This window comes from Zingiber officinale, chromosome 2A, assembly GCF_018446385.1.
Source record: "Zingiber officinale cultivar Zhangliang chromosome 2A, Zo_v1.1, whole genome shotgun sequence".
NCBI classification, from domain to species: domain Eukaryota; kingdom Viridiplantae; phylum Streptophyta; class Magnoliopsida; order Zingiberales; family Zingiberaceae; genus Zingiber; species Zingiber officinale.
The window spans coordinates 168872417-168944505 of NC_055988.1; the positions used below are offsets into that span (position 1 = coordinate 168872417).

The following is a 72089-nucleotide window of genomic DNA, read 5'->3' on the forward strand; positions in this document are numbered from 1 at the left end:
TGAACATAGAGAATTTAGAATGATATGAAATCATATTCTATATATTTATCTAATTATAATGATTATATATATGATCTCAAATATTAATTTGACATAATATATTAAATGTAATGATTTTTTACATAAATTAGATAAAAAAACAAAAAGAGTGCTCAATCGATTAAAATTGATTTTATATTCATAAACAGTAAATTACAATAATTGATTAAAAAATTAAACATGAATATAATCAAGAAAATAGACGGACGAAAAAACAATATATAATTTCATACCATGTCAAAATTTCTAAATGTATGTACTGATAAATTAAGAGTTCAGGATAACATAAAATTAAATTATATGTATTCTCTTGATTATATTTTTATTCTCAAATATTAATTTAACATGATATATTAATAAAAACAGTGATTTCCAAGAAAATAATTTTAAAATAAATCTACGCATTAAAAAAACCCAAATATAACAGCGCACGAAGAGATAAAATAAATATTGGATACGTAATTTAATAATTTTGAAAATAAAATAAGTGATTTAAGTATTTCGGAAAGTTTACTGCAAGGTCATGTAAAAAGCTATTTAATATTAGATTTGATAAATCAAACATGTTAATTATTGTTTGGTTGACTGTTCTATTGCTAGTAGATTGTTGAAAGGGTCCGAGCGGCTATAATAAGAAAGAGTAATCATAGATCTCCGAAGTGGAAAGTTCCCCGCCCAGGAATTTTAGGAAGGGTAAAACCCCAGTGCTAAGAGAAGAGCTCAAAGCAGATCCTGAGGGGTAAGTGTCTTTCTCCACAAGGGTGCTCAGGGAAAAATTACCTAAGGGATACATGCCTCCTGCCATAGGAGAATATGATGGTAGTCAAGACCCAGAAGATTATTTCAGAAAGTTTAGGAATGCTACTCTGTTGCATCAGTATAGTGACGCAATCAAGTGCCGAGTGTTCTTTAACATGTTATCCGAATCGGCGCAAAAATGATTCAATGGTTTACCAAACAAGTCCATCACTTGTTTCCATGACTTCAAGACAGTCTTCTTACGCCACTTCGCCAGTAGCAGGAAGTACTAAAAAATGGATCATTGTCTCTTCGTGCTCAAGCAAGGGTTAACCAAGCCCTTGTGAAGCTATATTAAGCGCTTTAATCAAGTGGCTCAAGACGTTCCCTCAGCCACCTCCAAAATATTGATGAGCACTTTCTCGCATGGACTGGTAGAAGGAGAGTTCTTCCGGGACCTCATTCGGGATCCCATGAAAAACTTCGATGAGATGCTGGGAAAGGCAACCAACTATATCAATGTGGAAGAGGCTCAAGATACTCGGCGGAAAGCAGACAAGACGTCTACTCCCACCAACAAACCAGAAAAGAAGCCTCCGCAACTGCCAGCCCAGCCCCTTCCGCGTACTCGGGACGACCGACCACCATTTGGTCCCGGTCTGGAGGCCCGACCGATTCCACGTGTAGCAGCTGTACAAGCCCCAAGGCCTGGGCTGTGGGGACCCCGCTACTGCACATACCATCGATCCCACACTCATGCCACCAGTGATTACTTTCAGTTGGCCCGAGACTCTAGGTGGGCTACGGAGATGGGTCTACCTCCTCCTGAAATCGCACCTAGGACTCTACAAAGAATACTGGCCAGCCAACAGGTCGAGGACGGAGCAGGTCAATCTGGCCGGCCTCAGCCCGATCTTGCTAGACAGGGGAATCAGCGACCCGGTCACGACCAGGCGCCTGGGGAAGCCCAGGAGGCAGAAAACCGGGGCAACACGGTCGCCTAGGAGATCGACATGATCTATGGGGGCCCACAGATAGGGATTCTACCAGGGCGCGAAAATCCCATGAGCGCTGTTTGGAGGTGCATGCTGTGGGATGTAGTCGGGAGCAAGCGGCTGAGCCCGTAATCAGTTTTGGGCCATAATATCTGGAGGGGATAGTGCTTCCTCATGACAATTCTCTCATAATTAAGGCTGTCATAACTAATAGTCGCGTAGCCAGAGTTTTTGTAGATACCGAGAGTTCTGTCAATGTGCTGTTCAGAAGCGCATTTGAGAGCAAGCAGATTGATGTCTGCGAGCTTCAGCCTGTGGTCACTTCATTGTACGATTTCACCGGCAATGAAGTACGCCCTATGGGTCAAATCAAGTTGGTGATATCTTTGGGTACTGAACCCCTGGTGCGAACAAGGAGGAGCACCTTCATCGTCATGGATTCACCATCCTCCTATAATGTCATCTTGGGGAGACGACGTTACATGAGTTCCGGGCAACTACCTCCACTTTCCACCAAAAGATCAAATTTCCAGTAGGCGACCAGGTCGAGGAAGTAAGAGGAGAACAATTGGTCTCCCAAAGGTGCTACGTAGACATGGTGAAGGTTGAGGAGGGCTGTTCGGCTTAACAAACAGAGCAAGGAAGGAGAAACTCTAGCATATTATTCTACTCGGCACAGTAAAAATCGAAAGCAAGGAAAGAAAACCCTAAGTCCGGAGCAACTCCTACCACAGGTGAGTAGTACTTACAATGCTTTCTTGGACTTACTGTCGAAGGAGAAGAATTCTAGGGTTCGGAGACTTGCAAGCTTTCGGCCTCTTCTTGTGCCCGCGCGGTCACCTTGCCGAGAGGAGCTCAGATCTGTGAAGAACCCGCGGAGGAGGGTGCTCGCCAGCTGCCGGAGTCGAAGCTAGGCTTCATTTTTCTTTGTTTGGCAGGATCGGCGCCGTCGCACGGGAAGAGAGGAGAAGAGGGCTTCGGGTAAAAGAAAACCTAAACCTTTTCTTATAACTAGGGTTTTTATTAATTACTACACCTTAAATATTATTCACTCTTTCCTTAGTTAACTAAACTCTTGTAGAACAGTTGGTTAACCACAATTTGACTGAGTTAAAGGTAGTGGTTTCAAATCCTCAGCTGAGCGTTTTATTTCCCTTTTATTTTAACTGTTCTTAACTACTGCTTAAATGTATTTCGTTCCATATTCATTCACGAAACGCTTGCAGCACAGTTGGCTGGCTGGATTCGGTTAAGGCTTGGTTCAGGTTCGAGGTCCATGGTTCGAATCTCGGCTTGGATGTTTTTGTTGTCAAAACTTCTTTCGTTTAGTAAAAATACCAAACGACCTCCAAAAATTACATAAAAATATTCTAAAAATCTCTAAAATATTTTAAAAGTATTTCCAAATATTTTTAAGGACATTTAGAACTTAAAATAGAGAAAATTGGATCGTTACAGATAAACAGTGTCCGAGGCGCCTCCAAGCTCTATGGAGGCGCCTCGGGTGCAAGGCTGAAGCTGACTGCGAAGTGGAGCTGGAGGCGCCTTCATAGGGATTGAAGGCACCTTGGACCATTGATTGAAGGTGCCTTCAGGTTGGGATAAGCAGCAGTCAGCGGAGATTATCGCAACTCAGGAACAGGGATAAGTTTTGGGGTTTAATGCACCTTGACTGGCACTGGAGGCGCCTTCAACGTCCAATAAAATGACATCTCGACCAGCAGTTCACAATATCTTCTTCCAAGCGAACTTTCTGCTACAAGTTACCTACGAGACGATCCCGAAGTGCTGCAACGACACCCCGACAACCCGGAGCTTCAGATTTAGTCTTTTGTTGTCGGTATAATCTTTTTTACTGCTTTGAATTGTAATTAGTTTGTAATAGTTTTTACGAGCTTATAGTTGTTGCCCACTGAAAGCGATCAAGGATCGCGGACCTTCGAGTAGGAGTCGATCAAGGCTCCGAACGAAGTAAATTCCCTTGTGTCTCTGTGTTTACTTTTCTTTTCCGCTGCGTGATTTAACTCCGATAATCTTTACGAATCAAACGAAATAGCCGCGAGCGCTATTCACCCCCACCCTCTAGCGCTTCTCGATCCAACAATTGGTATCAGAGTGGGGTCGCTTCGAATAGGTGAAACCACCATTCGAGCATTTCTTTTGTGGCTTTTTCGTCTATTTAGGCTAAAAATAAAACCTTATGTCTTTCGTTTTTTCCCTCCAAAACTGTTTTCAAAAAATTCATTTTCATCTTTTCACGATTGATTGGGATTAACGAAATATCGCATTTAGCAAATTTTGAAATAATATTTTTTTATTATTTTAATAATATTTTTTATTATTTTATTTTTTTCAAAATCTATAAATTGTTATTTCTATCTTTATTCTGCACTACTAATCCAAGACCAAGTTTTGGAACAAGTTTTTTGTTTATATTGCGTGCGAGGTTCTTAAATGGCCTATGAAGATGGATACAACACTGCAAGCCTACCACTCTTGTCCAACAAAAATTTTGGTTACTGGAAAGACCAGATGGAGCACTAACTGAAAACCCAAGTGGAGACATGGACCATAGTCCAGATCGGACTCATCCTCCCAACTGAAGGTGTATCCATCACCTATGACAAGTGGGATGCACAAACGATAAGAAACTTCGAGACAAATGCAAAGGCAACATGTATTCTCCTAGGCGGACTATCAAATTCAGATCTTGATCGAGTCGGAAGGTTCGACACTGCTAAAGAGCTTTGGGAGAAACTACTCAAACTTCATGAGATTCCTTCAGAGTCAGAAATTGAACAAGAATGTGAACCCAAATACGAATCTCCAGAGTCAACCTCCGAACCAGACTCAGAAGAATCAGATCAGACCGATTTCATAGCACTAATGGCAAGAGAGGAAATTGCTGAATATGAGTCTGAACTCGAGGTGGCAACAGTCAAGGGGGAGGATCCTGTCATGAATTTGAGAGGTAAGATTGTAAATTCAAAATGCAAATGTCACATAACTTGTTTTAAGTGTAGGGAGAGAGGGCACTATAAAAACGAGTGTCCTACTCATAAGACTCTGCCGATACAATCGAGGAAGAAGGAGAAAATGATCAAAAGAGGGAAGAAACAAATTAAATTCTCCAAATGCAAACAAATGGGTCACTGCAAAAGACAATGCCCAGAAAGAAGACCCAAGAATCCAGAGGAAGAAATCAAGGTTAGTACATTTACATTATATGAAAATCCAGTTTTTGCAACACATGATTGCACTAGTTTAACTAATCCTGCTTGCTCTAGTATAGATTTCTCTTCAAAATTAGATATGCATGCTAATAATGTAATGAATAAAATTAATTCAAATAAAAATAAGAAATTAACTTTAAGAAAATTAGGAATACAAAATAATATTTTAAAAGATAAAATTGATAAATTAGAGAATATTGTTAATAATTTAGTCAAATCACAAAATCTAGACTTAGATTACAAGTCTAAAGTAAAACTTAAACACTACGAAACAAGCTAAAAAGGAAATCAAATTAAATAAACTTAAAATTTAAATTAAATTAAAATTCAAAATTAAATTAAAAATTAAAAATTAAATTAAAAATTAATTCAAATTCAACTTAAATCAAATAAAAATAGAAGGAGGATCCAGAATAGCTGGCACCCCTAACTAAACTACCCGACTGGGTAACCGAACTTAATCTACCCGAAATGGGTAAACAAGAGTAAACTACCCAGCAAGGTAATTAAGGTTAGATAAAATGGGCTAGGTTCAACTTGACCCACGGTACTGGTGAAGTTTTTGGATGATAGTACGTTAGGGGAGCTTGGGCATCGCATGTCTAGGAAGATATGGCTTCAACCTGGTGCATTTGGCCAAGTGAAACTTACCGAAGCTACTCTTAAATGGATCCTAACTAGTTAGACCAAGGTTTAGTATTAAGTTTAATGGGTAGGGCTATTTGGAAAACCTCGAAGGCATGGTTACTTTAATGAGTTCCTTATGACTCACCATAGCCCAGAAATTTATCCAAAAAATTCTTCCTTGTTGAACTCAAAACTAAACCTGAATCTAACACAAAGTTAAACCAAACCCTTAAATTGAACCTCAGTTCAACTCACAACAATTATAGGAGTACCTGATTGAAAATTTAGATCGGGTAAGATGACTAAGGAATTTAAAATTCAAATTCAAAATTAAACACGTAACTATAATTAATTCAAATTCAAAATTAAATTCGTAATTAATATTATTTTTTTTAATGAAATCATCTTAAAAATTATTTGAAAAGTTCTTTTAAAAATTAATTTCAAAATTATTTGAAAAATATTTTAAAAATTATTTTAAAAATCTTTTAAAAATTAATTTCAAAATTATTTGAAAATTTCAAAATTATTTGAAAAATATTTTAAAAATTATTTGAAAAATCTTTTAAAAAACTATTTTAAAAATCTTTTAAAACTTAATTTCAAAATTATTTGAAATATCTTTTAAAAATTATTTTAAAAATTTAATTAATTTAAACATTATTTGAAAAATCTTTTAAAAATTATTTTAAAAATCTTTTTAAAATTATTTTAAAATCTTTTAAAAATTAATTTCAAAATTATTTGAAAAATCTTTTAAAAAATTATTTCAAAAATCTTTTAAAACTTAATTTCAAAATTATTTGAAAAATATTTTAAAAATTATTTGAAAAATCTTTTAAAAATTATTTGAAAAATCTTTTAAAAATTATTTGAAAAATCTTTTAAAAACTTAATTAATTTAAAAATTATTTGAAAAATCTTTTAAAAATTATTTTAAAAATCTTTTAAAAACTTAATTAATTTAAAAATTATTTGAAAAATTCTTTTAAAAATCATTTTAAAAATTATTTGAAAAATTCTTTAAAAAATCATTTTAAAAATTATCTGAAAAATTCTTTTAAAAATCATTTTAAAAATTCTTTAAAAATTCTTTAAAAATCATCTTAAAAAATTATTTGAAAAATTCTTTTAAAAAAAAATCATTTTAAAAATTATTTGAAAAATTCTTTAAAAATCAACTTAAAAAATTATTTGAAAATTTCTTTTAAAAAAAATCATTTTAAAAATTATTTGAAAAATTCTTTTAAAAATCATTTTAAAAATTATTTGAAAAATTCTTTTAAAAATTATTTGGAAAATTCTTTTAAAAATCATTTTAAAAATTATTTGGAAAATTCTTTAAAAATCATCTTAAAAATTATTTGAAAAATTCTTTAAAAAAACATTTTATAAATTATTTGAAAAATTCAATTAAAAATTATTCAAAATCATTTTAAAAATTCATCTGAAAATTATTTTAAATATTTGAAAATCATTAGGAAATCATCTTAAAAATCGTTTGAAAAAACATTTTAAATATTCAAAATCACTATCTACAAAATTATAGTTTTTCAAATTATAATCAAATTTCAAGTTATTAAAATTTTAATTCTTTTCAAATTATAATTTCAAACTTAATTAATTGAAAATCTTCAAAACTTTAAATGTTTAGTCTTTTGAAACTCTAACTTACTTCAATTATCAACTGCAAAGACAACTCCATCTCACGTTCACTCATATGCTAAACATACTTGTTAATCTAGAATGAGTGAGATGGAAAATTAGGAAAATAATTTTTTAACCTCTCATGCTTGAACTCCTGAACTCAAAAATTTATTAAAGCATTAATTAAGGGGGAGTGATTTTGAGTCGGTTTTAAAATTAATTTTTCTTTAAAAATTTTGACTTGACCTCAAAATTAAAAACTATTTTTGGCATATCTTCGAAAATTCAAGTTATTTTTAACTTAGCTTTAAAATTAAAATTATTTATGACCTGACTTTTAAATTATAACTCCTTTAGAAGCTAAATGTTTTGAAAGCTAAGTACTTAATTAAGTTTTCTCTAACTAAACTTAGTTAAATTATTTTCTAAACTTAGCTACTTGGCAAGATATTTTCTCAACGCAATCATTTTTAAGTTGAAAACATAGCTAAGTATTTTCAAATTTAGCTAAATATTTTTTTCTTTTTCCAAAAACATTTAGCTAAGTACTTTTTAAAGTGTTTTTTTTTAAAAAAAGGAATTTAGCTAAGTGTCTCTCAAAGCAATTGTTTTCAAATGCTAAGTTCTGCTGAAAATGCTAAGTATTTTCCAAATCATTCTAAGGTTAAATACTTAACAAAACTATTATCTTCATAAGTTTAGCTAAGTCCTTGATAAAAATATTTTAAAAAGTAAAAATCTTAGCTAAACTAAGTCTTGATCAATTTTTTTTAGCAAAACTCCCTTTTTAAACAACTAAGAATTTAAAATGTTTTGATATCATAAAAATTTGGTAAGTTACTGTTTAAAGACAAAATAACTTTATCTCAGCTAAAAGTATCTCTCAAACTAAAGAAAGAATTTTACTTTCAAAATTATGATAACATTTGTGATTTCACCTAGCTAAAAGTCTTACAAGAAAAACTAAGTGTTTATCAAAAGTATGCTTAACCCTCTATTTCTCTCTTTGAAAGATAAGATAAAAAATTATCTTTGAAAGTTAAGCTAAAGCCTAGATTTTCTTCACTCTCTTGGGTATTTTGATATATGGTAAAGGGGGAGAGTAGGAAGAAATTCAAAGAAAATTAAAATTCAAAGAAAATTAAAAATAATTTTTTTTTGTGAATGCGCTTATGCTTTATGCTTGTGCTTATTTATGCTTATCTTTATTGCATTTTTTTCTTAACTTTGAATTTCGGTTGCCATAATCAAAAAGAGGGAGATTGTTGGTGCAGTAAGCATCCGACGATCGAACCTCAGTTTTGATAATGGCAAAGGGATTCAAAGTTAAGATTCCTTGTTATCTAACGTGGTTAAATAAGGTTTCAGGAAAGTCCTAACTGCGGTTAGGCAGGGGAAAATCCTAAGGGGGGGGTAACCTTAGGTCCTAGGGGGTGGTAACCCTAGGTGAAGGAAAATCCTAAAGGGGGGGGGGGGTAACCTTAGGTCCTAGGGGGTGGTAACCCTAGGTGGAGAAAAATCCTAGGGGGTGGTAACCCTAGGTCATAGGGGGTGGTAACCCTAAGCGGAAAGTGTTGGAACCCCAAAGTGTTTTGATGTGATCAAACAAGCTAAGTTAGGTCCTGCGTTTGTTTAACCCTTGTGTCTAAGTGTGCAGGAGCTTAGGAACACAGGAAGTCGAGCGGAAGACGCGGCTAGCGAGAAGGACGGCACGGGGAGAGCCGACGAGCTCGGTGCGTCCGAGGGACGAGGTGACCGCGGAAGAGTACACCGGTGGACGAGAAGAACGTGCGCGGCGTTCGAGGGACGAGAAACCGAGAAGGAAGGCTGCTCGAAGAGAAGGCCGGAACTTGGGTTCGGGTGAGCCCTATTCCGGATGGCCGAGATCACCCAAGCTAGCGGAGCCGGAGCGAACAAGACTCGGACCGAGACGAGCTGAACCGGAGGCGAAAAAGTCAACTTTGTCAGCTCGGGCGCCGGAACCCTTCCGGGCGCCGGATTTTTGACCAGATCGCGTCAAACGCGATCGATCGCTGGGGATAGAATTTTATCCCCAACGTCGCATCGCCACGTGGAAGTAGACTATAAATAGAGTCTTGATCACATTCTGAACAACTAACTTGCAATCAATTCCTCTACGTGCTTTCAATTACATTCTTTTCATTTGTCATCAACGTTGTAAAGAGGGTACTCCAGAGGAGAATCAGATAGCGCTTACATTCCTTGGATTAGCAATCTCGATTGCAAACCAAGTAAAACTCGTGTCTGCTTTTCTTTACTTAGTCTCTTTTATTTATTTATTACTAGTGTTCATTATATAGTTGAAATCCGAGAAAGGTTCAAGTTTTATTTTGTAGGGCAATTCACCCCTCCCCTCTTGCCGGCCTCCAAAGGGACCTACAAGTGGTATTAGAGCCAAGGCGCTTCAGGAGGACTAACCGCCGATCGAAGCAACAAAGATGGCCGGACCAAGCATTGTTCCACCAAAATTCACAGACTGGAAGCGTCGTATGGAGGTATTCCTAAAAACAGATTTTGAAATTCGGTTTATTATGAAATATGGTTTTGTAGCTCCAATAGATAAAGATGGAAAAGAAAAAGAAGAGAGCGATTGGACAAAGAAGGAGCAGAATGAGTCGGTAGCAAACAGCCGTGCAGAACATCACCTGCTGAGCGTGTTACCGCCTCAAGAGGTCAACCGCATCGGAAACTATTTATCTGCTAAAGAACTTTGGGAGAAGTTCTTGGAACTCCACGAAGGCACGTCCGAAGCAAAGCTTGCTAGAAGGGACATCCTCCGCAACAAACTGATGAACATCCGTCTGGAGAAAGGTGAGAAAGTAGCCGATCTACATGCAAAGGTAAAAGAACTAGTTACTGGTCTCGAAAACCTTGGTGAAACGGTAACAAACCGGGACACTATACGCTACGCGCTCAATGCGTTTCCAAGAACTCCGGAATGGACATCAATCGTCGATGCTTATTACATCTCAAAAGACCTGGAGGTAAGTACTTTAGAAGAGTTGTTTTCTACCCTTGAATTACACGAAACTAGATATGCAGAGATATCAAAGGACACAACCCAGACTATGGCGTTGAACGCACCCAACAAGGATGAACCCGAGTCATACTCCGAAGACGATCAAGAAGCGTACATGGTAAGAAACTTTAAAAAGTTTTTTAGATCTAATAAATTTAAAATGCAGAATAAAAAGAATCAAAAAGGTAGAAGAAAGGTACGGTGCTACCAGTGTCAGAAGGAGGGACACCTAAGGGAAGACTGCCCAGAACTCAAGAAGGTCAAAATGAAAACACCCAAGAAACACAACCTAAAAGCAACTTGGGATGACACTTCTTCATCTGAATCAGAAGCTCAAGAATATGCGGGGATTGCACTGATGGCAAGCCACGAAGGACAAAGTACATCAGAACCCAGCATCGATGAAGGGGGAGCGACCTCAGATGGAAGAAGCGAAGCAGGGGGAGATTCAGGCTTCAAGTCTGATATGGTAAGTGAGGTATGCCTCTTACCCCCTGATGAACTTTACTTTGGTATCAAAGCTATGACTAAATCCATGTATAAATTAGAAAATAAAAATGGCAAATTAGAAAATAAAATTTTAGAAACAAAGAGAATTTTGGCAAAATCATGTCTTATAGAGGATTTTGAAAAATTGAAAATTGAAAATGAAAAACTAAAAGAAGAAATAAAAATATTGAAAAAATCCAATGGTTCAAATATTTCTATTTTTAAAAATTATAGAGGTTTAAATTGGTATTATAGATTTCATCAAAGTCAAATTAGAAATATATCAAAAATCTATGTACCTAGGAAATACTTGGTTAATCCTGCAGGTAGGAACCTCTACTGGGTTCCAAAAACCTGTTTAATTTAAAATTAAAATGAGACTTAGCATTTTCAGCAAGGAAATTAAACAACTAATTTCATTATGAGGCTTTGTCTAAGGAAGTGGTTGTTGCTCCAATAACCAAGAAGGCCTAGTGCCTCGCCACGACCTGGAAGTCAAGTATGGAAATGAAAAGTTTAATTGACTAAACTGAAAAAACATTAATTTAAATTACTTAATGCTTTAAAAGAATTATTCAATTTGTGTTAAAAAATATTTAAAATTGTTTTTCTTAGAAATTCTTTTTAACTTAAAATTTTTTATGAAAATTGACTTAGAATTGTTTCTTATGAGTATTAATTTAGAATTTTTTTTTTTGGGAATGTTGAGAACATTTTTTTTTCACCTTAGATATTTTTTTTCTCAAAGTTTTTTTTGAATTAACCTTAGACTTGTTAATAACCCCAATTTTTATGTGATCAAAGGGGGAGAAGTATGTTAAGTCTAGGGGGAGGTAATATAATTTTTCATTTGAAAAATATTTGGACTTATTTGAATATAAATTATTTTTATTGCATATGTTTACCCTAACTTAACTTGGGTTGCTCACATCAAAAAGGGGGGAGATTGTTGGAACCCCAAAGTGTTTTGATGTGATCAAACAAGCTAAGTTAGGTCCTGCGTTTGTTTAACCCTTGTGTCTAAGTGTGCAGGAGCTTAGGAACACAGGAAGTCGAGCGGAAGACGCGGCTAGCGAGAAGGACGGCACGGGGAGAGCCGACGGGCTCGGTGCGTCCGAGGGACGAGGTGACCGCGGAAGAGTACACCGGTGGACGAGAAGAACGTGCGCGGCGTTCGAGGGACGAGAAACCGGGAAGGAAGGCTGCTCGAAGAGAAGGCCGGAACTTGGGTTCGGGTGAGCCCTATTCCGGATGGCCGAGATCACCCAAGCTAGCGGAGCCGGAGCGAACAAGACCCGGACTGAGACGAGCTGAACCGGAGGCGAAAAAGTCAACGCTGTTGACTTCGGGCTCCGGGGCGCCCGGAACCCTTCCGGGCGCCCGGACCTGGATTTTGACCAGGATCGCGTCAAACGCGATCTGATCGTTGGGGATAGAATTTTATCCCCCCCCCCAGGGCGCCCGGAACTCCTTTCAGGCGCCTGGACCAGTACTATAAATAGAGTACTGGTCTGCACATTCAAAACAACTAACTTGCAATCAATTCCTTCTGTGCTTTCAATTCTGTTCTTTTCATTTGTGCTGTCAACGTTGTAAAGAGGCTACTCCGCCCAGAGGAGAATCAGATAGTGCGCTTACATTCCTTGGATTAGCAATCCCCTGATTGCAAACCAAGTAAAACTCTGGTGTCTGCTTTTCTTTACTTAGTCTCTTTTATTTATTTATTACTAGTGTCCATTATATAGTTGAAATCCGAGAAAGGTTCGAGTTTTATTTTGTAGGGCAATTCACCCCTCCCCTCTTGCCGGCCTCCAAAGGGACCTACAGAAAGTCCAGTCGGTCTGGAGGACCGGACTGGCATCAGGTAAATCTCCTGAGTGGAGTAGGTGAGGATGCGTTCCCTGTAGAAGGAACAGTAGGCGTCGGGTCGACCTAGGGTTTCCAGTCGGAAATCCGAAGTCAGATCCGGACAGTCCAATGACTGTCAAACTTCATGTTTATAATATTATATGGGCTAATTTTTGTTTTGCAGGATATGTTTGTGTTTTGGGTCTAACATGTCTTGCAGGTACAAAAGAACAAAGTTAAGCCTCGGATAAACAGTGTCTGAGGCGCCTCCATGGAGCTTGGAGGCACCTCGGGTGCAAGGCTGAAGCTGGCTGCGAAGTGGAGCTAGAGGCGCCTTCATAGGGATTGAAGGCGCCTTGGACCATTGATTGAAGGTGCCTTGGAGCTTTGATGAAGGCGCCTTCAGGTTGGGATAAGCAGCAGTCAGCGGAGGTTATCACAGCGCAGGAACAGGGATAAGTTTTGGGGTTTAAGGCGCCTTGACTGGCACTGGAGGCGCCTTCAACGTCCAATAAAAGGACATCTCGACCTGCAGTTCACAATATCTTCTTCCAAGCGAACTTTCTGCTACAAGTTGCCTACGAGACGATCCTGAAGTACTGCAACGACACCCCGACAACCCGGAGCTTCAGATTTAGTCTTTTGTTGTCGGTATAATCTTTTTTACTGCTTTGAATTGTAATTAGTTTGTAATAGTTTTTACGAGCTTATAGTTGTTGCCCATGGAAAGCGATCAAGGATCGCGGGCCTTCTTGTTGGGACCGAAAAGTAGCTAGAGGGGGGGGGGGGTGAATAGCTCGTCGCGTGCTCGTTGCTCGGCGTTACTCGGCGTTGCTTGTTTCTTCAAAGATGTGCAGCGGAAAATACAGAAACAAACCACACAACGCTAACAAGGTTGGTTTACTTGGTATCCACCTCACAAGAGGTGACTAGTCCAAGGATCCACACCTACACACACACCCTCCACTAATAAAACTCTCCTTTATGGTAACTACCAAGGGCGGAGAAGCCCTACAAGACTCAATACAAGAAGAAAGGGAAAGGTAATGAAATACAAGCTTACAATGAGAGCAAAATCCCTAACCCTAGTTTCTTCTTCTTGCTTTGATCCGCCTCTTGACTTGGAAGAACCTCCAAGAGCCTTCAAGAACTGGCGATCTCGAGCTTGAGAAGAGCTGTGGAGAAGCTGTTGAAGATCTGAAATGAATCGGTGAAGAGATGCCGAAGGAAATGAACGCCTGCGGCTTAAATCGACGCTAACGGTCGAATCCCGATCGATTGGAATGCTCCCAATCGATCGGGGAGGCTTTGGATCGATCCACGGATCGATCCAGCGCTTATCGCGCGAAGCAGCAGCGTCCCAATCGATCCACTGATCGATTGGAACATCTTGTAACGACCCAATTTTCCTCATTAGGAGTTCTAAAAGTGCTTTAAAATATTTAGAAATACTTTAGAAAAATTCTAGATATTTTTAGGAATTTATAGAGTATTTTTATGCAATTTTTGGAATTCGTTTGGTATTTTTACCAAACGAAAGAAGTTTAAAAAATATATATATATATAAAGTGTTAAGGTTGGGTTTTGAACCCTAAACCCTAGACCGAACTAGACCTTAACCAAGGTCAGCTAACCAACTGAGCTAAGCAAGTTTTGTTATAATATAGGGGAATTAAATATAGTTAAGTAGTTGTAAGAAATGAAATTAAAATACCGTTTAAAAAGGAGCCGAGGGCGGCTCGAACCCGAAACCTTCGGGAATCCAACTTTCCAGCGGACCAAGCGAGCACGCTGATATTTCGTGAACAAATCAATCACGAATTGGTCTTAAGCCATAACCCTAGGTTATAAAAGGATAGGTAAGAGAGGGGTTAAGTTATTTTTCTTTTCTCTCTTTTCCTCTTCTCCTCTCTCGCGTCGGCGATTCCTCTCGGGCGAAAAACGCAGCCGAGCTTTAGGGCGTCTCCGGTGGCCGGCCAAAGGCTCATTCAAAGGCTTCTTCATCTCCTTGCGTTCCTCTCGTCGAGGAGGAGCCGTAAGCACAAGGAGGGACCGAAAGCTCGAGTTCTCCGAAGCCCTAGAATTGTTCTCGCCGGCTGTAAGTCCAAGGAACCGATGTAAGTGCTTCCTCACCTGCAGTAGAGTAGCTCCGGGTTCTCGTTCCTTCCTTGCTTTCGAATTTTGCTATGGGGATTTCCGTTTAGAGCTTGTTGCCGTGAGGTTGATTTCTTGTGAAACCTGCTGCCGAGAATCTCAAGGAAAGGAATTAATTGGTTTGTCAAGCATATGTTTTGGTTTCTACAGATTTCGAATTTATGCTGTAAGTTTATTTGAGCATAGAAATCATTTCTTTGGTTTCTGCCGTGAGTTTTGGTTAGGGCAGTGTTCTTAAGGGCAGTGTTCTTTTAGCACAGCATTCATTATATGGTGATTTAGAAATTCTGTTCTTACCACTTAGCAAGCATGAACAACCTCTTAATTTCAGAGTTCGATTTTTGATAATAAAGCTTACAGTTTGCCCTGCCATGGAACAAAACTGTCCAGTTACATAAAGCTTGCAGATTGGTGTTTCCCTCTTTGCAATTCCTGAACAGGGGCAGTCCATGTATAACGAGCATAGCAGCTTAGTTTTTCCTTGCTAGTTAGTGAGCATGAATGCATTGGCAGATTCTGTTTATTATTTCAGTAGGCATGAAGTTCGGGTTTCCTTAACTGCAGTTTAGTGTTTTTGTGGCTGCCGTGAGCAGGATAGCCCTTAGTCTCGTTCTGGATTTTTGCCACCTATGCATATATGTGTTAGTAGATATGTTTTCCTTTGATTTACGACTGTTGTAGCATACTTGAAGAAGTCAGACTTGCTCTTACGATTCGGATTTCCTGTACAGTTTGTATGCTTTGTTTTCCTCGCTTTGGATTTCCTATACAACACTAGAACGGCTAAAAGTTTAAGAGTAGCTAGTGTGCATTGTATTCCTTGGGTTGACTGCAGAATTTCTGGACAGATTAGAAGGAATAGATTTAGGTGTGGTAGTAGATGTGTTCATTGTTTCATTTTTAGTGTAGTTTCCTTTAAGCAACTAGTGCTATAGCAGTGCAGATTTTTGATTAGTATGCAGATTTAGTTTTCTTTGCTATTTTAACAAACATGATCAGCCCTGTTTATTAGCCTTGCAGTTTTAGTTTCTTCTCTATTTTTTTAACAAGCATGAACATCTACTCTCTAAGTATATACAGTTTTCCTTTTAAAGAATGCAGATCTTTCTTTCTTGATTTATTTCTGCTGTAGCATGTTTAAAGACTTCAGATTTGTTTTCCTGTTTTAATCTGTTATAGCATGTTTGAAGAGGCTAGTATTTTACTTGAACAAGTATAAGAAAGATAAAGAAAAGAAAGAAAAAGGCCAAGGCCTTAAGTAAATCTCAAAGTCAAGACTTTAGGGATTTTGGCACACAAGGTGCTAAAGACAATGCCGAGGCATTATATAGAAGTATTAAAAGATAACAAGTATTTTACTTTTATCAGTGGCACTGTGTTGGACTCTCTGTCCTTGGGCTGGGCTCCCATAGTCGTCCCTAGGTTTAGATAACCTAGTAGTAACGGCTCGGCCGACGGTCGACGGTCGACGACCATAGGGTCGCCAAATGGGCCGTCAAATGGGCCGCCGAATGGGTCAGGTCGTTACAAAAGTAAAAGCACAGTTGCCGGGCCCAAGAAGAAGATGATTATTATTTTGAAGTATTATAAGTATAAGTTTTTGAATAAGTAAAACGAGTTTTTATATAAACATAAAGTGTTAAAGAATAAGTTAGAACAAATGAATCAAGTTTCACTTTGTTTTAGAATCAACAAGTTTAGTTCCCTTTTATGCTAGCATGTTATTTAGATTAGCTTACTGTTCTTTGCTATTAGAAGAGCATGAGTAGTTTTACATGTTTAGATTTACATGTTAGCATTCAGTTTTAGTATGTTTTTATTTCAGAATATTCACATGCATATCGAGTTTTTGTGAGTTAGATAGCGCTTACTAAGCATTTTGCTTATAGACTACACTTCCTCTTACTGCAGATACAGGAAAAGATAGAGAAAGGAAGGCGACAAGGAGGTGTTCGAAGGATGTGTGATGCCAGGACTATGGAAGCCTTGGGACTAGGAAAGAAGTTTTAATTTTAGTTTCCGCATTTTAGTAATTAATAAACATTCGAGTTGTATTTTAAGTTCATGTCATTTGAGATTTTCCTGTTTAGATTGCATGTAGGATGAGTTTAGTTTAGTAAGTAGATATTTGTGTGATTGATATTTATTATACTGCGTGGTTGATTGATATGTGTTCCAGCCGCTTGTGGCTGAGTATATATTGCATGTATTGTTGAGTAAGGTCACCGGAACAGGGGAGACTCTGCCGAAATTTTTCGGGGTTTCCATGTGATTTTTAATCATACCGGTTAAGTAGAGTTAGTAGTTAAGTAACGGTCATCCTTAGAGAGTAGTAGTAGTAAGAAGGGTGGTCGTTACACCTCTGGATCGATCCACCGATCGATCCAGAGGGGTTCTGTTCGCGGGGACTCACCGAATCGATCAGTCGATCGATCCAGATCTTCTGGATCGATCCACTGATCGATCCAGATCTGCTGGATCGATCCACGGATCAATCCAAACCTGCTGGATCAATCGACTGATCAATCCAGATCTTGGTTTTTGCCCAAAACCAAGTCCAAAGCCCCCTAAACCAACACCTAGTCAACCATGACTTGTTGGTATATAAGACCTAGCATCCGGTCACCCTTGACCAGCTAGGACTCTCTCACCAAGTGTCTGGTCAATCCCTTTGACCCACTTGGACTTTTCTCTTCTTGCCAAGTATCCGGTCACTCCCTAAGACCTACTTGGACTTTTCTTCCTCGTGCCAAGTATTCGGTCAATCCCTTTGACCTACTTAGACTCTCACTAGATGTCTGGTCAACCTTGACCCATCTGGATTTCTCTTGCCTGGCTTCACTCACCAGGACCTTCCCAATTGCCTAGCTTCACTCACTAGGTCTTTCACCTGGCTTCACTCACCAGGATTTTCCTCCTGCCTAGCTTCGCTCACTAGGACTTCCCAATTGCCTAGCTTCACTCACTAGGTCTTTCACCTGGCTTCACTCACCAGGATTTTCTTCCTGCCTAGCTTCACTCACTAGGTCTTTCCTTCTGCCTAACATCCCAGTTAGGACTTCCCAGTCAAGTATCCGGTCATCCTTGACCTACTTGACTCTTCTTCAATCAACCTTGCATTGTCAAACATCGAAACCCAAACCCAGACTCAAGCTTGGTCAACCAGGTCAACCTTGACCTGAGGGATGTTGCACCAACACTTCGAGTAGAAGTCGATCAAGGCTCCGAACGAAGTAAATTCCCCTATGTCTCTGTGTTTACTTTTCTTTTTCGCTGCGTGATTTAACTCCGATAATCTTTACGAATCGAACGAAATAGCCGCGAGCGCTATTCACCCCCCTCTAGCGCTTCTCGATCCAACATGTATAAGTGTCGAACCTTTCCTTAAATAACCTATTGTGTTCTTTAAAAGTTAAATTAGGAATCGCAGACGGAACTTAACATCATTGATTTTAAATTTAACTTATCTATTCTTAATGGTTTAGATTTGAATCACAAGCGAAACTTAACACTATTGATTCAAATCCACCTATGTTATTAATTCTATTAAATATTAATTTCCAAAATTGGCTTCTAGGACTGCATGGCGAGGCACATGACCTTCTTGGATATGGGAGCAACCACCACCGCTTAGACAAAGCCTTTTAAGGAATGCTAATATTTAATTTTCTTAAATAACTTTAGGTTAACCGAAAAGAACAATCGAATCATAAATTCGAAAAAATAAAAAAAACACAAACTCGAAAACAAATTCGAAAACTAGATCTAATTGCCTCTTGTGTTTGGAATTCTTACAAAGAAATAAACTAGCATGATGCGGAAAATAAATACTATTAATACATTTCTTTGTGAACTTTCAATGACCTCTTGATCTTCTACCGTATTCCTCTTCTAACCTCGGACGTTGTGTGGGCAACGATCTTCCGAGATGAGAACCACCAAACACTTTCTTCTTCCTCCTAGGTTTCGGCCACCAAGAGTCCTTCTTGATGGAGAGGTTCGACCACCACCAATGCTCCAAGGGATGCTAGAGACTAGGCTTCCTTTTTCTCCTTCTTCTCCTTGCTTGATCTGGCCACCAAGAGAACTCCACCAATGAAGAAGTTTCGGCCACAATAAGGAGAGGAGAGAAAAAGAGGGGTCGACCACACCACCAAGGAAGAGAGGGAGGAAGAAAAAGAATAGAGTCGTTAGCCATGAAGGCACCTCTACCCCCCTTTTATATTCCTTGGTCTTAGCAAATAAGGAAATTTTAATAAAAACTTCCTTAATTCCTTTGTTATGAAAAAGAAAATTTAATTAATTAAAATCAAATTCCTTTTTTCAATTACAATGGTCGACCACCTATTAAACTATAAACCAGGAGAGTTTTAATTATAATAGGAATTAAAACTTCTTAATTTGTCTCCGAAAATTTATAAAAAATTTCTCCAATAATTTTTCCCTTCATGGTAGATTATAAAAAGGAAATTGTATAAATTAATATATTTCTTTTAAACATGTGGATGATTTCCAAAAAGGAAAGTTATCTCTAAAAATTAAAATATCTTTTTAATCTACAAATAAGGAAAGATATCAAATCTTTTCTTAATCTTTTGTAGAAACTAATAAAAGAGAATATTTAATTTTAAACTCTCTTTTAAATCATGAACATGATTAAAAAAAGAAAAGTTTTCTCAAAATTAAAATCTACTTTTCAATCTACAAATAAGGAAAGATTTTAAATTTTTTTTTAATCTTTTGTAGAAAGTCATAAAAGGAAATATTTAAATTTTAAACTCTCTTTTAAAACCATGGAATCCACATAAGAAAAATTTAAAAATAAAATTACTTTTTATTTTAATAGGGTCAGCCACCTAAGCTTGGGTTCAAGCTAGGGTCGGCCACCTCATGAACCTATGTGTTGGTGCAATATCCCTCAGGTCAAGGTTGACCTGGGTAACCAAGCTGAGTCTTGGTTTGGGTTTAGATGTTTGACAATAAGATATTGATTGAAGAAGAGTCAAGTAGGTCAAGGTTGACTGGATACTTGACTGGGAAGTCCTAACTGGGACGTTGGGCAAAATGAAAGACCTAGTGAGTGAAGCTAGGCAGTATGAAAGTCCTGGTGAGTGAAGCCAGGCAGAAGAAAAGTCCTGGTGAGTGAAGCCAGGCAGAAGGAAGTCCTAGTGAGTGAAGCTAGGCAGATGGAAATCCTGGTGAGTGAAGCCAGGTGAAAGTCCTAGTGAGTGAAGCTAGGCAGATGGAAAACCCTAGTGAGTGAAGCTAGGTGAAAGTCCTGGTGAGTGAAGCCAGGCAAGGGAAAATCCAGATGGATCAAGGATGATCGGACATCTGGTGCTGGGAAGTCCAAGTAGGTCAAAGGATTGACTGGATACTTGGCATGAAAGAAAAGTCCAAGTAGATCAAAGGGATTGACCGGATACTTGGCACAGAGAAAAGTCCAAGTGGGTCAAAGGGATTGACCGGACACTTGGTAAGGGAGTCCTAGCAGGTCAAGGGAGTGACTAGATGCTAGGCATGACATACCAACAGGTCAAGGTTGACTGGATGTTGGTTTGGGATGTTTGGGACTTGGTTTTGGACAAAAATCAAGTGCTGGATCAATCCAAGCTCTGGATCGATCAGTGGATCGATCCAGACCTGTCCCAGCGAACAGAGAGCTTCTGGATCGATCCGTGGATCGATCCAGAGGTCCCAATCGATCAGTGGATCGATTGGGACGCGGCTGCTTCGCGCGATAAGCGCTGGATCGATCCGTGGATCGATCCAGGCGCGTTTCCAGAGCACAGAGGCGCTCTGGATCGATCGTGGATCGATCCAAAGCCTCCCCGATCGATTGGGAACATTCGAATCGATCGGGATCCGACCGTTGGCGTCGTTTATAGCTGCAGGCGTTCGATGGCTGCGGGATGAACTTCACCGATTCATTCCAGATTCATAACAGCTCCTCCCCAGCACTCTCTAAGCTCCTCACCGCCAGTTCTTGAAGGTTCTTGGAGGTTCATCCAAGTCAAGAGGCGAGTTGCAACGAGAAGAAGAAGAAGCTAGGGTTTTTACTGCATCTCTTGTAAGCTTTTGCTTATTCTTTACTACCCTTTCTTCTACTTGTATTGAGAGTCTTGTAGGGCTTCTCCGCCTTCGGTAGTTACCGAAAAGGAGTGTTTATTAGTGGAGGTGTGTGTGTGTGCGTGGATCCTTGGACTAGTCACCTCTTGTGAGGTGGATACCAAGTAAATCCTATTGTTAGCATTGTTGTAGTTTGTTTCTTTGTTTTCCGCTGCACATCTGTGAAGGAACAAGCAACGCCGAGCACCGACCGAACGCGACGAGCTATTCACCCCCCTCCCCCCTCTAGCTACTTTTGGTCCTAACACTATGAACCATGCCTTTGGTCAGCCCTAGCTTGGACTCCAAGCTAGCTTGGTCAGCCCCTATAGGATGGGTAAGAAGGTGGGTATAGTACTCTATAATTAAGAGGCTACGATAGGGATCGAGAGGAGGAATTGGTTTTGGTCTCCCGATGAAATTAAGCATCCCGTATTCGCCCCGAACACATAACTTAATTTCATCAATAATAATTCATTCCACTAAAGAACTATTATTGAACTACCGCACCAATCCCAAATTACATTTTGGGGTCCTTCTTATTATGAGTGTGTTAGTCTCCCTGTGTTTAAGATATTGAATGCCCATTAATTCAAATGAGTTACTGGCAACTCACTTAATTAATATCTTAGTCCAAGAGTAATACCACTCAACCTCATCGTCATGTCGGACTAAGTCCACCTGCAGGATTTAACATGACAATCTTTATGAGCTCCTCTTGGGGTCATTCTCAACCTAGATTACTAGGACACAGTTTCCTTCTATAATCAACAACACACACTATAAGTAATATCATTTCCCAACTTATCCGGCTTATTGATTTATCGAGCTAAATCTCACCCATTGATAAGTCAAAGAAATAAATACTAAATATATGTGTTTGTTATTATATTAGGATTAAGAGCGCACACTTTCATAATAACTAAGGTCTAGTTTTTTTATAAATTTCAGTACAAAAAGAACTTACCTAAAATGGTCCTACTCAATACACTTGGAGTGTATCAGTATAATTTATTAGTTAAGATAAACTAATACTTAATTACACTATGATTAATTCAACGGTTTGTTCCTTTCCATTTTAGTCGCGAGCAACAATTTATAATTTATAAAGAACCGACAACATGATCTTCTGTGTGTGACGCCACACACTATGTTGTCTACTATATAAATTAATTGAACAAATTACATTTAACAAATAAATATAGATATTTGACCATTGTGATTCTTTATTTCTAAATAAATGTTTATACAAAATCTAGGTTTTTAGTATACACTCTAACAAGAAGGAATAATATCCTTCTCTAAATAAGCCACCTCATACTCGATCTTAGCAGATAAGTTGAAATCCTGCCGATGGAGTCCACTGTGCACCCGGGGCTTTCTCCTTTCCTTCTATAAAAGACGAGTTGAGGAGCCTCTTCAAGGCATTCAAGCCTAACTTGAGCCTTACTCAGGCAAACTTAGAAGTAAAAAGTGGCTGTATTGTAGTAAATTTCCTAAATACTTATCCTTTTACTTCAATCCTGGTTTTGTTTGCTTTCTTTGTGTTCTTTCATCTCTGTTGTGTTGTTTTTGTGTTGTTCATAACCCGTTCTCGTTCGTGTTTAAAGTAAGAAGTGTCTGTATTGTAGTAAGTTTTTTATCACATAAAAAATTAGGGTTCTTTGACAAATCTAAGGTTAAAAAAAAATGTGCAAAAAACTTTCTAAGTAAGAATATTTCTATGTAGGAAAACTTTTGATTTTTAAAGTTAAAAATATGTGCAACGGATTAACTAACATTAAAAAAATATTTTAAAAGAAATAATTCAAATACTGCATTTTCTAAGTTAAAAAAAAACTTTCTTAAGTTAGTAAATTTAAGTTAGACAATTTTACAAAAAGAAATATTTTTGAGAAATTTCTAAAATTACAAATTTTTTTAAAAGAAAAGATAAAAAATTGAATTTTTTTTAATTTTAAAAAAAATCTAAGTTTAAATTTCTAAACCAAATTGAGTAACCTTGTAAAGCATTAAAGCATTATTTAATTTTAATTTTAATATTTTTTCACACCCGTGTTTTAACATATTAAATACATAACTAGTTTGTTCTCGGACATCAAGATTTGTTTGCATGAATTCACCGTATGGACATCTTGTTTCCTAACATCAACACCCAACTAGATAAATATAATCAGGTTAAAGATCTCATAGAATTTCCTTCCTCATAAATCACTACTAAGATGAAAACAAATGTGTATATCTAATCTCTTGTTTAATAGGAAATAATTTTCCAAATTTCTATGACAATTTTTAAATTTATAAATTAATTATGAAGTTAATTTTAAAAATATTTTTTTATATTAATTTGGATAATCAAATAGTTAAATCATTATAAGCTTCTTTATTTTTCATGATATATCCATTAAAATTGTTAATTTATTTATTATTTTATCAATTGAACCAGAGAAATTTAATGTAAACTAGTATTTTGACTGTGCATCAAATGTTATTTTTTATTGCGACTGAAAAGTAATAAGTGGAGAAAAGAATAATCAAGATCTTTATAGATATGATTTGAGAATAAAAGGAAATTGAAATTATAATAAGCTTTGAATAGATATGATTTGAGAATAAAAGAATATAATTAATTGGAAGTTAGTTTTTAAAGATTCAAATTATTAATTAAATAGTAAAATTTATTTATCATACTAAATTTATTTTAACATTTAATAAATTCCATGTCATAAAATTTTAATTTTTTAAATCCAAAATTATGTTAATTTATTTTTAAAACATTTATAGTAATGACAATACAGAACAAATATTAAGTAACTTAATTTCTAAAATTCTCAAAACAACCAAATAATCAAAATCTCAACTTATTTATTGATAAAAATAAGTACTGTTAAAAAAATTCAAATCATAATATCCAAAAAAAACTTTATCATTTACTCTACATAAAAAATAAAAAATAAAACTTGTAAATTGAAATGAAAGAGTAAAGACATCAAATTATTGTTCCACTTGGGATTAAGGCATCTTTGAGTACGGTGATAATGCCACTTTTGATGAAGTATCCATGGGCTTCCCTTGATGCTTCTTGCACATTTTCAGTATTAATAATCTGCAATAGCAAATCGATAAACGAGTGTGTTAGAATTTTTTATATTTTATATTTTAAAAGGGAATCATGAGTCATAATTGTTGAAGGATCAATGAGTTTAACAGCACCTTAACGTTCTCTCCCATTCGAACATTCTTATCAATGATGGCTTTTCTAACGTGAGAATCTCTTCCAATTCCGATTGGAAAACTACCTTTCGCGGCTAATAGAATCTTGTCGGCTTCTGTCTGCATATAAGAAAACGATGAATTACATTCACAAATAATGTTTTATGGATTCGTTCATAAGCAAAATGAAAACACAACATGTATTACTTCTAAGTATCAACTTATCGAACTCTGATCATCAACCAGATGTAAGTTTTACCTCATAATAATCAGCTCCCATTAGTAAAGTATCTTCTACCACTGCACCTTCCGAAATGCAAGATCGAAGGCCAATTACAGAATGGTGAATCTTGCATTTCTACAAATACGAAAGTATTCGACGAGTATTTAGCAAATTTGTAGGGAAGAAAAGGTGTTAAAATGAAGAATCTCAAAAGGTCTTACTTGAATCACACATCCCTCGCCGATGACGCTATCGGTAACATCAGTATCAAGCATTATAGATGGAGGTAAATATCGAGCTTGAGTATATATTGGATATGAAAGGTCATAAAAACTGCAATTGAAGAACACAATCTAGTAACTACAACGAAGAAAATTATAAACAAATAAATCCTCTAATTATCTTAATTTACCTGAAATCAGGTACGGGCTTCTTCGTTATGCCAAGGTTAGCATTGTAAAATGCTTCTATGGTACCAATATCTTCCCAATAACCATCATATAGATAAGCTTGTACCTTTGATTACAAATTAATCATAAATTAGCATCTAACAAATCAGATTACTTAAACGGTATACTAATAACATCATTAATAGATCAAACAAATTAACAATTAGAAGGGTGAGACATACTCTCAATCCAAGGTTGCAAGCCCCAGGAATTACTTCGCTACCAAAGTCATTTGCTGAAGGGAACTTATCGCGAAGCAACTTGAGCATTATGTCTTTGCTGATAACATAGATGCCCATGCTAGCAATAAAAGGCATCTTCTTTGCTCTTTCTACATCGAGGCCCAAAATAGTAGTATCCACCTGCAATTTGTGAACAATGAAATTACTTAAGATTAAAATCAACTAGTTCTTGATAATTTGAAAATTCAGATGAAATTACTTCACCTGCATTGCCTTCAATTGCTCGCCTTTTGGCTTTTCCGCAAACTCAATGATTCGTCCTTCTTCATCGATTTTCATGAGGCCAAAGGCAGTCGCACGCTTTTCATCCATTGGCAGTGCAGCTACAGTAATGTCGGCGCATGATTCTCTATGTGATTGAATGAATTTCTCATAGTCCATACGATACAAATGATCCCCGGCAAGAATCAAGAATTCCATCACGTTGTGCTCCTCAAAAAGCCACAAGTATTGTCTTACAGCATCAGCAGTACCCTGAATATGATATTCAAATACAGTATTGAGCAAGCCAGTTATATCTAAACTTATACGAATACAAAATTTCCTTATTATAGACAATTGAATTATGTATTATAATACCTGAAACCAGTTGGGATTCTCGGGGCTTTGTTGGGCAGCAAGAACTTCGACAAATCCTTCATTTTGGTAACCACCAATGGTGCTTCCATAAGCCCGTGCGAGGTGGCGATTTAGCGAAGCTGAATTGAACTGTGTCAAAACATAGATCTTGGAGATGTTGCTGTTCAAGCAGTTGCTAACGGGGATATCGATGAGTCTGTAGTTGGCACCGAGAGGAACTGCTGGTTTAGCTCTCTTCTTTGTCAGTGGATACAGCCGCGTTCCTGCGCCACCACCTAAAATAATACCCAACACACTCTGTCCACGAAGGGAGATAATAAGTTTAGTAGTTTTGATTAATCACATGCACCAATCTTGAAATATTGAAAAGAAAAATCCTCGAAGGAACACCTTCTTTTTCCTCAATCTACTAGTAATTTCAGAAATTTGAAATCAGATAATTCATAAGAAGAAGAAGAAGAAAAAGAGATCTAACCACAACAGATCAGTTTGTGCATTGAGAACAAAAGCAATTCGTAAAAAAAATAAATGACTACAAAATCAAGGAAACCCGATCAGATTTCAAGTATTCAAAATTCCAGAACAACAAGTAAAAGGATCAATCGACTCACTCGACTCGCGTCGGGGAAGAGGCAGGTCTGCGAGTTCTTCGAGTCGGTTACAGCCTTGGGGGAGACGACCAAGGGGCTCCTCGTCCTCGCCTCTCTTCTCGTCGCAGCCACCGGCCTCTGGCGGACTAATTTCGCGCCAGAGAGACTGTCGGAGAAGGAAAGGCGGCCATTGCGGGCGCCGAGGAAGGTGCGGTCCTCTGCGAAAGGCGAGGGCTTGGAACGAACGGCGAGAACGTTGGGGGAAGAGAACAAGACGCCGATAGAGGAAGCCATTGCGGTTTGGCCGATATTTCGAAAAAGAAAGGATGAAGTATCAATAGGCTTTCTCTCGAGTTTATATAGATCCGAGAAAAATTATATTTTTTTTATTTATTTCCATCTTTTATATTTGTTTTATTTTAGAAAAAATAATAAAAATAATTTTAAATTAAATTAAAATCCGGTAATTTAGATGACTTGGCAACCCCTTATTTAAAGTATCAATATTAAAAATCTAAATTGAGTTTTTCTTAATTTTAATTTAAGAAAAAATTTTATTGAAATTTAGTATTAGATTTGATAAATCCAATACCTTAATTATTGGTTTTTTTTTTTTGAAGATTCATAGTTTCAAATAAATACATAAATTAATAATTTTTTTAAAAAATATATTAATTAAAGTTATAAATTTACTAATACATGGATTAATGAAATTCTTTATTTTTTTCATAATAATCAATTAAAGTTTTTAATTTAATTTGGAGAAGTATAATTTGACTTTTCAATTTTAATTGTCAAAATTAAAATTAAAATTAAAATTAAAATTATTAATTTTTATTTTTAAAAGGAATGTGTTTTAAAGATCAAGCTAATGGAGTTGAATTAAGAATAGCTTAAATTGTTTAGATTAAATATTAAAAATTTAATTTAAGAAAAAACATATTTTTTTATTAAATAATAGTTAATAATTTTTTTTTACCAAAGTTACTATATTATAATTTTGAGAGTTAAAATATATATTAACAAATAATTTAAGATATATTCTTTCCTTATATACTTTAGTATTATGATATTAGTACAAAGTTGTAATTTATTTCTAATTATAAAAGTTAATATAAAATTAATTTAGTATTCAGTTTTTTACAAACTGTCTCAAATACCTAAATCGAACTCTATTTTAAAATTATACACACTCAATATTTTTTTAACTCTTCACATTTATATTCGGGTTAATATTCTTTTTTAAATGCACATATTTTTATTAAAATATCTGATTTATTTAAAAAAAACACATTATTCTCAATATATTATATCAAATTAATATTTAGACGCATAAATATAATAAAAAATAAATAAATACATAAGTTTTAATTTTATATTATTCTGAGTTATTTAAGTTCATCAATTAATTTTAATCACTAATGGACATAAAGAGCACGGAATGACATATAACCAGGTTCTATGTTCGTCTAGTTCTCCTGATTATATTTATGTCCTCAAACATCAATTTAATATAATGTATTGAGAGCAATAATTTTTTTAAACATAAATATATCTAAAAAGTCTACTTCGTATTAAAAAAATTACTACACTCAATATATTTGGTCAAATTAAAATTTGAGACCATAGATATAATCAGGAATACTAGAAAAATATATATAATCTGATTTTATGTCATTTCAAACTCTCTAGGTTTATATACTGATTTTATCTAAAATTGGTCAAATCGATTAATTGACCTAAAAATTTTGGAATGACATGAAAATATGTATTACATGTTCATCTAATAGGCCCCAAGATTTTTTTTTGTCAAGTTATTGATCCCTCTTGCCAATGGCATGTCATGTATCAATTAGATTTTTTAGATACATGTATATTTAAAAAATTATTGTTCTCAATATAATATATCAAATTAATGTGTGAGACATGAATATAATTAGGAAAACTAAAGAAACACATAAAACCTGATTCCATGTCATTTCAAGCTCTCTAGATCCGTCAGTCGATTTTGGACAAAATTGATAAATAAATCTAGAGAACTCGGAATGATATAAAATCATGTTCTATGTATTTCTCTAATTCTCGTGATTAGTGGGATTCAATTAAAGTCTCACATGAAATATTTGAAAAATATCATGGGTTTAAAAGGATATATGATATCTCAATTGACATGAAACCGTTTAAGTAAAACTCAAGAGCAAAATCATGAGAGCAGTGCTGGCTAAAGTCTATGCCTAGGGCCCCAATAAATTTGGGGCCCCTAATTTTTTATATTTTAGTATTATATATATATATATATATCTATATCTATATCTATATCTATATCTATCTTATTATTTTATTAAAAATCTCGTCCCTTTACTAACTAATTTTGGTGAAGCCTAAAATATATTTATGTTAATGTTCTTTTTTTTTATTTACACTAAAAATAATTCCAAGGTTTATTAGTAATTCCACAAGCGAAACAATCAATGATTTAGAGTTCGAGACTCAGCTACAGCGTATTATTATGAATTTTTCTGATCATTAATTTTCTCTGGTTGTTTTATATAAAAAAATATAGTTTTCTTTAATCCCATATCTTAGAATTGACAACACTATGATAAAAGAAACTTCTATAAATATTTTAGGCCGACGATGTTAAAAAATTTACTTTTCTTAATTTTTTTTTACTAAGATAAGTATAATATTAAATTAAAATAATTTTTTGTATAGGGAAATTCGTTACAATAGTTTGTTACTGGAATTCTGCGTCACTATTGTATGGGTCTAACGAATCTTATCCAGATAATTAATTCTTGGTTTATAAGAGTGACACTAGAAAATCTAAACAATTCATACCCAAATAATTTATATATTATTATATTACACAGTGTGCACGATCACACTAGTATATATTAAAAATATTCACCCTTAAGTTTAGATCAATTTAAAAAATCAATTTTTTATTTTAAATTATTGTAATTTTGTTTTTTTATTGATTTTTTAATTGTATATTTTTTTCAAAAACCTAATTGAATTTTTTTTAGATTGATCTCTAAACCTTCACATTGTCGATAATTTTGTACTCTTTTCTTTTCTCATCCGCGTTTTCATATTTTTTTTCTCTCACTCTCCCTCGGTGATTCCATATCTTTCCTTTTCCTCATCAATGATACTCTCAAATAGCATCATTTTCCTTCCTCACTATCTGATGATCTATCTTTCACATTTTTTCCTTTCTCTTTGAGAGGAAAAATATAAAGTAAGGGTGTTTTATTCATTCAATTCGATGTAAAATAGTATATTAATTTTTTAAACATCAATTTTGGATATTAAAAATATATAAAAAAAATAAGAAGAATTTATTTAATTAAAAAATAAATTATATAGATTGCTTATTAATATTAAAAATAAAAATCTAAAAAATAATTAAAATTTTAAATGAAAAATCAATTAAATTTTTGTTAAAAGATACTACTTTATAAAAAAATAATAAATCTAAATTAAAGTCATATATTATAAAAAATAATACATGGATAATTTATAGAATACTATTAATAATATTTGTTAATATAATGCTATAAAAAATTTAAATTAAAATCAATAAAATTTTATTTTGGTTTAAACTAATTTAACAATTTAACAATTTTATAAAAAAATTATTATCAAGCTTAAATATAAAATTTTAATTAATCTTTATATAACAAAATAAAAATATAAATTTTATATTTACTAGGGCCTCGAAACAGGTTGAGATGACCCTGCATAAGGACCTATGCCCAAAGTGGATAATATAATTTCATTGTAAATATATGTGAACATCTTTTAGGCACAACAAATGTTATCAAAGTCATGCTCCATACCTGATGACATGTGAGACGACCTTGAACGAAGTTGAGAGTGGCATGGAATGAGTCAAGGTGACTAGATGCTTGCGGGGAGACCTGGAATAGGTCAGGTTAATAGGATGCCAGTGGTGACCGGGTGTTCACGGAAAGGCCCGGACTAGGTCTGGTTGACCAGGTGCCTGTGAGGAGGCCCCAGAGTAGGTCAGAGTGATTAGATGCTTGTGGAGAGACCCGGAGCAGGTCAGGTGATCAGATGTTTGTGGAGAGCCTTGAAGCAGCTTACGAGTGACCGGACGCAGATGTTTTCGGGGAGGCTCGTAGCGGGTCAAGAGTGACCAGATGCTCACGGGGAGCCGGACCATGAGAGTAATGATGATCCTTCATTTGAGAGGAAGATTGTTGAGATTCAATCAAAGTCACACATTAGAAAAATTTGAAAAATATCATGGATTTAAAAGAATGTATGATATCTCCATTGGCATGAGACCTTCTGGGTATAGTCTAAGAGCAAAGTAATGAGAGTCTAGGCCCAAAGTGGACAATATCATGCAATTGTGGAGATATGTGAACATTTTTTAAGTAATATTAATTTGGCCTAATATATTAAACGCAATGATTTTTTGAACACATTCATGTTTAAAGAATAATTGATCTCAATATATTAATCCAAAATTAATGTTTGAGACATGAATATAATTAGGAAAACTAAAGAAACACATAAAATCTGATTCCATGTCATTTCAGGCTCTCTAAATCCATTAGTCGATTTTGATCGATTTTGGACAAAATCGATAAATGAATCTAGAGAGCTCGGAATGATATAAAATCATGTTCTATGTGTTTGTCTAATTCTTGTGATTATTGGGATTCAATTAAAGTCCCACACTGGAAAGATTTGGAAAAGATCATGGGTTTAAAAGGATATATGATATCTCTATTGACATGAGGTTGTTTTAGTAAAACTCAAGAGCAAAGCCATAGAGCAATGTTGGCTAAGGCCTATGTCTAGGGCCCCAATAAATTTGGGGCCCCTAATTTTTTATATTTTAGTATTATATATACTCACCCTTAAGTTTCTTTTAAATTTAAAATTATTGTAATTTTGTTTTTATTAATTTATTTAATTGTATATTTTTTTCAAACCCCTAATTGATTTTTTTTTTCAAATTGATCTCTAAACCTTCATCATTGTCAATAATTTTGTACTCTTTTCTTTTCTCATCCGTGTTCTCATATTTTTTTCTTTCACTCGACTCGATGATTCCATATCTTTCTTCTTCATCATTAATGATATTCTTAAAGGGCATCATTTTCCTTCCTCACTACCTCATTGATCATCTATCCTTCACGTTTTTTCTTTCTCTTTGAGAGGAAAATATAAAGTAAGGGGTTTTTATTCATTCAATTCGATATAAAATAGTATATTAATTTTTTTAAACATCAATTTCGGATATTAAAAATATATTAAAAAAATAAGAAGAATTTATTTAATTTAAAAATAAACTATATAGATTGCTTATTGATATTAAAAATAAAAATCTAAAAAAATAAAAAATTTAAATGAAAAATCAATTAAATTTTTGTTAAAAGATAATACTTTAGAAAAAAAATAATAAATCTAAATTAAAGTCATATATTATAAAAAAAATAATACATGGGTAATTTATAGAATACTATTAATAATATTTGTTAGTATAATGTTATAAAAAAATTAAAATTAAAATCAATAAAATTTTATTTAGGTTTAAAATAATTTAACAATTTTATAAAAAATTTATTATCAAGCTTAAATATAAAATTCTAATTAATCTTTATATAACAAAATAAAAATATAAATTTTATATTTGCCTAGGGCCTCGAAACTACTAAGGGTCTACATGAGGACCAATGTCCAAAGTGGATAATATAATTTCATTATAAATATATGTGATTAATTATTATTTATTTTTAACTTTTTTAGATTCATAGTTTCAAATAAATAGGTAAATTAATAAAATTCTTTAAAAAAAATATATTAATTAAATTTATAAATTTACTAATACATAATTAATGAAATTCTTTATTTGTTTTCATAATAATCAATTAAAGTTGTTAATTTAATTTGGAGAAGTATAATTTGATTTTTCAATTTTAATTGTCAAAATAAAAATTCAAATTATTATTATTTTATTTTTAAAAGGATTTTGTTTTATCAGATCAAGCTGGACTTAAATTGTAACATATAAATGGTTCTTTTACGGTACCGTGGAGGTGGAGGGATTAAATAAAGATGAAACATCCAAAAGCCTGGTTTAAATATTGCTGAAAAAATTGAAATTTAAATTAAATTTAAAGGGGAAATAAAATAAATTTTAAATTAAATTGAGATCTGATATATTAAGTGGTTTGGCATGCTTCAAACAAGTATTTGTTAACTTTTATATTCATAAAAATATGATTTTTCTTTAAGTTTTAAAAAATATTTTTAAAAATAATAATATATGAATTTGAGATAGATAGTAAATAATTATGATTGAGATGGATATAGATATAGATATTAAATTAAGAATTGCTTAAATTATTTAGAATAAATATTAAAAAATTAAATTGATTTTTAAAATTATAATTTAAGAAAAAACATATTTTTTTTATTAAATAATAGTTAATAATTATTTTTACCAAAGTTACTATATTATAATTTTGAAAGTTAAAAAATATATTACCAAATAATTTAAGATATATTATTTCCTTATATACTTTATTATTATGATATTAGTTCAAAGTTGTAATTTATTTTTAATTATAAAAGTTAATATAAAATTAATATACTATTCTTTTTTAAATGTGTTATTAATACATCTGATTTATTTAAAAAACACATTATTGTTGGTATATTATTTCTAATTAATATTTAAGCACATTAATATAATCAGAAAAATTAAACAAATACATAAAATTTAGTTTTATATTATTCTGAGTTATTTAAGTTCATCAATCCATTTTAATCGAAATCGACTGATGGATTTAAAGAGCGACTGATGGATTTAAAGAGCACGAAATAACATATAACCAGGTTCTATGTTCATCTAATTCTCCTGATTATATTTATGCTCTCAAACATTAATTTAACATAATATACTAAGAGTAGTAATTTTTTAAAACACTAATATATCTAAAATGTCTGCCTCCTATTAAAAAGATTATTATATTCACTATATTTGGTCAATTGAAATTTGAGAACATAGATGAAATCAAGAGAATTAGAGGAATATATATAATATGATTTCATTTCATTTCGAACTATGTTTATCTACTGATTTCCTCTCAAATTGTTAATTTATTTATTGCTTTGCCAATTGAACCGGAGAAATTTAATTTAAACTAGTATTTTATCCGTGCATCATGATTGTAAGTTTTTTTTTTTTAATAATCAATGAGATATAGATGATTTAATGTGACTACATCGATGAATTAATATGTTGTGATATAAAAAAAATAAGGAGAAAGTTAGCAAAATTGGAAAGGGCAGCGAGAAGAAGCGTTAAAGATATGATTTGGTAATAAAAAGAAGTTGAAATTATAATAAGCTTTGATTTGAAATTATTTTGGGCGTGAAAAAAAATATTAATGTAACTTAATTTTGGATTTCACAAATCAATTGAAAAATATTAATGTAACTTAATTTTGGATTTCACAAATCAAAGTTAGTTATTAAAGGTACAAATTATTAATTAAATAGAAAGATTTATTTATCATACTAAATTTATTTTAACATTCAAATAAATTCCATGTCATAAAATTTTAATTTTTTTAAATCCAAAATTATGTTAATTTATTTTTAAAACATTTGTAGTAATGACAATATAAAACAAATATTCTTTTAAAGTTAACTTAATTTCTAAAATTCTCAAAACACAACTTAATAATCAAAATCTAAACTTATTTATTGATAGAAATACATACGGTTAAAATAAATCAAATACATAACATAAAAAAAAAACTTTATCATTTACCCTATATAAAAAATAAAAAATAAAACTTGTAAATTGAAATGAAAGAGGAAAGATATTAAATTGTTGTTCCACTTGGGATGGATTAAGACATTTTTTATTATGGTGACAATGCCACTTTTGATGAAGTATCATGGGCCTCCCTTAATGCTTCTAGCACATTTTTAATATTAATGATTTGCAATAGCAAATCAATAAAAGAGTGTGTTATAATTTTTTATATTTTATATTTTAAAGAGAATCATAAGTCATAATTGTTGAATGATCAATGAGTTTAACAGCACTTTAACATTCTCTCCTATTAGAATATTTTTATCAATAATGGCTTTTCTAATATGAGAATATCTTCCAATTCCGATTGAAAAATTACCTTTTGCTGCTAATAGAATCTTGTCAGCTTCTGTCTGCATATAAAAAAATGATGAATTATATAGATCCAAGAAAATTTATAATTTTTTTATTTATTTTCCATCATTCATATTTATTTTATTTTAGAAAAAATAAAATAATTTAAAATTAAATTAAGATTCGGTAAATTAGTTGACTTGGCATGCTTTGACCACTTATTTAAAGTATTGTTTAGATTCAATATTAAAAATCTAAATTGAGTTTTTCTAAATTTTAATTTATGAAAGTTTTTTTTATTGAAATTTAGTATTAGATTTAATAAATCCAATACCTTAATTATTGTTTTTTTTTAACTTTTCAAGATTCATAGTTTCAAATAAATAGATAAAATTAATAAAATTCTTTAAAAAATATATATTAATTAAAGTTATAAATTTACTAAATACATAGATTAATGAAATTCTTTATTTTTTCATAATAATCAATTAAAGTCGTTAATTTAATTTGTGAAAGTATAATTTGACTTTTCAATTTTAATTGACAAAATACAAATTCAAATTATTATTTTTTATTTTGAAAAGGATTGTGTTTTAACAGATCAAGCTAATGGACTTAAATTGTAGCATATAAATGGTTCTTTCGCAGTAGGGTGGAGGGATTGAATAAAGCTGAAACATCTTAAAGCCTTTTTTCAAGTTTAAATATTTCTGAAAAAAATTGAAATTTAAATAAAATTTAAAGGTAAAATAAAATAAATTTTAAATTAAATTGAGATCTGATATATTAAGTGGTTTGGCATGCTTCAACCATATTTGTTAACTTTTATCTTCATAAAAATATGATTTTTCTTTAAGTTTAAAAAATTATTTTTAAACATAATATTATATAAATTTGAGATAGATAGTAAATAATTATGATTGAGATGGATAAGTTTAAAAATTATTTTTAAAAATAATAATATATGAATTTGACATAGATAGTAAATAATTATGATTGAGATGGATATAGATATTAAATTGAGAATAGCTTAAATTGTTTAGATTAAATATTAAATATTTAAATTGATTTTAAATTTTAATTTAAGAAAAAACATATTTTTTATTAAATAATAGTTAATAATTTTTTTTTATCAAAGTTACTATATTATAATTTTGAGAGTTAAAAGATATATTACCAAATAATTTAAGATATATTATTTCCTTATATAATTTAGTGTTATAATATTAGTTCAATAATTTATTTCTAATTATAAAAGTTAATATAAAGTTAATTTAATATTTACGAATATGAAAGTGTCTGAAATACCTAAATCGCACACTATTTTAAAATTATCTGTATGATTCGGTTAATATTCTTTTTTAAATACAAAGATTTTTATTAAAACATCTGATTTATTGAAAAAAACACATTATTCTCGATATATTATATCAAATTAAATATTTAAGCGTATAAATATAATAAAAAAATTAAACAAATATGTAAGATTTAGTTTTATATTATTCTGAGTTATTTAAGTTCGATTTTAACCGAAATGGATTGATGGACATAAAGAGTATGAAATAACATGTAAACATATTATATGTTCATCTAGTTCTCCTAATTATATTTATATCCTCAAACATCAATTTAACATAGTATATTAAGAATAGTAATTTTTTAAAACATGAATATTGCATTCAATATATCTGATCAAATTAAAATTTGAGAACATAGATATAATCTGATTTCATTTCATTTTGAACTTTGTTTATCTACTGACTTTGTCTAAAATTGTAACTAGTATTTTACCCGTGTATCAAATGTTATTTTTTCTTAAAGAGATATCGATATATGTGGTTGTAAGTTTTTTTTTGAATAATCAGGGGCAACAAGAAGAAGCGCTATAGATATGAATTGGGAATAAAAAGAAGTTGAAATTATAATAAACTTTGAATTGAAATTATTTTGAGCGTGAAAAGAAAAAGAATATTCACTACTAGAAATATGATCTATTAGGACACTTTCTTAATGACATTTAATTTAAAATGTCATTATAAATATTTTTTAATGACATTTATCAAAACTAATTATTTAAAAAATTAAAACATCATATTAGACTATTTATCATGACAACCTTAATCTATGTCACCGTATATAACACCCTAATAACCTAATTACTTCTCATTCTAATTTTTTCCAACTTATTGTGCCGATTTTTTTTCTGAACCCTAACCAGCACTTGTTGCCGCCGTTCTTACTCTTCATCGCCCATGCATTGCTGTCGCCGGCGCTGCCAGCCGACACCTTCCTATCTCGACCAGTCAGAGAACAACCTTCGTCGACCTCCATCGCGCTTCTCCGCTTCTCCTCCACGATTCCTCTGCAGCACCACCTCTGCCATGATTCCTCCGCAACCTTAAAACCTTTACAATTGCAGGAATGGTAGAGGCAAAAGAGACTGAAGCTAGGAAGCATACGACGTGAATCAATGATATGAAGAAGGATTCTTTGCACAAAACAGGGTGCGTTCGGAGTTGGGATTGGCAATTTCCAAGAGATTGGACCGATGGACACCAACCTCAAGCCTCATAACTCGACATGGCTGCAAAAGGCCGATCTCCTCTTCGTGGTAAGCTTCCATGTCGATCTCATTCCTCCGTCAACCACTTGCTCCTCCTCCATTAATGAAATGGGAATTACTCAGGAGAATCCAGTGGGAACAGGGTTCAGCTTCGTGGAGGAGGAGAGCTTGCTAGAGAAGAGCGATTGGGAGGCGGCGGCAAACTTGATTGCACTTCTGAAGAAACTCTACCATGGGAACGCAGCCATGCAGCGAAGAACAAAACCCTCTTCTTCGTGCAGTCTTACTGCGGCCGGTTTGCCGTGACAACAGCGTTGTCAGTTCTCCACGCCATCAGAGCTAGACAACTAAAGCTCAAGCCCGAAGGTAAAATCAAAATTGTTCTTCATCTGCTTCATGTCACATTGTACAAAAAGATGGCAATGATTCAGCAGTTTTCCTACATACGATTGAGCAGGTGTTGCATTGGGGAATAACTGGATGTCACCTAAGGACTACGTGGTATCTCGAATTCTCAATCAATCTATTTTCTTTCAACTAAGCAACGAAAGTAACCTCAAATCGCCATGCATCTTTCATGGGGGCCTCTGCTCCGAGACATGTTGAGGCTCGACGCAACCGATACAGAAAAATCAAATAAGTAGAGTAAGTCTTTCTTTAATTATGCTGGATTCTCGTTGCCTCATATAATCTACATGCTTAATAAATCTGTTATTATGGCTCGAGAGATCAAAGAAGAGATCGACAATGGTGAGCTTGTCAATGCCGCAAATACTTGGTAGGTGCTTGAGTATTTCCTTGTTACCTTTTGTTTTTTTCCCATTAATTTTTCTTAGCTTAGGTAAATTATGAGATACCATAGCATGATTTTGGGGGAAAAAGATTAAGAAAGGCGTGTGATTTGTAAAAACAGTAAAGTTAGATGCTCTCATTGGGAATTCGTCTTATTTCTTTTATTTCTCTATATTGGCCTATAGTTTGATCATAATAATGCTTCTATAGACTAGCACTTCATCGTCTACATTTAGTTAGATTGTGGAGACATGAATATTTGGCAATGTTATTTTTTTTTGTAAATTTTATTTCTTCTTGTAATGGTTTTCTTTTGGTTTTATGTAGAATTTATGGAGACATTTCTTATTCTTGATCTACATCAAGTCATGGTATTTTATGACCACTGATTAATTAATTACCATCCAGTTTTCAGTGTGTTATTATTCATGCATGCTTATTTTGTAGATCATGGTAGATCCGGATGCCTCGTGCCTAAGCGAACCTGCCCTAAGGGAATATTTGCACCGGTACCAACACTTGCCCCTTAATTGCCTTCTCTTAGGTTTAATAATTTATGTGCTTTAATAATTGTTATCAATAAACATGTGAAGGAAGACATAATGAAATTTTTGTCTAGATAAAATTTTGACCTTGTTGCAGAAATATTTTTATATGCCCTTTTTACTTAAAGATATTAAACTTGCCATGTTACTAAAGGATATTCCAAAATCTTGATCCTTACTCACACTTGTCAATATCTAATGCATCATGGAAGAAGTTAGAATTGTTTTTGTCTTTGACTAGTTACTACTCACTCAAAGGTAGAATGATTATATTATGGAAGTTGATGAAGGCTATCTAAAATAGCTTAAATTGTGATTGTTTGAAGAATAATTTGGGTACTTTCTCATGTAGTCAATCTTTTTTTTTAAATAGTGAAACTATATAGAGTTTCACAAAATATTTGATCTTACCAAGATCCCAAGTTGGTCATTTTTACACACATTATATAGAAAACTTAGTTCTTTACTTCAATTTAGTTGTCACCATCAGTTTGAGAAATATCTCAAGAAACTTAGTTGATAAAAATCTTTGTCAATATAATTTTTTTTGTTAACTGATGCTAAATTTGTTTACTCATGCAAATCAAATACCATTTAGACTCTTTGAGGTGGCGTATGTTTACAATTCAACTACTTTCTTGATCCAAGTTTTCTTTCTATCACTCAAAACATTATCAGTAATGTCAAAAGACAAGTAAAAAACTCATATATATATAACAATTAATAAGCACATGAAAAATGATAAGTATAGAGATATTGTTTAATAAACAATGGAGCCTAATGCTTACAAGAAAGATTTTATTTGGATTCTATGTAGGAATTCTTTCCTTCAGTCATCATGGTAAACTCAAGCCTCAATTAAATTGACGTTCATAATTCTTTCAATAATTAATGAAAATACTTACAAGACAATGTTTTAAGAGAATTTGTATTTCATTTATCTTTAACTTGTGTCTTATTAGATAAGGATTCAAGGACAAATTATAGAATGATACTTTATATGTTTCTCGTTTGGTATGATTTTTAATCTTTTAAATTATATTTATTAGGTTTATATTTTCATTGTATAATTTACTTATACAAATTTATTGATCATATTTGTAGGTGACAGGTACTTGGATTTTGCATATGATGGTTGAAGATGGTTGATAGTAAATTAGTTGAGTTTTTATTTTATAAGACTTTGTTAGCTTTAAAAATCAATGATTTGTTAGTATTAAGTTAGCATTGGATTCAATACTTTTACATTAGTATTGTATTTGTACTTTTGTGATGATGGGATGAATTGTGATGATATGGTGAATGAATTGGATATTTTGGATGTAAAATGTTTCTATTTTTATTGTGGTGAATTGTGATGATAGTTAAATTGTGATGATGTATAACTTTTTCTATTATGTGATGAATGTTTTGTATTCTTAATAAATATTAGTAATTTATTGTGGTGTATTCTAAATGTTTCTATTTAATGCTTTTATAAAATATTATAATTGATATTTAAAAATGTCATTATAGATTATATAAGATGACAGTTTAAAATACTCTTATAAATTATCATTACTAACATATTTTATTGTCCTTGTATAAAAAATTAAAATATTATAATTGTCAATATAAATTAGTTTAGGTGACATTTATATTTGTCCTTATTTAGATAATAAAAAGGCATGCATAAATGTCCATAAAATATTTTTTTCATGACATTTTCGATTGTCATTATATTCCTATAATTAAGACACTTTTAAAGTTAGTATAAATATTTTATAATGACATTATACAAATGTCAGGAATATTAGAGGGTCTATGCTAACACCGCATTTCAATACATTTTTTGGTGGTGTCACCATAGCTTTAGTGTCACTAAAAGTATACTATAAAGACATTTATGTGTGTCCTTAAAGGCCTTAATTCTAGTAGTGATTAATGTATCTTAATTTTGGATTTGATAAATCAATTGAAAGTTAGTTATTAAGGGTCCAAATTATTAATTAAATAGAAAGATTTATTTATCATACTAAATTTATTTTAACATTTAATAAATTCCATGTCATAAAATTTTAATTTTTTTAAATCCAAAATTATGTTAATTTATTTTTAAAACATTAGTAGTAATGACAATATAGATCAAATATTTCTTTCAAAGTTAACTTAATTTCTAAAATTCTAAACACAACCAAATAATGAAAATCTCAACTTATTTATTGATAGAAATAAGTACTGTTAAAAAAAAAATCAAATACATAACATCTAAAAAAACCTTTATCATTTCCTCTGTATAAAAAATAAAAAATAAAAAATAAAACTTGTAAATTGAAATGAAAGAGGAAACAGATCAAATTGTTGTTCCACTTGGGATTAAGGCATCTTTTATTATGGTGACAATGCCACTTTTGATGTCCATGGGCTTCCCTTGATGCTTCTTGCACATTTTCAATATTAATAATATGCAATAGCAAATCGATAAAAAAGTGTATTAGAATTTTTTATATTTTATATTTTATATTTTATATTTTATATTTTAAAGGGAATCATAAGTCATAATTGTTGAAGGATCGAAGAGTTTAACAATACCTTAATGTTATCTCCAATTCGAACATTCTTATCAATGATGGCTTTTCTAATGTAAGAATCTCTTCTAATTCCGATTGGAAAATTACCTTTCGCGGCTAATAAAATCTTGTCAGCTTCTGTCTGTATATAAGAAAATGATGAATTACATTCACAGACAATGTTTTATGGACTCGTTCATAAGCAAAATGAAATCGCAACATGAAATACTAAAAATGTTACTTCCAAGTATCAACTTATCAAACTTTGATGATCATCTCCAGATGTAAGGTTTACCTCATAATAATCTAACTCCCATTAGTAAAGTATCTTTTACCACTGCACATTCCGAAATGCAAGATCAAAGGCCAATTACAGAATGATGAATTTTGCATTTCTACAAATACAAAAGTATACTATTAGTATTTAGCAAACTTTGTAGGGAAGAAAAGGTGTTAAAATGAATAATCTCAAAAGGTCTTATTTGAATCACACATCCCTCGCCGATGACACTATCGGTAACATCAGTATCAAGCATTATAGATGGAGGCAAATATCGAGCTTGAGTATATATTGGATATGAAAGGTCATAAAAATTGCAATTGAAGAACACACTCTAGTAACTACAATAAAGAAAATTATAAGCAAATAAATCCTCTAATTATTTTAAATTACCTGAAATCGGGTACGGGCTTCTTCGTTATCCCAAGGCTAGCGTTGTAAAATACTTTTATGGTACCAATATCTTCTCAGTAACCATCGTATAGATAAACTTGTACCTTTAGTTACAAATTAATCGTAAATTAGCATCTAACAAAGCAGAGTACTTAAACAGAATACTAATAAGATCATTAATAGATCAAACAAACAATTAGAAGGGGGAGACATACTCTCAATCCAAGGTTGCAAGCCCCAAGAATTACTTCGCTACCAAAGTCATTTGCTGAAGGGAAATTATCGTGAAGCAACTTAAGTATTATGTCTTTGCTGATCACATAGACGCCCATGCTAGCAATAAAAGGCATCTTCTTTGCTCTTTCTACATTGAGACCCAAAATTGTGGTACCGACTTGAAGTTTGCGAACAATGAAATTACTTAAATTAAGATGAAATCAACTAGTTCTTGATAATTTGTAAATTCAGATGAAAATCAGAAACAAACTTCACCTGCATTGCCTTCAGTTGTTCGCCTTTTGGCTTCTCCGCAAACTCAATGATATATTCTTCTTCATCGATTTTCATAAGGCCACAGGTTGTCACACGCTTTTCATCCATTGGCAGTGCAGTCATGTCGACGCATGATTCTCTATGTGATTGAATGAATTTCTCATAGTCCATACAATACAAATGATCCCGGCAAGAATCAAGAATTCCATCACATTATGATCCTAAAATAAATTTTAAATTTAATTGAGAACTGATATAATAGTTGGTTTGGCATGCTTCAACTATTTGTTAACTTTTATATTCATAAAAATATTAGTTTTCTTTAAGTTTAAAAAATTATTTTTAAAAACAATAATATATGAATTTAAGATAGATAGTAAATGATTATAATTGAGATGGATATAGATATAGATATTAAATTAAGAATAGCTTAAATTGTTTATATTAAATATAAAAAATTTTTATTGATTTTTAGAAATTTTAATTTAAGAAAACTCATATTTTGTTATTAAATAATAGTTAATATATATATATTTTTAACAAAGTTACTAGATTGCAATTTTGATGAGTTCAAAGATATATTACCAAATAATTTAATATATATTATTTCCTTATATAATTTAGTATTACGATATTAGTTAAAATTTGTAATTTATTTCTAATTAAAAGTTATTATAAAATTAATTTAGGATTCAATTTTTTAAGCACATGCAATTATCTGAAATACTACGTTATTTTAAAATTATCAAATGACATACTCAGTACTTATTAAAAAAATGACAACGTTCTATACTGAGTCAAATTAAAATTTAAAAGTATAAATATAATAAGGAAAACTAAAAAAATATATATAATATGATTACATATCATTTTAAACTTTCTATATCAATCTATCGATTTTATTTAAAATTAATTAAATTGGTTGATAGACTAGTTTAAAATTACATGGAAACATGTATTATATGTTCATCTAATAGGTCCAAGATCTTTTCAGCCAAGTTTTGATCTCTCTCACCGAGGATATGAATTAAGTTAAAGTCAACTCTTCCGAGTGCCAGGGAATAAAAGGACATTAAAAATCAACGTGTTCAATATATTAGATCAAATTAAAATTTAAAAATATAAATATAATGAAGAGAACTAAAGAAATATATATAATCTGATTTCAAATCATTTTAATTTTTTTATAACAATCTACCGATTTTATTTAAAATTAATTAAATTGGTTGATAGACTAATTTAAAATTACATGGAAACATGTATTATATGTTCATCAAATAGACCCAAGATCTTTTCAGCCATGTTTTGATCTCTCTCACGAGGACATAACATTAAGCTAAAGTAACTCCTTTGAATGTCCAGGAATAAAAGGACAGAGAAATGGATAAGGAAGAAAGCCCCCTTGAAGATTTGCTCACTATGAATTAGATTTTTTTTTAGCTATAGTAATATTTATAAAATTATTACTTAAAAAACAATAGATCTCTTACCTTAGCTGTCCCCTAGTGTCAACCCTATAGATATGAAGAGAAGTTCATATAAATACACAGGCCATATGTATATGATGAATAAATCCTAAGTCGTCAGTTCCTGAGAATCAACTCTTGACCATTACGCCAGAGATGTCATCCACTCATCGTCTGCACTACGCCCTGGTAATAATTATTGCTCTCAAAGATATGTTAAATTAATATTTAAGATATGAATATAATCAAGATATCTAAAGATATATATAAAATATAATTTCATATCATTTCAAACTTTCTATGTTCATTAGTCGATTTTAATCAGTTTCAAACAAAATCGATAAATGAACCTAGAGAATTTAGAATGATATAAAATCATATTCTATATATTTATTTAATTCTAATGATTATATATATATATATATATATATGATTATATGATTTCAAATATTAATTTGACGTAATATATTAAATGTAATGATTTTTTAATATAAATTAGATAAAAAAAACTAAAAGAGTGCCCAATCGATTAAAATTGTTTTTATATTCATAAACAGTAAATTACAATAATTGATTAAAAAAATCAAACGTGAATATAATCGAGAAAATAGACGAATGAAAAAACAATATATAATTTCATACAATGTCGAATTTTTTAAATGTATCAACTGATAAATTTAAGAATTCATAATGACATAAAATTAAATTATATGTATTCTTTGATTATATTCTTTTTCTCAAATATTAATTTAATATGATATATTAATAAAAGCAGTGATTTCCAAAAAAATATTTTTAAAATAAATCTACGCATTAAAAAAACCCAAATATAACCAGCGCTGGATAAATACGAAGAGATAAAATAAATATTGGATACGTAATTTAATAATTTTGAAAATAAAATAAGTGATGTAAGTATTTCGGAAAGTTTACTGCAAGGTCATGTAAAAAGCTATTTAATATTAGATTTGATAAATCAAACATGTTAATTATTGTTTGGTTGACTGTTTTATTGCTAGTAGATTATTGAAAGGGTCCGAGCGGCTATAATAAGTGATCCTGTCCGAACGCTGAATCAATAGACGCTGGGCACGTGGTACTCTCCGAAGTGCTGACATAGATCTCCGATCAGTCGTGTGGATCTCCGGCGAACCTGCAAAGAAGTCGGGCCGAGAAGGGGTTCCCGGCGATGACCCTCCGACGCTCAAGTCAGGCAAGAGGAAGACAAGAAAGTGGCTCTGAATATGCGAGAATGCGTACCTCCGGCGAAATGTGAGGCTCCTTATATAGAACTGTGAAGAGGCTCACGCACATATACCGAGGCGAATACGTGTCCTCTAACCATACCTCAGTATGGGCTTGTCAGAAGAGCTTACCTGACACCATACTGCTACAGTCTGAGCACATCTCTGATGGGACAGCGGAACCCTCTGTCGCAAGATCCTGCGTATGCCTGGTCGTTGAACATACCCGCTGTCAGAAGATGTTCCCTTGTCCTTTTGTCTCTTCTTACCCCCTTCCGAGCGTCCGGCCGGTCGGCGGTCCCCTCACGTCTGGCCGGTCGTATGTGCTAGTCCACTCGGGAGATTTCCGGTTGTGTGCTCTGTGGAGACTGTTCGCAGTATTACTACTTTATGCCTTCGGCCGAGCGGGCTACCGGCTCGACCATACAACCTTGTTCAACATGAGCGTCGGAACCCCGACTCCCCGCCGGGGTGTCTTTGATTCCGCTAGGATCCCGCTCGTCCGGTCGACATCCCCTTCTCCGGTCGGCCATTTGACCTTTGACCTCCACATGACGTTGACTTCCCTCAAAGGGAGTCCCCCGTCGTTACCGCCGGATCACTTGCCTCCCCTTCAAGTCTAGTCGAAGGAGGCGATTAGTCCGATTGACTGGACCATCAGTTTCGCCGAACGCCGTCCATAAGCAACTATCCTCCGCTCGGCCCCCACGGGAGCAGCTAAAACGCTAGTCAACACCAACCCTCCTCGGTATCTTTTCGAAGTTTTCGCCAATCTCCATCATTTGACCTTTGACCTCCACATGACGTTGACTTCCCTCAAAGGGAGTCCCCCGTCGTTACCGCCGGATCACTTGCCTCCCCTTCAAGTCTAGTCGAAGGAGGCGATTAGTCCGATTGACTGGACCATCAGTTTCGCCGAACGCCGTCCATAAGCAACTATCCTCCGCTCGGCCCCCACGGGAGCAGCTAAAACGCTAGTCAACACCAACCCTCCTCGGTATCTTTTCGAAGTTTTCGCCAATCTCCATCATTAAGGTCGAGCACGCGCTCTGTGCCTCGTTAAGGCTCTCCTTAAATGCTCCCCCGTGATGGAATGCCACGTGGCCTTGCTAACGTCATCGTACGGCGGCGGCGCCGCGGGTGACGAGATCGAGGCGGTTCGAAATGGACGGTGCGATGCGTGCTCCGATTCTCGCGACCTAGATCCGACGGTGAAGGCCGCTCGGCTTCGACCCTATAAAGGCTTCTCTTCTTTCCTTCGCCTCACTTCTGCTGTCGCGTGCTTACCGCTGCTCCTCGCGTTCCAGATTTCCGGCGATCTTGCTCTTCTGTTTTCGGTGATCTCCGGTGCGCTTCCCTCGATCCTCCTCTTCGTTGTAAGGTTCTCCTTCTTTCTCTCTTTGGTTCTTGTGTTTTCTTTGCATTTCTTTCCCGAGTTTCGATCCTCGGGGCATCGTTTCGTTTGCTGTTTTCTTTCTCCTATCCTCTACTTTTCTTTGCCTCTTTTGATTTCGTCTGTTCGGACAATGACCCATTCCTCTCAATCCCAAGACCAAACTCTCGGCCCGTGGAATGTTACCATGGAGTCACGCTTCGATCGGCGTGACGCCGATACTCTGATAAATAACTTTGACATCCCTTCCGACCTCGAAATTATCTTACCCACTCCCTCCGCTCGGCCACACAAACCGCCGCGCGGAGCCTTTTGTATTTTCCGCGACCAGTTCACTGCCGGTCTGCGACTTCCAATTCATCCCTTTATCATTGACGTTTGTAATTTTTTCGGCATTCCGCTCGGAAGCCTAGTACCCAACACTTTCCGCCTTCTATGCGGCGTTGTCGTCCTATTCAAAATCCATAACATTCCCCTCCAACCGGAGGTATTCTACTATTTCTACTACCCTAAATAGTCCGAGCTGGGAACTTACATATTCCAGGCTCGGCCCGGTTTAGTTTTCTTCAACAAACTACCCTCTTCCAATAAGCATTGGAAGGAATTCTACTTTTATATTCGTCTTCCCAAGCGGGCCTCCTTCCGAACCCAATGACAGATCGGACCACCAACCTCCCCCGAGCTGAAGAGATTCAAGACCCGGCCGGACTATCTTCACGCCGCTAACATGTTAGCCGACCTAAAGTTCGACATCAACAAGTTCCTTCCGGAAGGGGTTATGTACATATTCGGCCTGAGCCCGATCAGAACCCCCCTCCCGAGCGGCTTCGGTAAGAATTTTACTTGTACCTTCGCCTTAATTGCTAACTGATTTTCGTCTTTTTCCTTTGCAGCGAACATTGTCATGGAGTCGGTGATGGCTGGAATTTTGAAGAGGAAGGTGGTGGCGCTCGAGGCCGCGACTGCAAAAGAGATGGAGGCGCTTGGCATTGAGCCGGTCGGCTCGCATGAAGGGGAGAGCGGGACTCACGAGGAGTCGGCCGCTCAGGCTTCTCTCCCGGAGCCGGCGGTGGGAGCAACTGTTAGCCAAGAGCCTTTCGTCCGGGAGGAAGGCTCTGCTCAGGGAGAAGAGCGGCCTCCCCGACAAAAGAGGCGCTGCACGGAGACACCCCTCCGCTCGGCTACATCTGCGGTCCATCCATCCGAGCGGACCACCTCCGCTTCTCGCGGCAAAGCGCCGGTAGAGGCGATCTCCTCCGATCGGACGCCCTCCCAATTAGAAGCGTCTGCGGACCCCTTAGAGTCTATACCCCTCAGCTCCCTTCCGGCCGCTCCTCGCCAAGTCCAACGTTCAACAATTTTGTCCCAGTTTTCGGCGCCGACCTCCGATCCTTCCTCGGCTTCCGCCCAGATGACCCCTGGTCGGCACCACACCATCCGAGTTTCTTTGCATCTCCCCACCGAGGAATTAATGCCAGAGGTCGCTCGACCGACCGCGCCCGAGCACATGATCACAATGAAGGGGCCTCTAGCCGAAATGTGGGCCGACGCTCGGGCGCGCGTCGCGATGATTACCCTCAACAACTTGGCCAACAGCCACATGCAACAGGCCACGGGGGTAAGTTTATTTTTTTCAAGTCCTTTACGCATTCTTTCCGATCGGCCATTAACAATCTCTCTTTTGTCAGCGATGGGTGGAGGAGATTGCTATCTCCAATCGGCTCGCCATGGTGGACGAGGAGCTCAAAAGGCTACGGAGTTCGGGCGGCGCTCCTTCCCAAGACCCATCATATGCCGAGCTGCAGAAGGAGCTCAAAAAGACCCAAGACTTGTTGGAGGCTGAACGGAAGAAGACGGCCGATCAGGCTCACAATCTGGCCGAACTCGATCGCCTGAACAAATCACTGGATCGCAAGATAAGCCTGGCCACCGAGCGGAAGAAAACGGCTATCTCCGATATGGAGAAGAAGAACGTAGAGGCTCGGGGGCTGGAGCAAAAAGTTAAAGAGCTGATGGACCAACTGGCCAACGAGAAGACTGCCCGCTCGGATGAGGTGACGAAACTCGAGGTTATTTTACAAGAACACCAGGCAGCCGCCGATGCTTCCCGAGCAGCCCTTAAAGAATATCAAGAGGCCGAGCCAAGTCGCTGCCCTGAGACAGAATTACATCCGTTCGACCGAATTTTCGGAGAAAGTTTGTGAGCGGATGTACACAACTTTTGAACTTGCTATGACTGCCACGACAGACTACTTGAAGTCCAAAGGGCAACTTTCTGATTCCGCCACCATTCCAGCTCAAGACCAGGCGACGCTCCTTAGCACCATCCCGAAGGATCTTTACGATTATTTAGAATAGAAGTTTGCATGTTATTCGGCCGCTCGGCCAAAAAAACTATCCCTTTTTGTAATTTGGCCACTCGACCTTATTTTCTCTAATGATATCCTTTTGCTTGCTTTGTCCTTTTGCTAATCAATACGCATGCTGTCCGCTCGCCTCTTATCACACCTTTCTCGTGTTTGAAAAGGAGTTTTTGCGAAGTATTTTGCGTAGCTTGTACGCTCGGCTGAATATATCCTGCTTCGCAAAGAGGATTTTCGATAGACGTTTGCGCGAAGTACCTTTGGTTCATTGGCCGAACAGCCAAACGACTAACAAGCCGACCTCTTTATTGTATTCCGTCCGGAGGGTTTATAGTCGCCGGCGCGACTCGATTTTTAACGTCGGAGCTCGACGGCCTTCCGGTCGGAGGGTTATAGTCGCCGGTTCGACTCTCGATTTTTAACGTCGGAGCTCGACGGTCTTCCGCTCGGAGGCTTTATAGTCGCCGGCTCGACTCTCGATTTTTAACGTCGGAGCTCGACGGTCTTCCGCTCGGAGTGTTTATAGTCACCGGCTCGACTCTCGATTTTTAACGTCGGAGCTCGACGGTCTTCCGCTCGGAGTGTTTATAGTCGCCGGCTCGACTCTCGATATTTAACGTCGGAGCTCGACGGTCTTCCGCTCGGAGTGTTTATAGTCGCCGGCTCGACTCTCGATATTTAACGTCGGAGCTCGACGGCCTTTAAGGCTAATTTCAACACTGCCGTTCGGCGAAGCTTGGCAGATGCCTCTTTTATCACTTTGTTTCCTGCATTACAAGGACATAGGCGACCAAAATATACACAAAATGAATTACATCAGCGCACCTCTCACCCAGCTCAGTACGGCTGGAGATGATTTGTGCTCCAGGGTCGATCCAGTTGCCGTCCATCTTCATCTTCTAAATAATAAGCACCCGAGTGGAGCTTTTCGATGACTTTGAAGGGACCCGCCCAAGGAGCCTCCAGCTTGCCAACGTCGCCGACCAGCTTTACTTTCTTCCACACTAGGTCGCCGACTTGGAATGCTCTAGGGATCATGCGTTGGTTGTAATTCTGCTTCATCCTCTGCCGGTACACCATCAGCCGGACGGACGCTTTGGCTCGCTCTTCATCAATCAGGTCCAATTCCATGTTCCTCCGCTCGGCGTTATCATCATCATAATTCTGGATCCGGACGAACTCGACGCCGACTTCAACTGGGATAACCGCTTCGCCATCGTACACTAAATGGAATGGCGTGACGCCCGTTCCCTCTTTTGGAGTCGTGCGGATGGCCCATAGGACGCCTGACAGCTCGTCCACCCAACTTCCTCCTATGTGGTCAAGTCGAGCTCGAAGAATTCTAAGGATTTCTCTGTTGGTTACTTCCGCTTGACCGTTGCTTTGGGGATACGTCACGGAAGTAAAGTGTTGTTCAATACCATAACTTTTGCACCAGTCTTCGAGCTGCTTCCCGACGAACTGCCGCCCATTATCAGATACGAGCCGACGAGGAATGCCGAACCGACAGATTATTGTTGGAATGTATACTGAAAGCCTAAGCTTTTGTAAACATTTATTTTGAATAAAGAATCACATTTGGTCAAATTGTTTACATTTGTTTGTGGTTGTTCAATTAATTTATGTTGTAGATAACATAGTATGTGGTGTCACATACAGAAGATGATGTTATCAGTACCTTATAAATTATAAACAGCAGCTCACGACCAAAATGGAAAGGAACAAACCATTGGAAGGTCGTAGTGTAATTAGGAATTAGTTTATCTTAACTATATAATTACACTAGTACACTTAGAGTGTATTGAGTAGGACCATTTGATGTTGTTTCTCTTATACTGACTTTATAAAGAAACAAATATCTCAGTTATTATGGAAGTGTGTGCTCTTAATCCTAATATAATAACAAGCACATATATTTGATATTTATTTCTTTAATTTATCAATGGGTGCATGAGATTTAGTTCGATAAATCAATAAGCCCGATAAGTTAGGAAATGATATCACTTATAGTGTGTGGTGTTGATTATAGAAGGAAACTGTGTCCTAGAGATACTAGGTTGATAATGTCCCCAAGAGGAGCTCATAAGGATTGTCATGTTAAACCCTGTAGGTGGACTTAGTCCGACATGATGATAAGGTTGAGTGGTACTACTCTTGGACTAAGATATTAATTAAATGAGTTGTCAGTAACTCACTTAATTAGTGGACATTCGATATCTTAAACACAGGGAGACTAACACACTTATAATAAGAAGGAGCCCAAAAATGTAATTTGGGATTGGTGCGGTGGTTCAATAATAGTTCTCTAGTGGAATGAATTATTATTGATAAAATTAAGTTGTGTGTTCGGGGCGAACACGGGATGCTTAATTTTATCGGGAGACCAAAACCAATTCCTCCTCTCGGTCCCTATCGTAGCCTCTTATTTATAAAGTACTATACCCACCTACACCCACCTTCAATACCCACCTAAAGGGGGCCGGCCAAGCTAGCTTGGGAATCAAGTTAGGGCCGACCTAAGCTTGGTTTATGGGTGGCCGGCCCTAGCTTGAACCCAAGCTAGAGGGGGCCGACCATAATAAAATTAAAAAGAATTTTAATTTAATTTTTATTATGTGGAAGATATAATTTATTAAAGAGAATTAAAATTAAAATATCTCTCTTAAAAGGATCTACAAAAGGTTAAAGAAAGAGATTAGATCTCTTTCCTTATTTGTAGATTGGAAAAATATTTTATTTTTTCTCTTTGAAAATTATTCACATGTTGAAAAATTAAAATTATAGAAATTTCTTTTTATCAACCATGAAGGGATTATAAAGGGAAATTTTATTTTTTAAAATTTCCAAAGACAAATAAGGAAGTTTTAATTGTTGATTGAAACTCTCCTAATTTTTCTATTTGAGGTGGCCGACCATGATTAATTGATTAAGAAATTTTATTAAATTTTTCTTAATTAATTGTTGTCAAGGAAAGTTAAGAAAATTTTATTATAAATAAATTTCCTTATTTGCCAAAGCCAAGGAATATAAAAGAAGGGGTAGGGGTGCCTTCATGGTGGACAACTTCTATTGTTCTCTCCCTCTTTTCCTTGGTGTTGTGGCCGGCCATCCTCTCTTTCTTTCTTCCTCTTTGTGGTGGCTGAATTCTTCATCTCCCTTGGAGCTCTTGTGGTGGCCGGATACTACTTGGAGAAGAAGAAGAAGAAGGAGAGAAAGCTTGCATCCCTTGGAGCTTGGTTGGTGTTTTTTTTCTTCTTCCTTGGTGAAGCTTTCTTGTTTCGGCCGAACCTAGCTAGGAGGAGAAGAAGGTGTTTGGTGGTTTCTCATCTTGGAAGATCGTTGCCCACACAACGCCCGAGGTTAGAAGAGGAATACGGTAGAAGATCAAGAGGTTTTTCTAAAAGGTATAACTAGTAATTTTTCTTTCCGCATCATACTAGTTATTTTTAGAAATAATACCAAATACAAGAGGCTTACGATTCTAGTATTTCGAATATGTTTTTCGATGTTGTGTTCTTTTGATTTATTTTTCCTTGTAATTTGATTGTTCCTTTCGGTTAACCTAAAGTTATTTTAGGAAATTAAATATTAGCTTTCCATAAAAAGTTTTGTCTAGTCGGTGGTGGTTGCTTCCATATCCAAGAAGGCCATGTGCCTCGCCACGTCAGTACTGGGAACCAATTATGGGAATTAATATTTAATGGAATTAATAACTTAAGGTGATTTGGATCGAACGTGTTAAGTTCTAAAGGAGATCCAAGTCTAAACCTAAAAGAACAAATAGATTAAGTTTTGGATCAAACGTGTTAAGTTCCGCAGGCGATCCAAAATTTAATTTAAAAGAACACATGGTAGCTAGGAAAAAGGTTCAGACCTTTGTACAAAATTTTTGTACAGTGGAACCTCTAGGTTTTCCGAGTAGCAACCTACAATTGGTATCAGAGCTAGGGTTTTACCTCTGTGTATTTGGTATTAGTTTAATTATGCACATGTCATACATAATTTAGGCAGGATAATAGTAGGATGTGCTAACTTTGTGGATGCAGGATCCAACTATTATGGCTTATAGTTTTATGTGTGTGATTGGACCCTTGGACATGTCAAGGACATTTATATGTGTGTGCATGATTGTATTATAAAATACAGCAGGAGCTGTATTTAGTTTTATTAGGATTTTATTTTTGATCTAGATACATGTATATTCCTTTTATGGAATATAGGATCAAAATTGTAAAATTCTATTTATGTCGCGGATCGAATCTTGCAAAGCGTGGAACCTTCTGAGGACCAGAGGCGCAGCGGAACAAGGAGCAAGATGGATGTGACAGCTAGACCCGGTGGCGGTGGCCAAATATGGCAGCAGCTTGGGATGACAACACACGGAGGACAACCATAGATAAAAGCCATAATAGTTGAAAATTAGATTTTCTATTTATTGCTTTTATATTGTGTTGTGTGTGTATGTTAGTATACACGTTTAGTAGGCTAGCATAGTTAAAATTCCTCATTTATAAATAACTAAGTGGGAGAGGGATTTTTAAGTAAAACCCATGGTCTCCATTACTGGTTTGTAAGTGATGCAAACAAGCTTGCGCGTTGGCTCTGAGTGCCTTCCTCCATATCAGATGAGCTTGTTTGTGGATCACTAGAACAAACTTCCATTTGGGATGACTATAGAAAGTTAATTAAGAGCGTGTGATCTTCCCCATCGGAAGGGGCACAATCTTATTAATGGACTTAGTGTCAAGTAATGGTATACACTTAGGTAAAACTGTAACGACCCAAATTTTCCATACTTTGAGTTCTAAATATCTTTGAAAATGTCTGAAAATACTTTTAAAATATTCTAGGGATTTTTAGGAATTTTTAGAGTATTTTTATGCAATTTTTGGAGTTCGGTTGGCATTTTTACCAGGAGGAGGAAGTTTAAAAAAAAAAAAAAACAACACAAAGTGCAAGAGCTAGGATTCGAACCCAGCTTCTCGGGCCCAAGCCGTAATCGGCCCAACCAACCGAGCTGAGCTCGTTTTATTAACTAAGTGTGTGAACAAATATATTTAAGTTATAGGTGGAACCGAATCACCTAGGTTATAAAGGGTTAAGTGTTGTTCCCGTGACCTAAACCAAAACTTTCCTCTCCTTTTCTCTCCCGACGGCGCGATTCTTCTTCCTCGGGCGAAAAGGGGGCGACGGTGCTAGGGCTCATTTCCGGTGACCGGCGAGGACTTCTCTTCGGGAGTTATTCGCGGATTCGTGGTCTCCTCGTCAAGGAGAACACGCGGATAGGAAAGGATAGCCGAAACCTTCACTTCATCCGAACCCTAGATCTCTTTCTCCGGTTGTAAGTCCAGGAACCCATTGTAAGTGCTTCTCACCTGCGGTAGGAGTAGCTTTCGGGGTTTTCGCTTGCGTTTTTGTTGTTGTGTAATGAACAGGAGCAACTTTTCATTCTAGCACATGGTTTTGATTTCAACCCTTGCTTTAACAATTTGGTTTAAGATTTGGTTCATGTTCTTTTGATATGTTTAGAGCACGGACAGAATGTTTAAGGGTTGGTTCATGTTCTTTTGATTTTTTTTAGAGCACGGACAGAATGTTTAAGGGTCTTCCTGGATTGTTACAGCATGTTAATTTAAATGTATTTACCTTACATTTCAAGCATGTCTAAGTAGTCACATTTCCTTCAAGTCACAGCATGATTAAAGGATTGTTAAGGTTCAGAAATAAGTTGGTTTTACGAACTTGCTGTTCAGAATTTGTTGCTGCCGTGGGCTTGACTAAATTCATTTCTTATGGCCAAGTAGCTTTTAATTGCTGTTGAGTTTTGTTTTGAATATATATACTTTTATATATTAGTGGAATATGGTTTTAGAATCTCTTGTATGATGTATATATGTGAGAAGTACAAGCAAGCAAGACTAAAGTCACAAGTTGATCCTGAATTCCAGAATTTAGAATCAAAGCACACTAAGTGCTTAAATAAATGCCAAGACATTTTATTATAAGAAGTATTTAAAAATGAAAAGTATTTTACTTTTAAAGGGCATGTACCGGACACAAGGTCCAAGGGATGGGCTCCAAGTTGCCCCTAGACATAAGGTCTAGAAGTGTCTTAATGATTTTGGGATTAGCTACCTCAATTCACATTAAGAAAGGCGCGCAAAGTGGTACAATGTCGGGCCCAAGTAAAGTTGAATATTATTTTAAAGTATAAAAGTATTAATTTGGAAACAAATAGAACAAGTTCCTTTATCTAAGTTGCAAATTCTAGCAAGTTAAATGGTTGTTTCCCTTAGAGATGCATGATGTAGTTCTATCTGCTATTTTCATGTTGAGCATGTACTCCCTGTTTTCTTTTATGTTTATGCATTCCTTATCGGATTTTGTGAGTAGAAAGTACTTACTAAGCTTTTAGCTTATAGATATTACTTTTCCTCCTACTGCAGATATAGATAAAAATAAAGGAAAAGCTAAAGTGTTATAGAGGAAGGCGACAAGGAGACGTTGATGATGTGTGTGTGGGGGGCTGTTTATGGAAGCTTGGGATTTTTGCTGAATTGTTATACCTGCTAGTGCTCTTTTAATTTTTGCAAAGAGAGAATTATTCTGAAATGCTAGGTTGTGTTTAAATTGCTTCATTTATGTGTTAGAATCAATAAATTGGTAAATGCTTATGCTCATTACCTCTTCTTACTCTGCTGGAATGTTAAACTGCTGGAAGGTTAAGTTGCTGGGATTATTCGGATGGTTAAATGCTTGGTTAAATGCTCAGAAGTCTTTATGCATGCTGGAAATTTTATATAGGTTTGTTTTATGGAAGAAAATGCATATGAAAATTCAATTTTGACTGCTCAGTAGCCTTATGTGATTGCTGGTATGTTGTATGAGTTTGCTTTATGTAGGAAATTGGCATGGGATGATTCGGTGGATATAAGATTAGTATTTTTATGTGCATATTGGTATCTGATATGAGTTTAGCTTAAATGGAAATCTGCCATTAGCAATATTCTGCTGTAGTATTAACTGTTGCTATCCAGTATTTATTTCTGCTGTAGTGAAGATGATTCAATGTGTGCTGTTCGGTTCTTGTTGAAAGGAATGAGCAGTAGGGTTGATTAATTCCTTTTCATTCCTGTTAAGATATAGAATGAAATGAATACAAGATAATTAAAGGATGTAGCAAACAGTAGAGTTACTTAAGCTTCATTTGTCTATATGTTATACTTGCTTGTTGCTTCACTTATTTGCATGTTTAAATAGTAAGAAAAAAAAAAGAAATTAAAATATCAGAGCAGTTTAAAGTTCTATTAGATATGTGATATGTTTTATACAAATGGATTAAAGCATTTCTAGTGTTAAAAGTAGGTAGTACCAGTTATGTGTAGATAGTAGATAAGTAACGTTCACCCTAGAGAGTAGATAGAAGGGTGGCCGTTACAGTTGGTACCAGAGCCAAGTTCATTTTCCAGCAACACACACACATCAGCATCATCCTTGCCGTCTTCAAGTAAGAAAGTATTTAAGTTCTTTCTTTAGTGCTTTCCTTTATTATTATTATTTGCAGTATGGATTGATTGTTATAAGTGATTAAGTAAGATAAGAGTTTTTAGCTATTTCCTTTCTTAATATATAAATGTGCATGTTTAGAAAGGGTAGAGAAATTATTAAATTTTCTTATTTGTTTAACTAGATGTCGAGAAGAGGACGTCCCCGTACTGCTCGTACTGAGGACCAAGTTCAGGAGAAAGAGGGGCCAGACTCAACTGAGCCCAATCTTTCTGAAGTTGTTGCCCAACTTCAGAAACAAGTAGCTGAGCAGCAGCAAGTAATTGCCAATCTGATGGCAAATCAACAACCAGTCCCTCCTACTCCTCAAACAATAACTGTGGAGACTCCAGTGATAACTGAGGTTCCACCAGCTGCCCAAGGAGTCATCACAGCACACCAGAGACAAGAATCCTACCTCATTCAGTGGCTGAAACTGAAACCAGAGAGTTTCTCAGGCACAACTGAGCCCTGGCCAGAAGTCAAGAAAGTTAAGTGTGCCTCCTTCTGCCTGACCGGAGACGCACGCATGTGGTGGGAGAGAGTAAAGAGCAAGAGGACAATCAATCAGATGAAATGGATTGATTTTGAGACAGAATTCTACGACGAGTTCTTTCGCCAAAAGATCACCAACAAGCACTACGAGGAGTTTATGGAGTTCAGACAGGGGGATCTGACAGTGGAGGAAGCAGTTAAGAGATTCAACAGGCTAGCTCGTCTCTGCCCAGAACTAGTAAGTACAGAGAAGGAGCGAGTCAGACTAATGCTCAGGATGCTGAAGCCTGTGATATCACTTAATGTGAGCAGTGGAACTCATCAGCCTCTAACTGGAGAAGAGTTGGTCAGTAGAGCCTTAGTAGCTGAGCACTATCTGAACAACATGAAGGCACAAAGAGAGCAGCACAAGCCAATCAAGATGGAGACCAAGACTGGGGGAAATCAGAAACCCCAGTTAAATAATCAGAACTGGAAAGGCAAGGGTACTAAAAGGAAGCGGTGGGATTCAGGAAGTAAGAAGGAGGACCAGAAACCAAACAGACTAAGCTTTTTCCCTGCCCAAAATGTGGGAGAACACATCCAGGAGCAGCCTCTTGGGTAAGACTGGATGTTATTCTTGTGGTCAAGAAGGACACATGGCCAAACAGTGTCCTAACAAGTTCAAAGCACCCCAGCCAACCAATACAATATGGAGCCAAGCCTCAACTACATTATATGCTGCAACTCTGGAAGGACCTCGGATCGGTCAAGGAAGGTTGGAAGCTCCACCGGTTCCAGCCTTTGACAATGCCAGTATTCTCCTTACCAAAGAGGAAGCTGCTAGTGCCTCCACGGTCGTAACAGTCAAGTAGTTATTTTTCAGCATATGCACTATTTGATCTTGGGCGACCCATTCTTTTGTATCCATACCTTTTGCCAAAGAACTACGGTACCTACTGAAAACATGAATTTCAAGTTCCGACAACTCTACCTTCGGAGACGTCATGGAATCCAGCCAGTGGCTGTCGGATTTCGGACCGAGAGCTATATGTTAACCTGGTAGTCCTCGCTATGCAGGATTTCGATATCATTTTGGTATGGATTTCCTCAGCAAGTACAGTGCTTGAGTGGACTGCCGTAGAAGGAAGGTGATCTTTCCTTTGAATTTACAGGAGTACCAAAGAGGAAGACCCAGAAGTTCCTCTCTTCTGTCACAGCTCACCAGATGTTAGCTAAAGGGTGTGTTGGTTTTCTTGCATCCATTGTGAGTACCAACGAAGAAGAAAGACCTAAGCAGGAGGAAGTTCGGGTAGTCTGTGAGTATCCAGAGGTATTTCCAGAAGAGCTACCTGGACTACCTCCCAATAGAGAGGTAGAGTTTGAGATCGAACTGGTTCCTGGTACCGGTCCAATTTCAAAAGCTCCATACCGCATGTCCCCAGCGGAGTTGAAAGAGTTACAAGAACAACTTCAGGAGCTGCTTGACAAAGGCTTCATCCGCCCTAGTCATTCACCATGGGGAGCTCCTGTGTTGTTTGTCAAAAAGAAGGATGGATCTATGCGAATGTGCATAGATTATAGAGCTCTGAATCAAGTGACTATCAAGAACAAGTATCCACTGCCCAGGATCGATGATTTATTTGATCAATTAAAAGGGGCAACAGTGTTCTCCAAGATAGATCTGCGCTCTGGGTACCATCAGTTGAAAGTGAAGGAGAGTGATATACCCAGAACAGCCTTCAGGACCAGATACGGACACTACGAATTCGTAGTCATGCCTTTTGGTGTGACTAATGCACCTGCAGTTTTCATGGACCTGATGAACAGAGTGTTCAGAGAATACCTTGACAAATTTGTCATTGTGTTCATCGACGACATTCTAATTTATTCCAGAACCCCAGAGGAGCATGACACGCACTTGAGGGTAGTACTGCAGACTCTTCAGCAAAAGCAGCTTTACGCTAAATTCTCAAAGTGCGAGTTCTGGTTGGAGCAGGTGGCGTTTCTAGGGCATATCGTTTCTAAAGAAGGCATTCAAGTGGATCCAGCCAAAGTAGAAGCGGTCAGCAACTGGAAGAGACCCAAGAATGCCAGGGAGATCAGGAGCTTCCTTAGTTTAGCTGGGTACTACAGGAAATTTGTGGAGGACTTTTCCAGGATAGCCTCTCCACTTACAGCCCTTACCAGGAAGGACAAGAAGTTTGAATGGTCAGATAAATGTGAGCAGAGTTTTCAAGAACTCAAGAGGAGACTGACCAGTGCTCCTATACTGACTGTTCCAGAGGATGACAAGAGTTTTGACATCTACAGTGATGCTTCCAAGATGGGCTTAGGAGCTGTACTCATGCAGGAAGGAAAAGTTATAGCTTATGCTTCAAGACAACTCAAAGACTACGAGAAGAACTACCCCACTCATGATCTAGAGCTGGCAGCTGTAGTCTTTGCACTGAAACTCTGGCGACACTACTTGTATGGAGTCCAGTGCAGAATCTTCACAGACCATCAGAGTCTTAAGTACTTCTTCACTCAGAAGGACTTAAACATGAGACAGCGCAGGTGGTTAGAGTTGGTCAAAGATTATGACTGTGAAATCCTCTACCACCCAGGTAAAGCTAATAAAGTGGCAGATGCACTAAGCAGAAAATCCAGTGCATCCTTGATGTCCTTATCATCATTAGCCCTGCCACTACAAAAGGAGTTGTCAGATTTCGGACTTGAAATTATTTATGGGCAACTTTCTGCATTGACCCTAGAGTCAACCCTGCTTGAGGATATACAGAAAAAGCAAAGCGAAGATCCAGATATTCAAAAGATCGAGCAAGGGATACAAGAAGAAGGAAGTTCAGAATTTCAAGTATCAGACAGTGGAATTCTTTATCAGGGAAATCGCCTTTGTGTTCCCAATGATGAGGAGCTGAGAAAGAAAATTTTAGAAGAAGCTCATAGTACACCATACTTCATGCATCCTGGTTCTACCAAGATGTACCAAGACGTGAAACAGAAGTTCTGGTGGTCTGGACTCAAAAGAGATGTAGCTAAATATGTCAGTACCTGCCTGACATGTCAGAGGGTCAAAGCAGAACACCAGAGACCAGGAGGAGTTTTACAACCTCTTCCAATACCAAAGTGGAAGTGGGAAGACATATCCATGGACTTCATAACAGGTCTCCCAAGAACTACGAATGGATATGATGCAATATGGGTAATAGTTGATAGATTGACCAAGTCTGTCCATTTTCTAGCCATCAAGGTGTCCCACTCTATAGAGCAGTTGACACAGTTATATGTTAAAGAGGTGATCAGACTTCACGGAGTTCCCAAATCTATTATTTCTGATAGAGATGGGCGCTTCACCTCTCACTTTTGGGAGTGCGTTCAGAATGCACTAGGCACCAAACTCAAGTTCAGCACAGCCTTCCATCCTCAGACTGATGGACAGACAGAGCGAGTAAATCAGATCCTAGAAGATATGCTCAGGGCTTGTGCATTAGATTTTAAGGGCAGTTGGTGCAAGTATCTGTGTTTAGCTGAGTTTGCCTACAACAACAGCTACCAAGCCACCATCAGGATGGCACCATATGAGGCGTTGTATGACAGAAAGTGCAGATCACCTATATGCTGTCAAGAAGCAGGTGAAAGAAAGGAAATGGAAGTAGAGCTGGGCATTCAGACAGAGTTGATAGAAGAAACCACTCAGGCTATTCAGAAAATCAGACAGAGGATTGAGACTGCCCAGAGTAGACAGAAAAGCTATGCTGACACACGCCGTAGGCCACTGGAATTTCAAGTAGGAGATTCAGTTTTTCTTAAAGTTGCTCCTATGAAGGGAGTGATGAGATTTGGCAAGAAGGGCAAATTAAGTCCACGCTATGTAGGACCTTACCCGATTACAGACAGGATTGGGAAGGTAGCTTACAAGCTGGAATTACCACAAGACATGTCAGCAATACACAATGTGTTTCATGTCTCCATATTAAAGAAGTGCCTCCATGACCCTAGCTAAGTGATTGAGCCTCAGTCAGTGCAGATCCAAGAGGATCTTAGTTTTGAGAGTAGACCTACACAGATAGTGGACAGAGCAGTCAAGAGACTAAGAAGCAAAGAAGTACCACTAGTGAAGGTCGTCTGGCAGAACTAGAAGTACGAGAAAGTCACTTGGGAACGAGAGGACAGTATGAGGCAGAAATATCCAGAACTATTCTAAGTTCGAGGACGAACTTTTTATAAGGTATGGGGAGTTGTAACGACCCAAATTTTCCTTACTTTGAGTTCTAAATATCTTTGAAAATGTCTGAAAATACTTTTAAAATATTCTAGGGATTTTTAGGAATTTTTAGAGTATTTTTATGCAATTTTTGGAGTCCGGTTGGCATTTTTACCGGGAGGAGGAAGTTTAAAAAAAAAAAAAACAACACAAAGTGCAAGAGCTAGGATTCGAACCCAGCTTCTCAGGCCCAAGCCGTAATCGGCCCAACCAACCGAGCTGAGCTCGTTTTATTAACTAAGTGTGTGAACAAATATATTTAAGTTATAGGTGGAACCGAATCACCTAGGTTATAAAGGGTTAAGTGTTGTTCCCGTGACCTAAACCAAAACTTTCCTCTCCTTTTCTCTCCCGACGGCGCGATTCTTCTTCCTCGGGCGAAAAGGGGGCGACGGCGCTAGGGCTCATTTCCGGTGACCGGCGAGGACTTCTCTTCGGGAGTTATTCGCGGATTCGTGGTCTCCTCGTCAAGGAGAACACGCGGATAGGAAAGGATAGCCGAAACCTTCACTTCATCCGAACCCTAGATCTCTTTCTCCGGTTGTAAGTCCAGGAACCCATTGTAAGTGCTTCTCACCTGCGGTAGGAGTAGCTTTCGGGGTTTTCGCTTGCGTTTTTGTTGTTGTGTAATGAACAGGAGCAGCTTTTCATTCTAGCACATGGTTTTGATTTCAACCCTTGCTTTAACAATTTGGTTTAAGATTTGGTTCATGTTCTTTTGATATGTTTAGAGCACGGACAGAATGCTTAAGGGTTGGTTCATGTTCTTTTGATTTTTTTTAGAGCACGGACAGAATGTTTAAGGGTCTTCCTGGATTGTTACAGCATGTTAATTTAAATGTATTTACCTTACATTTCAAGCATGTCTAAGTAGTCACATTTCCTTCAAGTCACAGCATGATTAAAGGATTGTTAAGGTTCAGAAATAAGTTGGTTTTACGAACTTGCTGTTCAGAATTTGTTGCTGCCGTGGGCTTGACCAAATTCATTTCTTATGACCAATTAGCTTTTAATTGCTGTTGAGTTTTGTTTTGAATATATATACTTTTATATATTAGTGGAATATGGTTTTAGAATCTCTTGTATGATGTATATATGTGAGAAGTACAAGCAAGCAAGACTAAAGTCACAAGTTGATCCTGAATTCCAGAATTTAGAATCAAAGCACACTAAGTGCTTAAATAAATGCCAAGGCATTTTATTATAAGAAGTATTTAAAAATGAAAAGTATTTTACTTTTAAAGGGCATGTACCGGACACAAGGTCCAAGGGATAGGCTCCAAGTTGCCCCTAGACATAAGGTCTAGAAGTGTCTTAATGGTTTTGGGATTAGCTACCTCAATTCACATTAAGAAATGCGCGCAAAGTGGTACAATGCCGGGCCCAAGTAAAGTTGAATATTATTTTAAAGTATAAAAGTATTAATTTGGAAACAAATAGAACAAGTTCCTTTATCTAAGTTGCAAATTCTAGCAAGTTAAATGGTTGTTTCCCTTAGAGATGCATGATGTAGTTCTATCTGCTATTTTCATGTTGAGCATGTACTCCCTGTTTTCTTTTATGTTTATGCATTCCTTATCGGATTTTGTGAGTAGAAAGCACTTACTAAGCTTTTAGCTTATAGATATTACTTTTCCTCCTACTGCAGATATAGATAAAAATAAAGGAAAAGCTAAAGTGTTATAGAGGAAGGCGACAAGGAGACGTTGATGATGTGTGTGTGGGGGGCTGTTTATGGAAGCTTGGGATTTTTGCTGAATTGTTATACCTGCTAGTGCTCTTTTAATTTCTGCAAAGAGAGAATTATTCTGAAATGCTAGGTTGTGTTTAAATTGCTTCATTTATGTGTTAGAATCAATAAATTGGTAAATGCTTATGCTCATTACCTCTTCTTACTCTGCTGGAATGTTAAACTGCTGGAAGGTTAAGTTGCTGGGATTATTCGGATGGTTAAATGCTTGGTTAAATGCTCAGAAGTCTTTATGCATGCTGGAAATTTTATATAGGTTTGTTTTATGGAAGAAAATGCATATGAAAATTCAATTTTGACTGCTCAGTAGCCTTATGTGATTGCTGGTATGTTGTATGAGTTTGCTTTATGTAGGAAATTGGCATGGGATGATTCGGTGGATATAAGATTAGTATTTTTATGTGCATATTGGTATCTGATATGAGTTTAGCTTAAATGGAAATCTGCCATTAGCAATATTCTGCTGTAGTATTAACTGTTGCTATCCAATATTTATTTCTGCTGTAGTGAAGATGATTCAATGTGTGCTGTTCGGTTCTTGTTGAAAGGAATGAGCAGTAGGGTTGATTAATTCCTTTTCATTCCTGTTAAGATATAGAATGAAATGAATACAAGATAATTAAAGGATGTAGCAAACAGTAGAGTTACTTAAGCTTCATTTGTCTATATGTTATACTTACTTGTTGCTTCACTTATTTGCATGTTTAAATAGTAAGAAAAAAAAAAGAAATTAAAATATCAGAGCAATTTAAAGTTCTATTAGATATGTGATATGTTTTATACAAATGGATTAAAGCATTTCTAGTGTTAAAAGTAGGTAGTACCAGTTATGTGTAGATAGTAGATAAGTAACGTTCACCCTAGAGAGTAGATAGAAGGGTGGCCGTTACAGTTGGTACCAGAGCCAAGTTCATTTTCCAGCAACACACACACATCAGCATCATCCTTGCCGTCTTCAAGTAAGAAAGTATTTAAGTTCTTTCTTTAGTGCTTTCCTTTATTATTATTATTTGCAGTATGGATTGATTGTTATAAGTGATTAAGTAAGATAAGAGTTTTTAGCTATTTCCTTTCTTAATATATAAATGTGCATGTTTAGAAAGGGTAGAGAAATTATTAAATTTTCTTATTTGTTTAACTAGATGTCGAGAAGAGGACGTCCCCGTACTGCTCGTACTGAGGACCAAGTTCAGGAGAAAGAGGGGCCAGACTCAACTGAGCCCAATCTTTCTGAAGTTGTTGCCCAACTTCAGAAACAAGTAGCTGAGCAGCAGCAAGTAATTGCCAATCTGATGGCAAATCAACAACCAGTCCCTCCTACTCCTCAAACAGTAACTGTGGAGACTCCAGTGATAACTAAGGTTCCACCAGCTGCCCAAGGAGTCATCACAGCACACCAGAGACAAGAATCCTACCTCATTCAGTGGCTGAAACTGAAACCAGAGAGTTTCTCTGGCACAACTGAGCCCTGGGATGCCCAGGCTTGGTTCAAGACACTGGAGAGCACCATGGAGCTTCTTGACTGGCCAGAAGTCGAGAAAGTCAAGTGTGCCTCCTTCTGCCTGACTGGAGATGCACGCATGTGGTGGGAGAGAGTAAAGAGCAAGAGGGCAATCAATCAGATGAAATGGATTGATTTTGAGACAGAATTCTACGACGAGTTCTTTCGCCAAAAGATCACCAACAAGCACTACGAGGAGTTTATGGAGTTCAGACAGGGGGATCTGACAGTGGAGGAAGCAGTTAAAAGATTCAACAGGCTAGCTCGTCTCTGCCCAGAACTAGTAAGTACAGAGAAGGAGCGAGTCAGACTAATGCTCAGAATGCTGAAGCCTGTGATATCACTTAATGTGAGCAGTGGGACTCATCAGCCCCTGACTGGAGAAGAGTTGGTCAGTAGAGCCTTAGTAGCTGAGCACTATCTGAACAGCATAAAGGCACAAAGAGAGCAGCACAAGCCAATCAAGATGGAGACCAAGACTGGGGGAAATCAGAAACCCCAGTTAAATAATCAGAACTGGAAAGGCAAGGGAACTAAAAGGAAGCAGTGGGATTCGTGAAGTAACCGGAAGGGAGGACCAGAAACCAAACAGACTAAGCTTTTTCCCTGCCCCAAATGTGGGAGAACACATCCAGCCTCTTGGGTAAGACTGGATGTTATTCTTGTGGTCAAGAAGGACACATGGCCAAACAGTGTCCTAACAAGTTCAAAGCACCCCAGCCAATACAATATGGAGCCAAGCCTCAACTACATTATATGCCTGCAACTCTGGAAGGACCTCGGATCAGTCAAGGAAGGTTGGAAGCTCCACCAGTTCCATGCGGTATTCTCCCTTACCAAAGAGGAAGCTGCTAGTGCCTCCACGGTCGTAACAGGTCAAGTAGTTATTTTTCAGCATATAGCTACTGCACTATTTGATACTGGGGCGACCCATTCTTTTGTATCCATACCTTTTGCCAAAGAACTACAGGTACCTACAGAAAACATGAATTTCAAGTTCCTGACAACTCTACCTTCTGGAGACGTCATGGAATCCAGCCAGTGGCTTCGGTCTGTACCAGTCAGGATTTCAGACCGAGAGCTATATGTTAACCTAGTAGTCCTCGCTATGCAGGATTTCGATATCATTTTTGGTATGGATTTCCTCAGCCAGTACAGTGCTTCAGTGGACTGCCGCAGAAGGAAGGTGATCTTTAGCCTAGAAGGTGAACCTTCCTTTGAATTTACAGGAGTACCAAAGAGGAAGACCCAGAAGTTCCTCTCTTCTGTCACAGCTCACCAGATGTTAGCTAAAGGGTGTGTTGGTTTTCTTGCATCCATTGTGAGTACCAAGGAAGAAGAAAGACCTAAGCAGGAGGAAGTTCGGGTAGTCTGTGAGTATCCAGAGGTATTCCCAGAAGAGCTACCTGGACTACCTCCCAATAGAGAGGTAGAGTTTGAGATCGAACTGGTTCCTGGTACCGGTCCAATTTCAAAATCTCCATACCGCATGTCCCCAGCGGAGTTGAAAGAGTTACAAGAACAACTTTAGGAGCTGCTTGACAAAGGCTTCATCCGCCCTAGTCATTCACCATGGGGAGCTCCTGTGTTGTTTGTCAAAAAGAAGGATGGATCTATGCGAATGTGCATAGATTATAGAGCTCTGAATCAAGTGACTATCAAGAACAAGTATCCACTGCCCAGGATCGATGATTTATTTGATCAATTAAAAGGGGCAACAGTGTTCTCCAAGATAGATCTGCGCTCTGGGTACCATCAGTTGAAAGTGAAGGAGAGTGATATACCCAGAACAGCCTTCAGGACCAGATACGGACACTACGAATTCGTAGTCATGCCTTTTGGTGTGACTAATGCACCTGCAGTTTTCATGGACCTGATGAACAGAGTGTTCAGAGAATACCTTGACAAATTTGTCATTGTGTTCATCGACGACATTCTAATTTATTCCAGAACCCCAGAGGAGCATGACACGCACTTGAGGGTAGTACTGTAGACTCTTCAGCAAAAGCAGCTTTACGCTAAATTCTCAAAGTGCGAGTTCTGGTTGGAGCAGGTGGCGTTTCTAGGGCATATCGTTTCTAAAGAAGGCATTCAAGTGGATCCAGCCAAAGTAGAAGCGGTCAGCAACTGGAAGAGACCCAAGAATGCCAGGGAGATCAGGAGCTTCCTTAGTTTAGCTGGGTACTACAGGAAATTTGTGGAGGACTTTTCCAGGATAGCCTCTCCACTTTCAACCCTCACCAGGAAGGACAAGAAGTTTGAATGGTCAGATAAATGTGAGCAGAGTTTTCAAGAACTCAAGAGGAGACTGACCAGTGCTCCTATACTGACTGTTCCAGAGGATGACAAGAGTTTTGACATCTACAGTGATGCTTCCAAGATGGGCTTAGGAGCTGTACTCATGCAGGAAGGAAAAGTTATAGCTTATGCTTCAAGACAACTCAAAGACTACGAGAAGAACTACCCCACTCATTATCTAGAGCTGGCAGCTGTAGTCTTTGCACTGAAACTCTGGCGACACTACTTGTATGGAGTCCAGTGCAGAATCTTCACAGACCATCAGAGTCTTAAGTACTTCTTCACTCAGAAGGACTTAAACATGAGACAGCGCAGGTGGTTAGAGTTGGTCAAAGATTATGTCTGTGAAATCCTCTACCACCCAGGTAAAGCTAATAAAGTGGCAGATGCACTAAGCAGAAAATCCAGTGCATCCTTGATGTCCTTATCATCATTAGCCCTGCCACTACAAAAGGAGTTGTCAGATTTCGGACTTGAAATTATTTATGGGCAACTTTCTGCATTGACCCTAGAGTCAACCCTGCTTGAGGATATACAGAAAAAGCAAAGCGAAGATCCAGATATTCAAAAGATCAAGCAAGGGATACAAGAAGAAGGAAGTTCAGAATTTCGAGTATCAGACAGTGGGGAAATCGCCTTTGTGTTCCCAATGATGAGGAGCTGAGAAAGAAAATTTTAGAAGAAGCTCATAGTACACCATACTCCATGCATCCTGGTTCTACCAAGATGTACCAAGACGTGAAACAGAAGTTCTGGTGGTCTGGACTCAAAAGAGATGTAGCTAAATCTGTCAGTACCTGCCTGACATGTCAGAGGGTCAAAGCAGAACATCAGAGACCAGGAGGAGTTTTACAACCTCTTCCAATACCAGAGTGGAAGTGGGAAGACATATCCATGGACTTCATAACAGGTCTCCCAAGAACTACGAATGGATATGATGCAATATGGGTAATAGTGGATAGATTGACCAAGTCTGCCCATTTTCTAGCCATCAAGGTGTCCCACTCTATAGAGCAATTGCTATATGTTAAAGAGGTGATCGGACTTCACGGAGTTCCCAAATCTATTATTTCCGATAGAGATGGGCGCTTCACCTCTCACTTTTGGGAGTGCGTTCGAATGCACTAGGCACCAAACTCAAGTTCAAGACCTTCCATCCTCGGATCGATGGATGCATGAGCGAGTAAATCGATCCTAGAAGATATGCTCGGGGCTTGTGCATTAGATTTTAAGGCGGTTGGTGCAAGTATCCGTGTTTAGCTGAGTTTGCCTACAACAACAGCCTACCAAGCCACCATCGGGATGGCACCATATGAGGCGCCAGGCGACGTAGTGCAGATCACCTATATCTTTGGCAAGAAGGTGTGAAAGAAAGGAAATGGAAGTAGAGTGGGCATTCAGACAGAGTTGATAGAAGAAACCACTCGGGCTATTCGAAAATCGATGAGGATTGAGACCGCCGAGTAGATGTAAAAGCTATCGACACACGCCGAGGCCAATCGGAATTTCAAGTAGGAGATTCTTTTTCTTAAAGTTGCTCCTATGAAGGGAGTGATGAGATTTGGCAAGAAGGGCAAATTAAGTCCACGCTATGTAGGACCTTACCCGATTACAGACAGGATTGGGAAGGTAGCTTACAAGCTGGAATTACCACAAGACATGTCAGCAATACACAATGTGTTTCATGTCTCCATGTTAAAGAAGTGCCTCCATGACCCTAGCTAAGTGATTGAGCCTCAGTCAGTGCAGATCCAAGAGGATCTTAGTTTTGAGAGTAGACCTACACAGATAGTGGACAGAGCAGTCAAGAGACTAAGAAGCAAAGAAGTACCACTAGTGAAGGTCGTCTGGCAGAACTAGAAGCACGAGGAAGTCACTTGGGAACGAGAGGACAGTATGAGGCAGAAATATCCAGAACTATTCTAAGTTCGAGGACGAACTTTTTATAAGGTATGGGGAGTTGTAACGACCCAAATTTTCCTTACTTTGAGTTCTAAATATCTTTGAAAATGTCTGAAAATACTTTTAAAATATTCTAGGGATTTTTAGGAATTTTTAGAGTATTTTTATGCAATTTTTGGAGTCCGGTTGGCATTTTTACCGGGAGGAGGAAGTTTAAAAAAAAAAAAACAACACAAAGTGCAAGAGCTAGGATTCGAACCCAGCTTCTCGGGCCCAAGCCATAATCGGCCCAACCAACCGAGCTGAGCTCGTTTTATTAACTAAGTGTGTGAACAAATATATTTAAGTTATAGGTGGAACCGAATCACCTAGGTTATAAAGGGTTAAGTGTTGTTCCCGTGACCTAAACCAAAACTTTCCTCTCCTTTTCTCTCCCGACGGCGCGATTCTTCTTCCTCGGGCGAAAAGGGGGCGACGGCGCTAGGGCTCATTTCCGGTGACCGGCGAGGACTTCTCTTCGGGAGTTATTCGCGGATTCGTGGTCTCCTCGTCAAGGAGAACACCCGGATAGGAAAGGATAGCCGAAACCTTCACTTCATCCGAACCCTAGATCTCTTTCTCCGGTTGTAAGTCCAGGAACCCATTGTAAGTGCTTCTCACCTGCGGTAGGAGTAGCTTTCGGGGTTTTCGCTTGCGTTTTTGTTGTTGTGTAATGAACAGGAGCAGCTTTTCATTCTAGCACATGGTTTTGATTTCAACCCTTGCTTTAACAATTTGGTTTAAGATTTGGTTCATGTTCTTTTGATATGTTTAGAGCACGGACAGAATGCTTAAGGGTTGGTTCATGTTCTTTTGATTTTTTTTAGAGCACGGACAGAATGTTTAAGGGTCTTCCTGGATTGTTACAGCATGTTAATTTAAATGTATTTACCTTACATTTCAAGCATGTCTAAGTAGTCACATTTCCTTCAAGTCACAGCATGATTAAAGGATTGTTAAGGTTCAGAAATAAGTTGGTTTTACGAACTTGCTGTTCAGAATTTGTTGCTGCCGTGGGCTTGACCAAATTCATTTCTTATGACCAAGTAGCTTTTAATTGCTGTTGAGTTTTGTTTTGAATATATATACTTTTATATATTAGTGGAATATGGTTTTAGAATCTCTTGTATGATGTATATATGTGAGAAGTACAAGCAAGCAAGACTAAAGTCACAAGTTGATCCTGAATTCCAGAATTTAGAATCAAAGCACACTAAGTGCTTAAATAAATGCCAAGGCATTTTATTATAAGAAGTATTTAAAAATGAAAAGTATTTTACTTTTAAAGGGCATGTACCGAACACAAGGTCCAAGGGATGGGCTCCAAGTTGCCCCTAGACATAAGGTCTAGAAGTGTGTTAATGGTTTTGGGATTAGCTACCTCAATTCACATTAAGAAAGGCGCGCATAGTGGTACAATGCCGGGCCCAAGTAAAGTTGAATATTATTTTAAAGTATAAAAGTATTAATTTGGAAACAAATAGAACAAGTTCCTTTATCTAAGTTGCAAATTCTAGCAAGTTAAATGGTTGTTTTCCTTAGAGATGCATGATGTAGTTCTATCTGCTATTTTCATGTTGAGCATGTACTCCCTGTTTTCTTTTATGTTTATGCATTCCTTATCGGATTTTGTGAGTAGAAAGCACTTACTAAGCTTTTAGCTTATAGATACTACTTTTCCTCCTACTGCAGATATAGATAAAAATAAAGGAAAAGCTAAAGTGTTATAGAGGAAGGCGACAAGGAGACGTTGATGATGTGTGTGTGGGGGGCTGTTTATGGAAGCTTGGGATTTTTTCTGAATTGTTATACCTGCTAGTGCTCTTTTAATTTCTGCAAAGAGAGAATTATTCTGAAATGCTAGGTTGTGTTTAAATTGCTTCATTTATGTGTTAGAATCAATAAATTGGTAAATGCTTATGCTCATTACCTCTTCTTACTCTGCTGGAATGTTAAACTGCTGGAAGGTTAAGTTGCTGGGATTATTCGGATGGTTAAATGCTTGGTTAAATGCTCAGAAGTCTTTATGCATGCTGGAAATTTTATATAGGTTTGTTTTATGGAAGAAAATGCATATGAAAATTCGGTTTTGACTGCTCAGTAGCCTTATGTGATTGCTGGTATGTTGTATGAGTTTGCTTTATGTAGGAAATTGGCATGGGATGATTCGGTGGATATAAGATTAGTATTTTTATGTGCATATTGGTATCTGATATGAGTTTAGCTTAAATGGAAATCTGCCATTAGCAATATTCTGCTGTAGTATTAACTGTTGCTATCCAGTATTTATTTCTGCTGTAGTGAAGATGATTCAATGTGTGCTGTTCGGTTCTTGTTGAAAGGAATGAGCAGTAGGGTTGATTAATTCCTTTTCATTCCTGTTAAGATATAGAATGAAATGAATGCAAGATAATTAAAGGATGTAGCAAACAGTAGAGTTACTTAAGCTTCATTTGTCTATATGTTATACTTGCTTGTTGCTTCACTTATTTGCATGTTTAAATAGTAAGAAAAAAAAAAGAAATTAAAATATCAGAGCAGTTTAAAGTTCTATTAGATATGTGATATGTTTTATATAAATGGATTAAAGCATTTCTAGTGTTAAAAGTAGTTAGTACCAGTTATGTGTAGATAGTAGATAAGTAACGTTCACCCTAGAGAGTAGATAGAAGGGTGGCCGTTACAAAAACTAATAGTATCCTCCCCATCGGAGTCACTGCTATTATTTGTGTGACCAAAGGATACCAACTATTAATTTTATTTGTCAAAAAGTTAGGTTGACAAGATAATAAAATTAATGGGTTAAAACCCTCCTTTTACAAATGTTGAATTTGTATACGTCCACACTATCGTGGCATACAAAATTCACGGTGGTTTGAGGTGTTGGTTAATTTAAAATAGTATTGTTTGAGGAATCAATATTATTCTAAATTTAGAGTTCTGACCAAAAGTTATTTGTGATTCTTAGGATGACTTTCAACCCACTGTCCATCATACTACAACAGAATAGACTTACTGGTCCTAACTACATAGATTGGAAAAGGAACCTGGATATTGTTCTTACTGCTGAAAGCTATAAGTTTGTACTGACTGAGCATTGTCCTGATGCACCCACTGGTGAATCTACCCAAGAGGAGATTGAATATCATAGGAAATGGGAAAAAGCAGATGAGATGGCGCGGTGTTACATTTTGGCTTCAATGTCAAATGTATTGCAACATCAGCATCAAGATTTACCAACAGCTTATGATATTATGAACAATCTCAAGGAACTCTTTGGTCATCAGGATCGGGCTTCTAGACAAGAAGCCATGAGAAAGATAATGACAGCCACCATGAAAGAGGGTACTCCTGTGAGGGATCATATCCTAAAGATGATGGCTTATCTGAACGAGATACAGATCCTTGGAGGAGAAATTGATGGGGAAACCCAGATCGATATGATCCTCCAAACACTACCTAGAAGTTTTGAGCAATTTCGCCTGAATTACAATATTAACAAAAGGGTATATTCATTGGCGGAACTACTGACAGAACTTCAGGCAGCAGAAGGTTTGTTTCGTCATAATTCTCATATTCACTATGCTGAAAATGGTTCTACTTCTAAACCGAAAGGAAAGAAGAAGAAGAAACAAGTTGGTTCAGCAAAGAAAGTGAATAAATCTCAGAGTAGGGGACCTAAAGCTGGAATGAAGAAGCCGAAGGGTAAGTGCTTCATCTGCAAGCAGTCAGGGCATTGGAAGGCGGACTGTCCTCATAGGAATCAGAACAACAAAGGTATATCTCATGCTCTAGTTGTTGAAACATGTTTAGCGGTGTTATCTACCAGCACCTGGTGTGTAGATACGGAAGCCA

The 72089-nt window shown here is 36.3% G+C and overlaps 1 protein-coding gene, 1 long non-coding RNA gene and 1 pseudogene across 2 annotated transcripts; 1 reads left to right on the forward strand and 2 right to left on the reverse strand.

Moving 5' to 3' along the window:
- Positions 1-23839: 23839 nt before the first annotated feature.
- LOC122044233 (glucose-1-phosphate adenylyltransferase small subunit, chloroplastic/amyloplastic-like) lies at positions 23840-26508 on the reverse strand. The gene is made up of 9 exons (XM_042604757.1): positions 26236-26508; positions 25625-25921; positions 25250-25519; positions 24986-25165; positions 24767-24870; positions 24576-24687; positions 24391-24489; positions 24132-24251; positions 23840-24024 (listed from the first exon to the last, which is right to left on the reverse strand). Exons 1-9 carry the CDS (start codon positions 26506-26508, stop codon positions 23908-23910), a joined length of 1572 nt encoding a protein of 523 aa, XP_042460691.1. The 3' UTR covers positions 23840-23907.
- Positions 26509-36549: 10041 nt separating this feature from the next.
- Positions 36550-39606, forward strand: LOC122040260. Its single transcript, XR_006128567.1, has 6 exons — positions 36550-36989; positions 37065-37307; positions 37399-37719; positions 38061-38104; positions 38181-38242; positions 39383-39606. It is a non-coding gene; the product is annotated as an uncharacterized LOC122040260 (long non-coding RNA).
- Positions 39607-40610: 1004 nt separating this feature from the next.
- On the reverse strand, positions 40611-42216 carry LOC122040261 (annotated as a pseudogene).
- Positions 42217-72089: the final 29873 nt, after the last annotated feature.

What these genes read in the sequence shown, in the direction of transcription:
- LOC122044233 (XM_042604757.1), bottom strand. Translation starts at nt 26,508, where the DNA reads ATGGCTTCCTCTATCGGCGTCTTGTTCTCTTCCCCCAACGTTCTCGCC. An exon ending in CTTGCAACCTTGGATTGAGA is followed by an intron (nt 24,871 to 24,985) that starts GTATGTCTCACC and finishes TTGTAATCAAAG; the next exon opens with GTACAAGCTTATCTATATGA. An exon ending in GCGAGGGATGTGTGATTCAA is followed by an intron (nt 24,490 to 24,575) that starts GTAAGACCTTTT and finishes TCGTATTTGTAG; the next exon opens with AAATGCAAGATTCACCATTC.